Source organism: Callospermophilus lateralis (assembly GCF_048772815.1).
Source record: "Callospermophilus lateralis isolate mCalLat2 chromosome 11 unlocalized genomic scaffold, mCalLat2.hap1 SUPER_11_unloc_2, whole genome shotgun sequence".
Classification (NCBI taxonomy): Eukaryota; Metazoa; Chordata; class Mammalia; order Rodentia; family Sciuridae; genus Callospermophilus; species Callospermophilus lateralis.
The window spans coordinates 3,548,999-3,621,087 of NW_027510154.1; positions in this window are offsets into that span (position 1 = coordinate 3,548,999).

The following is a 72,089-nucleotide window of genomic DNA, read 5'->3' on the forward strand; positions in this document are numbered from 1 at the left end:
CAACAAATATTTACTGAATGCCTACCATGGCAAAGGTCTTTGACAGCAATGTCAGAGAGGTACTGGAGAGGGAGAGAGATGTTCTTTACTGCTTGGATAGAAACAACCTTTAACTATTTAAGTAATCATTAGGAGCAATGTATGAAAACACCTGCAAATTTGCAGAAAACATAAGGTCATAGAAACACACTGCGGCAAAAAGAACAAAATTTAGACTTCAGGAATGCTACAAGTCAAATGATCTTTGTTCTTCAACAGGTAAATTCCCCAAAGAAAAGGAGAATAACTTATAGGCTCAAAGAAACTTAAAAGATACATTCATCTTCTAAAACAAATAGGCAAGTTTAAATCAAAGTATCTGAGGATACATGTATATTATGAATCTACTAAAGAAACAGGGAGGTTATTGTTTTAAAGTTATTCATTGGGTGAATGATAAGATTGGGAAGGCTCACCTGGAGGGATCTTGGGAGGTTGACAGTTTTCTCTCTTGACCTAGTGTTGGTTACAAGGGTATTCACCTAAGAATGATTCATTAAACTAAGCAGTTTTTGAGTAGTTTTGTATATATATGTTTTTTCAAGAAATATCTATTAATGTGCAACAACTAGAGATTTGCTGATGGGAATGCAACATGGCACATATATTTGGGAAGACTATTTGGCAGTTTCTTATAAAGTGAAGCTAATGCTTACTATACAGCTCAATAATTCCATTCTAGCTATTTGCCCAAGAGACAAGGCAACACCCTGTAAGATCCAGGTGTAAATATTTATACCAACTTTAATAATACTCTATCCAAACTGTAGGAAACCCAACTGTTCATCAACCATTGAATGGATAAACAAACAGTATTATCTGTATAAGGAATATATTACTCAGCAATAAGGATGGATGAATCATTGATGTGTAGAACATCATGTAGGCTTCTCAAAAGAATCACATTAAGTGAAAGAACAAGTCTTTCTGGAAAAGACAAATCTTTAGTCAGAGAATTTAGATTAGTCCTTGCCAGGGGATTGAGATATAGGTAGGGAACTTATCAGGAACGTGGAGACAGTCCAGTGTTTTGATTATGGTGGTAGTTACATGAGAGTATATGCTTTTCATAACTTACCAAATTATACACTGTAAAAAACCGATCTTTCTATAAACTTGACCAAGAAAATAAGCTTTTATTATCAAACAGGAATAAATTTAGGTTCCAGTTGTAAAAGAGAAAAATATTCATCTATATCCCAGACTTCCTCTCTTAAAAATGTATTGGGGTGGACATAAAGACACATTAGTCCCTGAAAATGTATGTACTAAAGAGACCACATTATTTTTATGATGTCTTTATTCAAAGAAATTATTTATAAGTGAAAACAATTATGATAATTACTAAGTTCTCTCTGTTGAGGGTTTTTCCCTGAAACCTGTTCAAATAAATCCTAAAAGAGATAACATCAGAGCCAAGAGTGATAACGATCATGTTCACTGTAGAACATCTTAACTTCCTTTGTCAATAAAGTTCCTTAGAATTTAATTTTGGCTGTCCTCAAAAGAAATTTTCATCTGGTCTTGGCAGTTTTCTAATCTTGACTTCTCCACAGTCAAGTAACCAAAACAGACATGGTCCATTAGCCCTACAGAGTGACACTGTGATGACAGCTAGCCTACTCCAACACTCACATGAAAGCCTGTTGTCAGAAACTTCCAAGGCCTGGATATCACTGCATAATTATTATTTCACCCAATAAACAAAAGCATTTCATTTTCTAAGGTGCTGTCTTCAAAAGAGCATTAAAAGCATTATAGAAGTATAATGCAATCCAATTTCTTCATTTTACAAATGAACAAATTGAGACCCAGAAGGGTCAAATTACTTAACCAGAGTTATTAAGCTACATACAAGTGGGACAAAAATGAGGCCCTACACAAGCCACTGAACAGAACACAGCCCCTTGAAATGAAATGGAAACTCCACTATGTATCAATATTGTGTGTCTTATCAGGAATGAATAACAGTTGATACAACTTCTATATTGTGTGCTCAACAACAAGTAGCTATTAACAGGAATTTAAGAAGAAATGTGTGACTATGTCAACACTTTTAAGGCATAAACAGAAACACAAAGGAATAAAGGAATGTTCTATATTCAGTAAGTCAGTAGTTACCCAGGGAGCTGAAAATAGCTTTTCTTTCTAGTTCTGCACATAGTTGGTTTCACCCCTCCCCAGTTTGCTCAAGTGAGAGTTTACATGCTAGATCACTGAGATATACACTGCTGACATCAAAACATGATCTGTATCATGTTAAACAGGCATTTTTAAATATGCATTTAAAATATTTTCTTTCATCTGTTGTAATTTGAAGGAACTCTATCCGTGGACCAACACTGCTTTGCCATTTTAAACCTGGTAGATTTACACAAAGTGGCAGATGAGAGGGCCCCCATTTTAATGAAAAACCTCAGCCAGAAATATTGCTGATGGTGTGGAAATAACAACTCCAAATCAATAGAAAATTGCCCTCTATATTCATCAGGAGGAACAAGGCACTCAGGAGGGCCTGCCACAGAGATGAGTTAAAGTTGATGAACGGTCTGAAATGGGAAAAAATGTAGAAGAGGAACAGAAGAGCTGTTGATTGTCCAAAGGTCAATTGACAGCTTTTTTCATCTTGTTGTATTTCACTCCTTCTAAAGATGCAGAGAAAATGTTCTTTTAATGTACCAGACAGATATAGAGGCAGAATGGAGTACGTGGGTAGCACATTTAAGGGCATATTATCCTCTTTCACACTCACTTCTATGCCAGGTGTCTACAGCTTCAGAATGGGCAGCCGAACATGAACCCTAGGATTTCAAAAAGTCTCTGAGAGCCCATAATGTGAACAGCAACCAGCAAACAAGTCAAGTGGTGAAACCATTCCCGTTTATGGCTCCTTGAAGTTCAGCAGGCAGCAGACTGCACTTAAGCATAGCAATCAACTATGACAGGAGAATCCCTATTACAGTAGGCAAAGAGACAGCTCCAAGGCAGCAGATCACTGCACCAGGGTGAAGGACAGAACAGGGGCAGAGAAATCCTGGGGAAAGCCTGGAATGGACTTGGTTGATTTTTAACTATTCTGGATAATTAAGAATGACAAAACCTAATTGTTCCCATTGCTTAGATGTACAATGCCTGGTGTATAAACGGCTCTAAAGACACCACCACCTGCCTCAGGTACCCTTTATTAAAAGGGCCCTGTAAACAGTGGGGAGGGCTTAATTTGAAAGTATCTATTTTTATTTCCTTCTCTGCATTTACATTTGGGAATATAAAGAGTTCCTGAAACTTCGAATGTAATACAGTTTGCTAACCAAAGAGGGTTTCTCAAGTGTGGCAGCCAGGTGGCGTATCTGCCAGAACAATTCTAATTTAAAGCTTCAAATGTGTCAATCATTAATTTCATCTGATTATTCATGCATCAGCATAATCCATTAACAAGTCTGAAATCTGGCTGTCCTGAGGCTGGACAAAATTTCTCTCATTTACAGTTATGTTATAATATGGTGTTGTACATATGATTGTGTATATTGTTTATATAAAATCAGAACTTGTAGAAATGCTTAGGTCTTCACAAGCCTTTTTTTTAAAATAACTATTATTACAAGTCAACAAATCCCACCCAATTTGGAGGTGATGTTCCTGAACGTGCTCCTCCCAATGAATCAATCTAGCTATTGTGCAAACAGTTCATTAACTCCAATGGAATAAAGAGACTTGGGCTAAACTATTCTTTCTTGATGCAGACCAGAAGGCAGTGACATAGCCTCAGTCTACACCACTAAGCTGGCAGGCGACACAAGCACAATTCCAACAAGCATTCAGGGTGGGAAGAGAATTATGGAATTACAGATGATTACAGATGTATTCCTCCAGAGAGTGATTAAGCAATCACAATCACATCTGGAAAGCATCTTTAATTTATATCACCAAATAACAACAGCGGCAAGAGAAGGCCCTAATGACACCACCACCTGCCTCAGGTACCCCTTATTAAAAGGGTTCTGTCAACAGTGGGGAGGGCTTAATTTGAAAGTATCTATTTTTTTCCTTCTCTGCAATTACATTAAGGAATATAAATGGTCAGAAGAAGTTTGTTAGATTTGTCTGCAACACTCTCCATGCAGGGAATTTCTGATTTATGAGTTTAGAACTGATTATGTGGTTTCTGATTGCATATTCTTTTTCTTTTCATTGTTCAAAGTTTGGACCATTGCTGTTCATCATACCCTAATCAGAGGTCAAGAGGGAGGAAGGCATCATGGATGGAAGTTTGATGGTGATATAAAGGGAACCACTCACTCAAACAGATAATCACAAATGTTCAGGTTTGCTGTGTGTCTTCAAGCCATCAGGCCTAGCACACAGCTGAAATTTCATAAACCAGAACCTAGACTTGCTTTCTTCAATCATTCATCCTGGCATCTGAAGAACACCATCTCCCACATGCCCCTTACTGTTCAGTATCTAACTTTTTATACAGTTCCTTCTCCATTGCCTCATATTATCTCTGAAGCTAAAATTGGAAGCTATTAAGTGCTATATTAAAGGCTCCCCTATTTATTATTCTATCAAATATACCAAGAAACCCTTCGTACAACCAAACTCAGGCATCTGTATCTTACTGTTCTGTGGAAAAAAAAATAGAAAGTACATACCGTGGTTGACTTAAGAGCACTGGGCAATAGAAAAGTTCTTATTTCAAATGATCCTTCAGACATAAACCCAATATTCTTACTTCATGTATTACAAAATTCATAAACTGTTTAACTTTTCAGACTTAAGTGATATAGTGGAAGTAGTAGCATTCTTAAGAATTATCCTAATTTTCATCATCTTGAACCAATGTCTATTGTATCCATCAATGTCTTCTATGAAGAACCCTATCTGATACATTCTATTATGAACTTATTTCCATAGATAGTGTTCCTCTATTTAGGAAACAGTAGCCTTTGACCATGATATAACAATTACATACCTCCTGTGTTTTCCTTTGCAACATGTTAGCCACTCATTCTCAGAAAACCTGTTGGGCTATGTGACTATGCCTACTTGACATTCTCCTTTTGTGACCTTTATTTTCTGTTTTTATTTCTCCAGCCTTCCTGTAAATCTACCTTTTATTGTAAGCCATGCCACATTCTTTGAGATAGGAGATTATGAACAATCTTAAAAGGAAACTTCAGCTCATGAACAAATTATGTCTGCATCCCAAATAATAACCCCATACCAAATGAACTGATCAACCCAGAGTAAAAGTGATAAAATTATAAATATAAAATTTTTAATTCAATGTAATAGTTTGGATTATATAAATTATATGAACATTTAAATGCTAAACATGTCTGAGGGCATATTCTGTAATACTGAAAATTTTATAAACACTTAAATTAACAGGATTATTTAAATAAGCATTAGTAGAAATATCTTAAAAACCAAAATTTAAACTATGAAAGGCTATCAGATGTGGTTCATTAGATCTCCCCAAATTATAGTGCAATTATCTTATCTCTTATTTTTGCTTATCCCCCTCCATCTTTCACTGATCTATATTAGTTGTCTAGCTGTAATTGGACTTGAACTTTTCAGTTTCAATGAAGGTTTACATAAGAAAACTGATTATACTGGGGAAAAAATCCTTACAAAAGCAGTATGTAGAATCAACCACTATTTATCATACATATAATTATCTTTTCTTTCAGCTTAGGATACAATCTTGCTCTTCTATAATTCAAATCTGTATGGGATTGTCATTTGATGTACAGCAGATGACCCGGCATCATATGAAAATAATTCACTGTGCCATGTGTCTCACATCATGGAAATAAATAGCTTGAATATATAGACATCTCAATTAGACACTGAAAAAAAGCAAGCTCTGCCTCCTCCTTTCCTGTATCATTAAAATTGCAAGTATCTAAAAAATGATACTTCTTTTAAAGTTGGTTTGGGGGAAATCTATTATTTCCAGTTGGGACACTGATGAGCATTCCCATCAAATGGAAGAAAAACTGAGGATATAAAGTAGTGTCAGTAACAGCCTGAGAGGGATGGAGTGTAGATTTGTTACAGTATCGATTGGTGCATTTCTACAGCACCTGTGCACTATCATGTTCTTATATAGCTTAACAGGGCGTTCACTTATGATCCTGAACACAAAGAAGTCATCCACTCTTCCTGCTTTGTTCCTTAAGAAGCCCTTAAACCAGAGTCACAGCAATCATCATATTAGACACAGTGAGGTAAATAACCTGAAGGCTGAAATTTGATCTCTCTGCAACATGTGAAAAACTTAAACTACCATTATATAACTTCATAACGAGAAATCTATAGCATTAAACACTGATCTATAATCATACAAATCCCAGTGACAAGTTAAAGGCAAGATCCCTAAAAGTTCACTGGCAAAGCCTTGTAAAGCAACTGCCCAAACATGATACTGTTTGGGATAAGTTCATGTTGGAGAAGTGAAACAAATTATTTCCCTGGTTTTATAAATGGTGAAAAATAGAAATGAAAGTATATATTCCCTCACAGGGGGCCCTGTATCTGGTCTAAGGAATGTAAATATACAAGTTTTATTTTTTTCCCATGTAACTGAATAGATTTTAACATAATGGGTTGAACTGTCACCTGGCCCCATATTAACTATAATTGCAGCTGAAAGATTCTAACTATGCCAGAATCAAATCTAAAAACAGTTCCTTTTTCAGAATCCTCCCTTCAAATTTTAGTTATATCTTTTTTTTTTAAAGTTTTGATTCCAGGAATTTAAACCAGAGGCGTTCAACCACTGAGCCACATTCCTAGCCCTTTTTTATATTTTATTTAGAGACAGGGTCTCATAGAGTTGCTTAGGGCCTCACTATGTGGCTGAGGCTGGATCTGAACTTTCGATCCTTGTGTGCCACCGCTCTCAGCTAGTTACATCTTTTAAAAAGAAAGGAATATATTGTTTTCAAAAAAAGGAATGCATTGTTTTATTTTGCTTTGTTTTTTTTCTTTAGCACACATAAATAAGTTTTCTTTTTCTTTTTTAAAACTTTTTGTTTTAGTTTTAGATGGATATAATATCTTTACTTTCTTTTATTTATTTTTATGTGGTGCTGAGGATCCATCCTAGTACCTCACACATACTAGGAAAGCGCTCCACCACTGAGCTGTCAGCCCTAAATGAGTTTTTTCCTGAATGATTAGATCCACATTCACCTACTAGGACTGGGATGACAAGCACAATCTCATTTCTCTGACTGATCTGACACTGGACATTGTCATAGGTCCCAAAGACAACGCATACTCACAAAAGACCTTTTGAGAAGCCACTGGGGCAAAAAGCAGGCAACCAGTGTCAATATAGCCGAGACTACTTCAAGGGTAAGTGAAAAGTTTCAGAAAATTGGCCCAGATGTCATAGGATGGCTTAGTCAAAATAGAAAATCTAAAGTGTTAAGAAATCAGCTTGAGCAATGAAAACCTAACCCAAGGGTGCATGAAGGGACACCTCTCAGTCAAGAACAGTACCTGGAGAACTGTCGCTGCAGACCACGCATCTGAACTCTGTTGCACTCTGACTCAAGGGTCACCTCCCGCAACCGCTTCTCACTTTGAAGACGCAAGTGTCTCTCCTCTTCCAGTTCATGTATCAGCTTCTCATGCTGTGAAAGACACAGGGAAGAACTTTCAAAAATGAATTTAGGACCAAAAAAATAACTAGTAATAGCTGTAGGTCCCTAAGTGCTAGCGTGAGTGTCATATGTGTTAATTTCACCCCAGTGACAACCCCATTAAATAGATTCTGTTATTTATCTATTGTTATAAAGGAGGGAACCAAGGATCAGTGATATGTAAATGATGTATCCAACTTCACAGAGACCAAAAGGTAACAGATTTTGAGTAGTGGATGATTTGATTCCAAAATTTTATGATTTCCCCTAAACTAAGTTGCTTTCTATGAAAAATGATGACCCCAAAATACTATCAAAAGCAAAGTAATTCAGATAGTAATTAATAGGAGCATTATACCTATTCAAAATTATTTCATGTTCTCAATCATTGCCATATTCTTTATATTATAAAGAATAAAAGGACAAAAGCCTTCAAGTTTACAACATAATGAATGAGTTTTAATTGTGCCATATGAGGTTTTCAGAGATAAAAATAAGCCAAGTCACCCACTGTTTTTATAATTCTAGATAAGTAGATCATTTTACCAATGGAGACTATGGATCAAAAGACCGACTGACTCAGAGTAGTTGGTTCTGCAAGGGCTTAGATCCTCCTTATAAAATTGATTTAGCTATTTTCTTTTTGTTTTGTTTGGATTCTGTTATTCTTGTTGCCATTTTTAAGCGTGCCGTACTTATTGCTGCTACTAAATTGAGCACTTTCTATACAAATATGTAATTCTATGATAAAAACCAAAGATGCATAGTTTTATTATGAGGAACATAAATTACTAACAGGAAAGAAGAGAAGCAGAGACTTCTATGTTGCCATAAATCAAATTCCATTACTCTGTCACATGGATTACTCAGGGTTAAATGTGATCCATCACATGGGGCATACTCATAGAAAGTGACACAAAAGATGAATTTTCTTTAGTTCTAACTTATGAGGGGGAATTTGTCCTGAAGAAAATATCAGAGTCTCATCTAGAAATAAATCATTATCCTCTAAAAATGCCTACACATTCCCCTTCCTCTGCACCTTTGACCATGTCCTTTCTTCTGCTTCAAATACTCTCTAAGGTCTCCATTGGAAGCCAAGGGCCTCTCTAAGGCTCAGCTACAGCCACACCTTCTAGAATTCTTCCTCACCAGACCATCACTCTCTCCCTTCCTTGGATTCCAATAGTGCCTACTATACTTAACACCCTTAAGGTTATTCTGTTGTTATTTTCCATATACATTTGTCATAATTTTCCAGCCGGATAAACATCTGTTGAAGATGATGACTAGGTCGTAAGTGCAAATGCACTTCATACATTTAGCACATGGCCTAATAGTATTATTGGAAACATTCACTCATCAAATGTGAAGCAATCTTTTTTGTTAAGTCCTTAATCAATTTTTAACTCCCAAATCAGTTACTTTTATCAACATCAGAAAAAAAATCAAAATTTTATACTGACACTTTAGAATGTGATATTCTGAAAGCTTTGAAAAGGAAAAAAAATGTTGGTCTTAGAAAAGAACTAGGCTAACTTGGTACAAATGGCTAAAATGGTGAATTTTACATTATATACATTTTTTACCAATAAAAATACTCAGTTACTACACACAATCAACATTCTTTTCTTTGTGGACTCACTTGAGTCAGATCTGCTGTTATACTTCTCTTAAAAGTACAAATTTGTTCCAGTGCAATTGATAAATCAGGGAACAACTTGAGCATGACACAAATCTCACATTTGCTTCTTCCCAACTTCATTCATGAGAAAACTATTGTACCCTGCTGACCCAAGTTGCATAGAAATACACAAAATACACATGTTTCCAACAGACCTCAGTCCACTGTGCACATCATGAGCCACAATCATTCTGTGCTCACTTTATGATAACTTAGCAGCTGCATGGCTTTTGATGCCCACACCCACAAGTCAACTGTAGGTCTTTTACAAGGTGAAATGTCAAATTCATTGCAGTATTTATGCATTTCTTAACCATTTAACACATGGAAAACTCCACTACCATTTTTATTAGGTTCTTTTTTTTTTAAGGTGTCACTGACAAAATTTTTAGTACTGCATTCCTAGTCACATTCTCGGCCTTATGGTTTCTATTGTGTGGTTTTGCAGAGTGCAGTGATTTTTAGAAATATATATGTCATGTTATAGCTGGGCAGACTGTACATCATGATAGAGAAAAAAGAAATCAGAATCAAGAGCAGAATTCCAAAGCACTTTCCCTATCCAAGGACAAGCAAAGAGTTGAATGAAGCACAAAGAATCAAACATAAAAACCAAAGGATATCTTAAGTCCAAGTCTTTGTTCTGCAAATCATACCTTAAGTCCAAGTCTTTGTTTATAAATCATAGCCCTCACACAGCAGCAGAGCTTGCATTAACTCATGCTAATTAAGCTATCCTCTAATTAAACCTCAAAGGGAGGAGATTCTAGCTTCTAACTCATTTTATTTATTTTTTTTATAAAACTCTTCTACTAATGTTTTAACAGTTGCCTAAATCATTCAAGTATCAGAAGTCATTTCTGTATGCACATTCCCAGGAAGGAGAAAATTCTGATAATTCCCTCATTTAATAAAGGGGAAAAGAACTATGTACCACCAAATGGATTCATTCATTCTCTTAGAACTTATGTGTTCCCTGAGCTGCTACTATGTGCCAAACACTTGACCAGCTCTGGAGGGTATCAATGAACCAAAGAGGCATGATTCTGAATCCAACAGACGAACAGAGCAGTGGCAGGTGTCAGAGAAACTACCTATAGAGGATTTGAGACTATCTCCTGAAAAAAAGAAAAATGGTCACTTGGTACCAGGGCTTAATCATGTGAGTGATAGGATCTGATTAAGATTTTTTCAAAGTTCATTCTATTATGTGAAGAAAGAACAGAATTTAGAGGCTAACTACAGAATGAGGAAATATTTAAATAGAAACTGGTGAATTCTACCAGCTTCTAAAACAAAGTGGTTTTAGACAGGCCATGTAACACTTTTCTCTTTTAAGCCAATTCCTTTCTACACATTGAGAAGAGTGAAATGGCCCAAGCTGCATTCATAGTGATACTGTGAGGAAATAGCAAAATATTATGTATTTTAAAAGCTTGAAAGTCCTAAAATAAATTAATATGGTTGTTTCCTATTAATGTAAAATTAGTATTTTGATTTTAATTAATAGAATTAGCTTTCTATATTTCATACTAAATGTATAATTATGATATATTTTAACTCTTATATGAATGCAATAGTTTGGGAATCAATACTTTTAATTATACTTTAAAACGGATAAAGAACATTTGTCTGGCTCACCCTTGGCAGAGAATTCATGACTGTGTTTCAAAACATGATAGGTCAGAAATAAAAATGCATTGCACACTAAGATATTGAAGAAATAAATTTATATTGTCTATAATAAAAAATTTAAAATTAAAAATTGAAAGTTTAGTGCAAAATAAAATTTGCACTGAAAATAAATATAATGATATAGTTTATATTGTCCAATGTAGTTCAGCTAATTTTGATAAATTCTCTAGGAATCTTAGTCTTTAATGATTATTACATGTTAGAGAAGTATTCTAGTGGTACATCTTCTAAAAAATTAAAAATGTATTTCAATTCATATCATACTTTAAAAAGTCTTTCCTACAATATTAATGTAAATTTTAATATGAGAATAAAGAAGCTAATTATTATGGATCCCATCTACAATGTATACAACTCTTTATTTGGCCTTTCTTAAAAGATATTTTTTTACCCCATTATGAAGTATAATTTCAAACAGATGGTCTGATGTATGCTGTGCCAAACCCTCAGAGAGAAATTAAAATATAAACACTTGATTTCAAATATAAAAAGTCAATCTGTACCTCTATCCTAAGTCTAATTATATTTGGTGACTCTCATTATATCAGTGGGTGGTAATACTGGCAAAGTAAAAAAAAAAAATGATTGAAAGGCAGGAATTTCTTTACTTGGTGTGCGAATTCTAGCTCCACCATCCATGGCCACCTTGTTAAGTAAAATTTCCACCATTACTGGACAGGCCCCACCCACATCTCCCCAAGGCACACCTCTGTGACTCCTGCTTAATGAATACAAGGAAGCAGTTTTTTTCTCCATGTGTTCTGCAGTGACCTGATGCTTAAGAGATGTGTGATGACATACAGAATAGTTTTCACAGTTTCTTTTTTTAAAAAAATTCTTGAAATGTGTTCAAGTTGCAAAACTCCTAATCATAATACTTGTGATGAATAATACTGTAGATCAAAGAATCATAGGAGAAACTAATAACCCTGGGTAGGCCGATCCAAGGTGGCGGGCCACAGGGAGGCAGCATTCTGTGTGGCTCCATGACTTGGGACTCAACAAGTGAGAATACTGCTTCTCTGTGAGGGATATTCCTGTTTCTGCACAGGAATCACAGCCACCATAACCTTGAAGGGTTCCAGGACTCAGCATCAGAGTAGGTCTTCCAACTATTTGCCCATGCAGGATACCTGATGCCTGAGAGGGACCACCAGCATCAGCACTCCAACAGAACATTCGGCCACCCATCTGAGCAAAAATCCTGGATGCAGCTCCCACACGGGACACCTGGGGGCTACCCATACACAGGATCCCCAGCCGCCACTCCTGTGTAGACCCCCATCAACCAACCTGGGGCACCCCCATCACCTCCATATTGGGACTCTGCAGCAAAGGAGATAGTCCCCTACGTGCCATAGTCAGCCTACACCTGGGAACTACACACAGGCTCTCTAGAAAGCCACAGCCACATGATGCATGCCAGAGACCCAGTCTCTGAACTCATTCTCCAACACCATCGCCCGGCTCCCCCCACCCAACCCAACAGCTCATTGCTAAAAGCAAACACCTCCATCTTGGATCACCTTCATCACCATCTTTAGTAAGAACAACTCCCAGTTTGGAACTCTGGCTGGACAGGTACCCAGTTTCTAACTCCACCCTCTCTCCAGCAGCTGCTAACTTGGCACAGTGCCCGCCTAACGGAACAAAACAAAACAAAACAAACAAACAAAAAAAAAAACGGCTGTCAGCAGGGCAGGTGCGGAGGGCACCCAAAGTGCCACACATAAGAGCCCCAGAGAGAAAGGTTCCTTATTTGGAAGCAGTAAAGGAGAGGGTGAGAATTATATAGATTAGAGACCAACAGAGACCAGAAACTGGGAGGTCTTCAGGTGAGATAAGGAGATAAGACCAAGCAATCGTATCAGAGGAGCAGGCCCACAAAGAGATCCCTGAGGTACAGTCTCCCTTCAGGGACTTACTGGTGCCAGACCCCATTTCCAGGTGCTCTCTATCCAGGAAAACCCTCCCTCCCTGGTTACCTTCACCATCCTGTGGGCAGAGATACTAGCTAACAACAAAGGACCCCACCAATTAGATAAAAAAAAAATAGAAAGCAGAAAAGATATTGATCTCAAACCAAAACAACCCTTGTTTCTTCCCTTGAGATTTTTTTTTGTTTCTTCTCCCTCTTTATTCTCCAGCCTTCACATCCCCAACATATGTGAAACCAAGTACTTTCCATGAATTAGGATACTGAGGTCTGAGACAACTAGCCATAATCCTAACTGTAACCATAGCCCAAAGCCTAGCTATAACTCTATTCATTATACTAACCATAACCCTAAAGCTAATGCTAACCCTAGCCCTAAACCTAACTCTAACCCTACCCTATCCCTGTCTGTAACCCTAATTCTCACCTTAGCCCAAAACGTAGCTCAATCCCTAACTCTTACACTTAACCTAACCCTAATACTAACCCAAAACCTAAACATAGCCCTAACCCCAGGCCTAATCATAACCTTAACCGAATCCCAAACCATAGCTCAAACCCTACCCATTACTCTAACCCTAAACATAACCCTAAAGATAACACTAGACCTAAAGCTAAAACTAACCTAACCCTAAACATACATCTAACCCTAGAACTAACAGTGAACTTAACCCTAACCCTAAATCTAAGTTAGCTCAAATCCTAACCCTAATTCTAAACCTAAACCTAAGGTTAACCTAAACCTCACACTATCTTTAACCTGACATATAAACCTATTACCTAACCCTAATGATAACGCTCGCCCTAACTGTAACACTAACCATGACCATAAACCTAGACCAAACTCTAAATAAACCTTAGCCATAGAAAAAATCCTAGCTCAAACCCTAAACCGTATCCTAAACCTAATCCTAACTGTAACCCTCACCCTAACCCTGACCCTAATTCTAATTCTAGCCCTAATCTTAACCATAACCTGAGCTTTAACACTAGGTCTAACCCTGTATATTACCCTAATGATAACGATAACCCTAATGCAAACCCCAAGCCTAACCCTAAATCTACCACTCTCTTAAACCTAACCTGATCCCTAAACCTAACACTATCCATTACTGTAACCCTAATTCTAACCTTAATGCTAATTTAAGCCTTAACCCTAAACCTTAACCTAACCCAAACCTGAAGCCTGACTCTGACCGTAATAATACCCCAGCTCTTATTCTGACACTTTCCCTAAGCTTAACAAATTTAACTTGACATAGCCATAAACCTAACCCTAAAAATATCACTTAGTATAAACCTAGTCCTGACTTTAGTCCTAGCCCTAATTCTTGCTCTAAACCTAACAAAAAACCTTGCCCTAATCCTTGAATATAGCCTTAATTCTAAACCTAAACATAACCCTAGCCCTAAACCTAAAGCTAATCATAAACCTAGTCCTAACCCTAATCGTAGCACTAAAACAAAACTGAGCAACAGGCCTAACAATAACCTTAACTTAAATCAAACCTTAGCATTACACCTTGATCTAACCCCAGCCCTAATTCGAGTCCTAATCATAACCTTAAATGTTATGTAATGTTAACCCTAACCCTAACTGGAAAATTAACCAGAGACATAACCCTAAAATTAACATTCAGCATAGCCCTAACTCTAGATCAAACCATAAAGCTAACCATAAACCTAAACATGACCATAGCTCTAATACTAAGCCTATCACTAATTCTAACTCTAAACCAAATCTAAACCTAAACTAAGGTAACTATCCGTTACCTTAACCCTAACCCTACATTCATGATAACCCTAGCCCTAACTCTAACCCTAATCTTACACCTACCGTAATTCTATCCCTAGACCTAACCCTAAACCTAGCCCTAACCCTAGCTCATAACCTAAACTTTATGCTAAACATAACTCTAAACCTAACACTAACTCTAGTTTTAACACTAACTCTAACCCTAAATCAAGGCCTATTCCTAACCATAACTGTAGTTCTAATCTAAGCTCTAACCCTATCAATTACCCTAACTATAACCTTTACCCTAATGCTAACCCTAAGACTGAACTAACCCTATCACTAATGCTAACCATATTAATTACCCTAAACCAAACCTGAACCTTAAAACAAACACTAACTATACCCTAACCCTAACCCTAATGCTAATTTGAGACATAAACCTAAATCCTTACATAAGCCAAATCCTTAACTTAATAACTCCCCGAGCTCTAAACCTGACCCTTACCTTAAACCTAACCCTTACACTAGACATAGCCATAAGCCTAATCCTAAAACTACATTTAACCCTAACCCTAGACCTGATATTAGCCCTAGCACTAATCCTAGCCCTGAATATAAAACAAACACTAGCTGTTATCCTAGCCCTAAATGTGGCCTTAATCATAACCCTAAACCCAGGCAAACCCTAACCCTAAATCTAACCCTCACTCTACGTATAAACCTAACAATAATGTCATTCTTTATACTAAACTTAAACTTAATCCTATCCTTATCACTAGGCCTAAGCTGAACACTAACCCTAGCCCTAATCCTAGTCTTAATTTAACCCTATCCAAAACCCTAACTCTAATTTTAGACCTATCATTAACTATCACTCTCACACTAGCCCTATTCCTAGTTCTAACCATATCCCTTAACATAACTCTAACCCTGGCCCTAACCCTTGCCTCATCATTAATCCTAGCCTAATCCTAGATCTAAACCTAACTATAAATATAACCCTAACCGTAAGTCTAAGCCTAAAACTAACACTAGAAGTAACCCTAATACTAAATGTAAAACAAGCCCTAACACTAATTCTAGGACTAAAACAAAACCAAGCAATACACCTAAGCCCTAAAACTTAATTTAAACCAAACCCGAAACTACTCTAAGAACTAATCCTAGCCCTAATTGAGTTCTAACCATAACCTTAAAGCTAACCCTGACCCTGATTCATATCGTAACAATCACCCTATCTCTAAACATGACGCTAACCTTAAACCAAACCCTAATAGTAAACCTAGCCCTAATTCAAGCCCTAACTCAAACCCTAAAACTAACCCTGACCCTGACTCTTATCCTAAAAATAACTGTAGACCTAAATATTACCCTAATTGTAAATCTGACACTAACACTAGAACTACCCCTAACCCTACTCTAAAGCTAACCCTGATTGTAACCCTGGTTCTTACTTTACCTGTTGCCTTAACCCTAGCCCTAACACTAACACAAAAAATAGCCCTAATTGGAGCCCTAAACCTAGCTTCAACCCTCAACCTAACCCTACCCCTACCCCTAACACTAGGTTTAACCCTATTCCTATACCTAAGAAAAAACCTTACATTAATGGTAACCCTAGACCTATCCCTAATCCTCAGGATAATGAAAACTCTTGCCATATTAATAGTCCTAACACTAGCCCTCATTCTACCTCAAACCTTATCCCAAATCTTAACCCTAACCCTGACCCTTATTCTGACCATAATACTAACCTAAGTCTAAACCTGACTCTAACGCTAGACCAAACCATAACACTAGCCCTACCAGTAAACTTATACCTAAACCAGACCCTATCACTAGATCTAGGCCTAAACCTAATCCTAAATCTAGCCTTAACTGTAGCTCTAGACCTAAACAAAAACCTAGCCTTAGCCCTAAAATAACCCTTTACTAAATGCAATGACTAACTCACCCCCTAGAAATAAACCTACTCCCAATTTTGGATTTAACCTTAACTCTAACTCTAAACTGAACACTGACCCTGCCTTTAACAATTAATATATCTCTAAACCTGCACTAACCCTAACTGTAAACCTAACCATAGACCTAACCATATCCCTAACCCTTGCCGTAGTCCTAATCCTAGCTCAAACCCTCAGAGTTACACTAAACCTAACACTAACCCTAGTCCTAAACCTAAATCTAACCCTATCCATTTAGGGTTAACTCTAAACCTATCACTACTACTTTATTCTTACCTAAACCTAACCTGAACACTAAACCTAACCCTATCAACTACTCTAACCCTAACCCTAAACCCATTGCTAATTCAAGCCTCAAAACTAAACCAAAACTTAACCCAAACTTTGAACAAGACATGACTCTAATAACACACCTAGCTCTAATCCTGACCCTTTCCCTAAACATAACCCTTAAACTAGACCTAGTCATAAAACTAACATTAACAGTATCCCTAACCATATCCCTAGACCTAACATTAGCACTCTATCAAATTCTTGCCTAAACCTAACACAAAGCAGAGCCCTCATCCTAGCCCTAAACCTAGCCTTAATCCTAACTTGAAACCTAACCCTAGCCCACACCCTAATTTCAACACTCGCCCTAGTTTGGAACCTAGGTATAACTACATATTTTCCCCTAACCCTAACCCTAATCCTATCACTAAAATAAAACCTAGCCCTAACCCTAGGCCTAATCCTAACACTAACCATAGCTGAAATGCTAGCCCTAATTTATTGCTAACTGTAACCCTAACTTCAAACTTAGCCCTAAGACTAACCCTAACTCTAGCTCTTGACCTATTTCTAGTACCAACCTTATCTATTGCCTAAACCTAACACTAGCCCTAACCATAGTCCTAAACCTAACCATAGTCCTAAACCTAGAACTAACCCTAAATCTAAATCTAATCCTAAATCTCACCCTACACTAGCCCTAACCTTTATTCTAATTTGAAAAGTAGCCCTAACCCTAGCCATAACACACAAACAAAACTGAGCTATAGCCCTAATCCTAACCCTTAACCTAAACCAAATCCTAATGCTACACTGAGCTCTAACCCTATCCCTACAACTAATACTGACCCTGACTCTGACCCTAAAACTAACCTTTCATTTAAACATAACCCTAAGCCTAAAACTAACCCAAACACTAGACCTAGCCCTAATCCTAACCCTAAAAATATCTCTAATGCTAGTTCTTACATTAGCCAGAACCCTAACACAAAACTTAGTGCTAATCTGAGCCTCAAATCTAGATTTAACCCAAACCTTAAACCTAACCCTAACACTAACTCAAACCCTAGCTCTAAACATATTCCTTACCGTAAATCCAAACTCTCACCCTAATGCTACCCTAGTTCTAACCCTAACCCTAAGCTTACCCCAAACCATAACTCAATTACTAGTCCTAACCCTAGCCCTAATTCTATCTCTAACCCTAACCCGAAGCTTAAGACTAACCCTTCCCTTATTCTGGCCCTAACACTAAGTCTAGGTCAAAACCTGACCTTAACACTAAACTGAACCCTAACACTAGCCCTATAAGTAAACTTACACCTTAACCCATACTCTGATCGTAATAATAACCTAGATCAATACCTGACCCCATGCTAAACCTAACCCTTACACTAGACCTAGCCATAAAACTATCCATAATACTATCCCTAACCATAACCCTATACCTGGCATTAGACTTAGCCCTTATTCTAGCCCTAACCCTAACACAAACCCTAGCCCTCATCCTAGCCCTAAATCTAGACTTAATCCAAATGAAACCCTACCCTAGACCTATCCCTAAATATAACCCTTGCCCTAGCACTGAACCTAGCTATATAACCCCATCCCTTCCCCTAAAACTAACCCTAACCTTAGCCCTAACCATACAACTAACCATAACACTAATCTTAGCGCTAATCCTAGCCCTATTTGAACCCTAACCTTAACCCTACTCCTAACCCTAGCCCTAAGACTAACTCTAACACACACATTAGCCCTATTTCTATTTATAACTCTATTTGTTACCGTAACCCTCACAATAGCCCTAACCTTAGCCCTAACCCTAGCCATAGCACTAACCCTAGATTTAAACATAACTCTAAATGTAACCCTAATCTTAAGCCTAAACCTCATTCTACAACCAGCTCTACCACTATTGCTAATCATAAAACTAGCCCCAATCCAAGCCGTAGCCCTAAAACAAAACCGAGACATTGCTTTACCTAAAACTTAAACTAAACCAAACCCTAACCCATAAATAGCCATAACCTGAGCTATAATTCGAGTCCTAGGCCTATTTTTTAAACTAACTCTACCCTGATTCATATCGAAACACAAACCTTAGCTCTAAATATCACCCAAACCCTAAAACTAATGCTAACAGTAGACCCTGACATAACCCTAATGCTAAAACTAACCCTAATCGTAACCCTAGTATTGCATTGGCCTTTGCCAAAACCTAGCCCTAACTCTAACAAAAAAAATAAATAATAATAGCCTAATGTGAGCCCTAATACTAGATTTAACCCTAAACCTAACCCTAAAAATAGCCCTAAATGTAACCCTAATCCTAGCCCTAACCCTAACTCAAATCCTATCCATTACTCTAAGCCAAACCCTATTCATAGGGTTTCACACTAACCCTAATATTAACCTGAACACTGGCCCTTACACTAACGTTAAACCTAGTTCTAAACCTGACCTTAATCCAACACTTAAACCTAACACTAGACCTAGCCATAACCCTAACCCTAAAACAAGCTCTAATCAGAACCCTAGAATTTACATTACACATAGCACTAACCCTAGGCCTAAATCTAACACAAAACTTAAATAACACTAACCCTAATTGAGGCCTAAACCTACCCTAAGCATAACCCTGACCCTAACCTAACCCCAGTTTTAACCCTAACCCTAACCCTCACCTTAGTCCTTACTGTAGCTCAAAGAATAACCCTTAGCCCAAACATGACCCTAGCACTATTCCTAAACATAACCCTAACCATAGCTCTAATCCTAACCTGAACCCTACACCTATACTAGCTCTAACCCTAGGAATTAGCCTAACTCTAATCCTAACCCTAATGATGACTTTATCCCTAACTGTAACTGAAACAATAACCAAAACCATAAACCTATACCTAGACCTAACCCTAAACCTAAACCTTGCCATAGCCATAACCCTAACTCAAACCCTAACTTTTACCTTAAAACCAACAGTGAACATAGCCCTAAAACTAAATTTAAACCTAAACCTAACCTTAACCATAAAGCTTACCTTACATCTAACCAAATTTATTACCCTAAACCTAATGCTAACCCTAAAGAAAACTCTAGTCCAAACCCTAAACCTAACCCTGACCATGTCACTAAATCTAACCCTCATCCTAGACCTAACCCTAGCACAAAACTTAACCTTTGCCCTAAATTGAACCCTAACCCTACCCTAAGCTAGGGTTACTAGTATTTGGGGTAAAAATGGGAGTTCATAACCCACTTGAATCTAATGTATGAAATATGATATGTCAAGAGCTTTGTAATGTTTTGAACAACCAATAAAAAATAAATAAATAAAATAAAATAAAATAAAAACCTAACCTAACTCTATCCCTAATCCTAACCTAAACCTAGCCCTAACCATAGCTCTAACCCTATATATGATCCTTGTGATAACCCTAATTCTATTGCTAACCCTAGGCATACACCTAAGCCTTTTGCTAACCCTAAAGCTCCCCATTGCCCTAAACGTTCCCTGAAAACCTAAACCTAGCACAATCAATTACCCTAACCCTAACCCTAACTCATTTGATTCCTATTCCTAACGCTCATTTGATTCCTACTCCTAAACCTTAACCTAAAACAAACCCCTAACCCTGATCCTGACCCTAAAAATACACCTAGCTCTGAACCTGACCCTTACCTAAGCCTAAAACTTACACTACAGCTAGACATAAACCTAACCCTAAATCTATCCCAAACTGTAACACTAGACCTGAAAAAAGCCCTAGCCCTAATTCTAGACTTAAACCTACAACTAACCCTAGGCCTCATCCTATCCCTTTACTTAGCCTTAATCATAACCCTAACCCTAACCCTAGCCCTAATCCAAATTCTAACCCTCACCCTAACTCTAAACCTAGCTACCTCAACATACCTTACCTAAAATTAACTACAAATCTAGCCCTAACACTAGGCTTAAGCAGAACCCTAACCCTAGCCCTAATCCTAGCCCTAACTTAGCCCTATTCCTAAAATTAACCAAAACACTAGGCCTAAGACTAACTCTAACTCTAACCCTAGTCCTAGCCCTAGTTCTAACCCTATCTGTTACTGTAATCATAACCCTAGCCCTAAACCTTGCCCTCCTGTTAGACCTAGCCCTAATCATAGATCTATTGCTAAATCCAAATCTAACCCTAAACCAAAACTAAAGCCTAACATAATACTAGCCCTATCCCTAATGATAAACTCATACCTAGTCAAAACCCTAAACCTGGGACAAAAACAAAACAGAGCAACAGCCCTAACCCTAAATCTTAACTTAAACCAAACCCTAACTGTCTACACCTAGACAAAACCCTAGCCCTAATTCGAGTCCTAACCCTAACCTTAAAACTTACCTTGACCCTGACTCATATCCTAACACTGACTGTAGCTCTAAAGACCACCCTAAACTTAAACCAAACCCTAAAAGTAAACCTAACCCTAATTCAAGTCATAACCCTAACCTTAAAGCATACCCTGACCTGACTGATATCCTAACAGTCACCCTAGCTCTAAACACAGCTCTCATCTTAAACTGAACAGTAACCCTAATCCATATTTGAGTGCTAATTCTAATCCTAAAACTAACCTTGATGCTTTCTCATATACTAACAATAACCCTAGCTCTAAATATTACCCTAACATTAAACCTAAACCTAACACTAGATGTACCCCTAACTCTAACCCTAAAACTAATTCTAATTTTAACCCTGGCTCTTACATTAGCCAAGGCCCAAATCTAGCATTAATCCTAACACAAAAACTAGCCCAAAAGCGAGCTCAAAATTTCTATTTAACCCTAACCCTAACCAAAGTTCTAGAATTAACCCTAGCTCTAAGGCTATCCCTTAACCTAAGAAAAACCCTAACCCTAATGGTAACCCTAGACCTATCTCTAATCCTTAGGTTAACTAAAACTTTAACCCTATCAATAGTCTTAACCCTCCCCTTATTCTATATCTAACCCTATCCCAAACCCTAACGCTAACCCTGACCCTTATTCTCTCCCTAACCCAAGGTTTAAAACTGACCTTAATCCTATACCAAACCCTAACACTAGTCCTAGACCTAAACCAAATCCTACATCTAGCCTTAAATCTACCCCTAGACTTAAACATAATCCTAGCCTTAGCCCTAACAATAATCCTTACATAAATCAAAGACCAACCAAACCCTAGACCTAAACATAGTACTAATTCTGGCTGTAACCCTAACACTAACTCTAAATCAAAACCTTACCTCCAGACCTAACCAAATCTAATTCTGGCTCTAGCCCTTACCCTAAGCTTAATTTAAACACAGACCCTTACATTATCACTAAACATAGCTATAAAACTGACCCTAACTGAAACCTAAACTTAACGCTAGACCTAGACATAACTGTAAACATAACACTTACATTACCATAGCACTAAAACTAGCTCTAAACCTAACACAAAACCTAGCCCTAATTCTAGGCCTAAATCTAGCCCAAAGCGTAACCTTAACCCTAACCTAAACTTATCCCTTATCCTAAGCCTAATCCTCACACTAACCCTAACACTCACCTTAGACCAAACCCTAGATAAAACACAAAATCGAACCCTGAACATAACCCTAGCCCTATCCCTACACCTAATGCTAATCCTAATCATAATGTTAACACTAGCCCTAATACTATCTCTAAAATTATCCATTACCCTAAACCGAACCTTAAGCCTAATGATAACCCTAGCTCTATTCCTAATTGTAAACCTAATCCTAGACCTAAACCTAAACCTAACCCTTATCATAGCCTTAACCCTAGATAAAACCCTAACCCTTAATCTAACACAAACCTTATCCCAACTCTAACACTAACCCTAAATCTAAAACTACCCCTTACCCTCACCTGACATCTAACTCTATCCATTACCCTAACTCAAATGATAATCCTAGCCCTAACCATAACACTAACCCTAAACCTAAAGCTACCACTAACCCTAACCCGACATCGAACCCTGTCCATTAAACTAACTCTAAATATAACCTGAGACCTAACCCTAACACTAACCCTAACCTTAACTGTATATCCAACCCTATTCATAAACCTAAACCTAACCCTCACCCTAGCACTAACCCTAACTCAAAAACTAACCTGTACCCTAAACCTAACCCGAAACCTGACCATAGCCCTAGTCCTAACACTAAATCTAGCCCTAATAGTATTCTAAACTCTAGCCCTAACCTAGCTCTAATACTATTCATTACCCTAAAAATATCCTTAACCCAAATGCGAACACTAGTTCTAACCATAACCCTATCAAAACCCTAATCCCACCAATTATCCTAAACTTAACCTGAATCCTAAACCTAAACCTATCCATAATCCTAACATTATTCTAACCCTAAAGCTAATTGGAGCCCTAACCCTAATAGTTAACCTAAACACAAACCAGAAACCTGACCCTGACCCTAAAAATACACCTTACTCTTAACCTGGGCCTTACCCTAAACCTAACAATAGACCTAGCCATGAACCTAACCCGATAACTATCCCTAGCTGTAACCCTAAACTTGACATTATTTCTATCCCTAAAACTTGCCCTAACACTTACACAAACCCTAGCCCTCATCCTAACACCAAATCTAGCCTTAATTCCAGCACAAACCTAAACCTAGACCTAAACCTAATTCTAGTCATTGCCCTTGCCCTAAACATAGCTATAACCCAAACCCTTCTTGTAAACCTAACCCTAAACTTAATGTTAAGCATAGCCCTAACCCTATGCCTAACCCTATGCCTAACCCTAACACCAATCCTAGAAATATTTGTAGCCCAAATTTATCCCTAAACTTAACACTAAACCTAACCTTAAGACTAACTCTAACTGTATCCCTAGCTCTATACCTAGTTCTAACCCTATTCCTTACCATAACCCAAACACTAGACCTAACCTTAGCCCTAACCCTAGCCCTAGCCCTAGCCCTAGAATTAACCATAACTCTAAATGTACCCCTAAGCCTATACTCACCATATCACTAGCAATAGAACTAACATTAATGGTAAAACTACCCTTACATTTAGCCATAGCCCTAAAACATAATGAGTCATAGAACTAACCCTAACCCTTAACCTAAACCAAAATGTAACCCTACATCTAGCACTAAGCCTACCACTAATTTGAGTCCTATCCCCAACCCTAAAACTAACCTTGACTCGGACTCTGAACGTAACACTAACCCTAGCTCAAAACATCACCCTGAATTTAAACCCAACAATAAAACTACACTTAGCCCTAACTGTAACCCTAAAATTAGCCTTAATCATAACCTTAGTTCTTACATTGGCTGTTTCCCTAACACTAGCCCTAATGTAACACAAATTCTAGCCTTAATGCGAGCCCCAACCCTAGCTTTAAACCTAACCCTAAACCTCAACCAAGTTCTAAGCTTTACCCTAAACCTAACCCTAAATTTAATCCTTGAAATAACCCTAAACCTAACACTAACCCTAACAGTAACCATAACCCTAGCCCTAACCCTAGATCTAACCCTATCCATTACCCTAACCCTAATTCTAATTCTAACCATAATGCTAACCCTCAGCCTAACCCTAACATATTCACTAACCCTATCCTATCCATTACCCTAAACATAACTCTAACCCCAAACCTAACTAAACACTAAACCTAGACAAAACATAACCCTAAAATAGTCCTAATTGTAACCCTATTTCTTACATTAGCCTTAGACCTAAAGCTAACACAAAACCTAGCCTAGCCGTAATCCAAGCTCTTACCCTAGCTTTAACCCTAACACTAAACCTAAACCTAGCCCTAACCCTAACCCTAACCCCAACCTTAGCCCTAACACTAGTGTTAACCCTATTCTTTACCCTAAGCCAAACTCTAACCCTAAATCTACCCTAGTCCTAAACTTAATTCTTAGCCTAAGACAAAACCTAACTCTATTACTAGTTCTAACACTAATCCTCAATCTAGCTCTATCTCTATCCCAAATCCTAACCCTAACCCTGACCCATATTCTGACCCTAACACTAACCATAGGTCTAAACCTGACTCTAACCCTAAACCAAACCCTAACATTGGCACTACATGTAACCCTATAAATAAACCATACCCTAATACTAGGCCTTGACCTACACTTAATCATTTATCTAGTGATAACTCGAGGCCTAGCTTTAAAGAAAAACTTAGTCCTAGCCCTAATAATAACCCTTATCCTAACCCAAACACTAACCATACCCCTAGACCAAACCACAGACCTAACGCTGACCCTAACAATAAAATTAACCCTATACCAAACACTGACCCTTACCCTAAAAATAACCCTAGCTCTATACCTTATCCTAACAAAAAAACATAACCCTAACACTAGACCTAGCCATATCACTAACCCTGAAATTAGCCATCACCATAGGCCAAAATCTACCTCTAACTCTATCCATTACACTAACCCTAACCCTAAACCTAATGATAACCCAAGCACTAATCCTCACACTGACTCTAACCCTAATCCTTGTCCTAGTCCAAACACTAGCTCAATCCAAACCTTTAATCTTAACCTAATCCTAACAATAACCCATGGCATAAACCTAAACCTAACCTTAACCCTAGTCCTAATCCTAACCTTATTGCTATCCCTAAACCTAGCTCTAAGCCTACATATTACTCTAACACTAAACCTAACCTTAATAATAACACTAGCCCTAACCCTAGCTCTAACATTACCCATTACCCTAAACCGTACCCTAACCCTGATGATAACCCTAGCCCTTACCCTAAATCTACCCTAACCCTAACCATAGACATAACCATAAACCTAGTGCTTGCCATAAAGCTAACCCCTTCTCAAACCCTTACCATTACCCTAAACCTAAACCTAAGCCTATCCCTAATCCTAAACTTAAGCCAAAACCTAACACAAAATCAAAACCTATCTAATACCTTAAACCTAATGATAACCCTAGCCCTAACCTTAACACTAACTTTGACCTAACTATAACTTAAACCTAACCCTAAACTTAACCCTTGCACTAGAGCTAAACCTAGCTCAAAATCTAAACCATATCCTAAACCTGAACCTAACCCTAACCCTAGGCCTAACACTAACCCTAGCCCTAATAAAAACCATAACCCTAGCCCTAATCCTATCCATTATCCTTAGCACAACCATAACCTTAAGGCTAACCCTAGGCCTAACCCTAACCATTTTGCAAACTCTAACCCTATCAATAACCCTAGACCTAACATGAACCGTAAACCCAATCCTATCATTACCCTAACCAAACCCTAATGCTAATTCAAGCTCTAAACCTACACCCTAACTTAAACCAAATCTGAAACCTAATTCTAACCCTAATAATACCCCTAGTTCTAAAACTGACCTTTACCCCAAACCGAACCCTTAGACTACAGCTATCCATAAACCTAACCCTCAAATTATTTCTAACATAAGCCTATACCTGATACTAGCCCTAGCCCTTATTCTTGCCATAACCCTAAAACAAACCCTAGCCCTCATCCTAGCCCTAAACCTACCCTGATTACTAAACAAAACCATAACACTAGCCCTATCTGAATTCTAACCATTGACCTAGCCCTAAAACTAGCACTATCCCCATGCCTTTCCCTAAATCTAACCTATCCCTAAACCTAAACCTAAGCCTAAAACTAGGCCTAACAATAATACAAATGCTAGACATAATCCTAGCCCGAATTTAGTCCTAAACCTAACCTAACCCTAGCCCTAAGATTAACTCTAACTTTTGCCTTAGTCCTATTTCTAGTTTTAACCCTATCACTTACCATAATCCTATCACTTGCCTTTACATTAGCCCTAACCCTAATCTTGAATATAAAAACCAAACCCAAAGTCTACACCTAGCCCTAAATCTAGCCCTAATTCGAGTCCTATCCCTAACCCTAAAAGAAACTCTGACCCTGACTCTGACCTTAACACTAACCCTACAACTAAATATCACTGAAAACCTAAACCTATGGCTAACCCTAGACCTAGCCTTAACCCTGACCCTAAAACTAGTTGTAATCATAACCCTAGTTCTTACATTGACTGTAGCCCTAAACCTAGCCCTAACCTAACCCAAAACCTATCCCTAATCTAAGCCCTACCACTACCTTTAACTCTAACCATAACTCTAATTCTAGCCCTAACACTTACCCTAAAACTAACCATAACCCTAACCCTTGACATAACCCTAAACCTAACCCTAAACTTAGCCTTTATCCTAACCATAAACCTATCCCTAACCCCAGTTGTAACCCTATCCATTACCCGAATCCTAATTCTAACCCTAATGCTAACCCTAAGATAACCCTAAACCTATTCCTACCCCTAAACCTATACATTACCCTAAACCTAACCTGGAACCTAAAGGTAACAACAATATCCATAAATCTAATCCTAACCCTAAAAATATTAACGCTAAAACTATCTCTGACCATAACCCTAGAAATGACATTAGCCCTAGTCCTAATGAATCCATAAACCTAATACAAACTCCAGCCCTAATCTTAGCCTTAATCCTAAACCTAACCCTAACCATAAACCTAACCCAAATTTTAACCCTCACCCTAAATTTAAACCTATCTATAACATCTTTCCTAACAATAAACATAACCATAACCCTAGCCATAAACCTAGGTTCACCCTTAACACTAACCCTAGCTCTAATCCTAGCCCTAATTAAGCCCTAATTCTAACCCTAAATCTAACCCTAAAACTAACACTAACTCTCGCTCTAGCCCTAGTCCTATATCTAATGCTATCACTTATGATAACTCAAACCCTAGCCATAACCCTAGCCCTAACCTTCTCTGGAGCCCTAAACCTATATCTAAGCCTAAATCTAAATCTAACCCTAACCCTATGTCAAAACCACAACTAAACACTAGCTCTGACCCTAACACTAATTTGAAACCAGCTCTTACCCTAGACCTAGCCCTCAAGACAAACTGAGCCATAGCACTGACTTTAAACCTTAACCTAAACTAAACACTAGCCCTACACCTAGCCCTAACTCTAGCCCTAATTTGAGTCCTAACTCTAACCCTAGAACTAATACTAACCCTGACTCTGACCTTAACACTAACCATAGCTCTACACATCATCCTATCCTTAAACCTAATCCTACCACTAGAACTAAACCTAAACCTAACCCTAAAACTAGCCCTAAAACTAATGCCAGTTCTTAAATTATCCATAGCCCTAAACCTAACACAAAACCTAGCCCTAATCCAAGGCCTAACCCTAGCTTTAACACTAACCCTAACCCTGGCCCTAACCTTAACCCTATCCCTAGTCCTAATCCTAGCTGTAACCCTATTTCTTACACTTAGTCAAACCCTCACCCTATTACTACCCTAGTCCTAACATTAATTCTATGCCTATCTAAAACACTAACTCTATTTCTAGTCCTACACCTAGCCCTCATTCTAGCTCTAAACTAAACTCAAACCCTAAACCTAACGCTGACCCTTATTCTGACCCTAACTGTAAACTTAGGTTTAAAGCTGACTCTAACCCTTATTTGAAACCTAAAACTAGCCCTACCAGTAATCCTACAACTAAACCTAACACTAACACTAGACCTAGACCTAAACCTAATTCTAAATATAGCCATAACCCTTGCCTTAGCCCTAACAAGCCTTATTAGCCTTAGCCCTAATAACTCCTAACCTAAACCAAACACTAACTCTACCCCTTGATCTACCCAGGTCCTGACAAAAACCCTCACTCTAACCATTATCCTAACCAAATAACTAACCCTAACACTAGCTAAACCTACCCTAAATTAAACATAAACCTAACCCTAGAACTAACAGTAAACCTAAACCTCACCCTAAATCAAAGTTAGCTCAAACCCTAACCCTAATCCCAAACCTAAACCTAACGCTAACCTCAACATAAACCTGTATTTAACCTGATATCTAAACCTATTACCCAAACCATAATGATAATGCTAGCCCTAAACGTTACACTAACTATGACCTTAACCCTAGAGAAACCCTAAATTAACCTTAGCCATAGCAAAAATCCTAGCTCAAACCCTAAAACGTCCCCTAAACCTAATCCTAAGTGTAAACCTCGCCCTAACCCTGTCCATAACCCTAACTCTAGCCCTAATCCTAACAATTATCTTAGCTCAAACTCTAGGTCTAACCCTATAAATTTACCTAAAAAATATTCATAACCCTAATTCTAACCCTAGGCCTAACCCAAAACCTATCACAACCCCTAACCATATCCATTACCTTAAACCTAAACTGAATCCTATACTTAACACTATCCATCACCCTAACCCTAATTCTAAATTAATGCTAATTTGAGCCTTAACCCAAAACCTTAAAATATCCCACACCCGAAGCCTGACTCTGACCCTAATAATACCCCAGCTTTTAATCTGAACTTTTCCCTAAACCTAACACTTTAATTTGACCTAGCCATAAACCTAATCCTAAAAATATCACTAACTCTAAAACTAGAACTGACATTAGTCCTAGTCCTAATTCTTGCCCTAAATGTAACAAAAAACCTAGCCCTAATCCTAGCATTAAGTCTAGTCTTAATCCTAAACCTAACCATAACCTTATCCCTAACACTAAAGCTAATCATAAAACTAGACCTAACCCTAACCATAGCACTAAAACAAAACCGACCAACAGGACTAACACTAACGTTAACTTAAACCAAACCCTAGTACTACAGGTAAACTTACCCTAGACCTTAAATCGAGTCCTAATCATAACCTTAAAAATAACCCTGAACCTGACTTTTATCCTAACACTCATCCTTGCTCTAAACACCACTCTAAACTTAAACTGAACCCTAAAGTAAACCTAGCCCTAATTTGAGTCCTAACCCTAACCCTAAAACTAACCCTGACATGACTGATATCCTAACACTAACTCTAGCTATAAATATCACCCTAATCTTAAACCTAAACCTAACACTTGACCTACCCCTACACTTAACCCTAATTGTAACCCTAGTCCTTATTTAAACCGTTGTCCTACCCTAGCCTAAAACCTCACACAAAAACTCGCCCTAATCTGAGCCCTAAACCTAGCTTTAACCTTAACCATAAACCTAACACTAGCCCTAATCCTATGCCTTACCCTGAACAAAACCTTAATCCTAATGGTAACCCAAGACCTATTCCTAATCCTTAGGCTAACTAAATCCTAAACCTATTAATAGTCCTAAACCTAGATCTCATTCTAGCTCTAATGCTATTCCAAACCCTAACCCTAACCCTGATGATAACAAAAACCCTACATATAAACCTGACCCTAGCCCTAAAGGAAACCCTAACACTAGCCCTACTTGTAACCTTATACCTAAACCTAACCCTACCACTAGCACTAGACCTAAACCTAATTCTAAACCTAGCATGAACTCTAGCTCTAGACCTAAACAAAATCCTAGCCCTAGCCCTAAAATAACCTTTACCTAACACAAACACTAACTCTAACCCTATTCCTAAACATAGTCCTAATTCTGGCTTTAACCCTAACCTTAACTCTCACCCAAACACTGACCCTGGATTTAACACTAAACCTACCTCTAAACCTGAAACTAACCAAAACCTAAACCTAATTCTAGACACATCTATGACCCTAAAACTAAAACTAGCCCTAATCATAACCATAGATCTTAAATTACCCATAGCCCTAACCTTAGGCCTAAATCTAACTCTAAACATAGAGCTAATTTTAGGCATAAACCTAGCCCTAAGCATAACCCTAACCCTAACTCTAGCCCTATACATCACCGTAGCCCTCATCTTAGTCCTACGATAGCTAAAAACCTAATCCTAACCCTAAACATTAACCTAGACCTATACCTAACTCTCACACTAACCATATCCCAAATTGTAAACCTAATCTAGGCATAAACCTAGCTCTAAACTTACCCATTACCCTAACCCAAAACCTAAACTTATTGATAAACCTAGCCCGAACCCTAATATTGTCCCTAACCCAAACCAGATAACTAATATCTAACCAGACATAACCCTAATATTAAACTCAGCATAGCCCTAAGTTTAGATTAAACCATAAACCTAACCATAAACCTAAACATGAGCATAGCTCTAATCCTAACCCTATCACTAATTCTAACTCTAAAAAAATCTAAACCTAACCTAACCCTATCCATTACCTCAACCCTAACCCTAATGTTAAAGAGAACCCTAGCCCTAACTCTAATCCTAAACCTAAACCTACCATAATCCTATCCCTAGACCTATCCATAAACCTAGCCCTAACTCTAGCTCAAAACCTAAACTTGATATTAAACCTAATCCTAAACCTAGTTCTAACACGGACTCTAACCCTAACTATAGGAATATTCCTAATTATAACTCTAGTTCTAACCTAAGCTCTAAACCTATCAATTACTCTAACCATAAACCTCTCCCTAATGCTAACCCTAAGCCTAATCCTAGCCCTATGACTAACGCTAACCATATCAATTACCCTAAACCAAATCTGAACCTTAAAATAAACCCTAACTATATCCCTAAACTAAACCTAATGCTAAATCAAAGGTACAAGTGGACAAGCAATTGCTAAGGAAGAGTTGGCAGGAAAAAAGATTATAGATGTAGGTACTCAAAAAATTTCATAACCTGACCATATAAATGTGGGCCTAATATTTCTAGGTATTTTAAAGGTATAAGGAAACATGAACTAAAATTTTTTAAAAAGACAAAAGAGTTTTACTTTAGTAAAATTTGTATAAATAAGTAACATGATAAATTAGCAGATGAGACATGTGAAAGAGACATTTAGTGAAGTGAGAGGCAGATGGAAATAAATTATCTGGGATGCAATGTTCAAAAGAGAAGAGGCACTTGGCATGGTGATGCACACCTATGATCCCAGCAGCTCAGGGGTTTGAGGCAAGAGGATGGCCAGTTCAAAGCCAGCCTCAGCAATGGCGAGGCACTAAGCAACTCAGGGAAAACCTGTCTCTGAATAAAATATAAAATAGGGCTGGGGATGTGGCTCAGTGTTTGAGTGCCCCTGAGTTTTATTTAAATTCCCAGTACCTGCCTCCCCTCCAAAAAAAAGAGAAGGGGCATATGAAAAAGTGATTATGATAAATGTATGCTGAAGTGACAAAGTAGCTTGACTTCAGAATTTGTAGACGGAGAAAAGAAAGAAACTGGAGAGTGTTCATTGAGGCAGTGATGGCTACTTTTACAAATATGTCTCATCTTCTTAATAAATTAACACAAAATTAGTAGAAATATTTTTCATGTGTCATGTTAATTAAATATTCCATATCTACAGATCTTTCACACAATGACCAGAGACTGAGATACCTTCTACCTAACTATGACAGCAAACATGATTGGCATAAAGCCAAAGGGAATACAATGATTAAAGTAGGTAAGGAAATACACAATAAATGTTCTCCCTCAGAGAAGAGAAAAGGAGACATATACCAATTACTTACTCCAAAACAAGATATATAGTACACTATGTGAAAACTGGGGCCAAGTTCATTCATGAATGTAGATGATTAGATCTTTAAAAAAATTAGTAAATCAAATTCAACAATATATAAAAAGGGTAATGCATAATGGCTGTATTAATGTTCCCAGGTATGTAAGGCTGATTTACCATTTGGTAACAATTCATATAATTAAACACCTTGAAATTTAATTATGGGTTTCAAGACAAAATGATAAATAAAATAAGCAAGTTATAGAAGAGCACCAGACTTAAGAATCTTTGATGTATGGTTTGTAATGTACTAAAGTAATAAGTGTACTATTTAAGGATGTTTTAAAACTAGTAATATTAAAGCAATAAGCCAGACACAGTGGCACATACCTGCAATCCCAGAGGCTCAGGAGGCCGAGGAAGGAAGATCGAAAGATTGAAGCCAGCCTCACCAACTTAGTGAGGCCCAAAGCAACTTAGGAAGACTCTGTCTCAAAATAAAAAATAAAAAGGACTGGGGATAGGGCTCAGTGCTTAAGTGCCTCGGGGTTCAATCCATGATAAACAAAATTTAGAAATTTAGAGAAATGGTTATCTCTGAAACAAGGGGCTTTAAAAATATTGTCAGTATCCTTCATTTTTATCAGTGATTAACAGCCAAGCTTATTTTAGTTGTAGTCGGACTTTGTACATATCAACACAAATGACCTTTCATATGTAATTGATATTTAATTAAAAAAAATAATCTATAAGTGCATAACACTGAAATAATCTCAACTAGGGGCAAATTTTCTCAGGGAAAGAACAGTAGAAGAGAAGGCATATAGGGGAAGAGGGGGCAAAGCAGAGTCTTCTTTGCCCAACAAAAAAAAACTAGGCTGTAGCTTCTGGAATCCAAAGATTGATCACCCAAGGGCTAGGGTTACTGTTCACCTTCAGTTTAATGTGAGATCTGTTTTTAGAGTTAGGGTGACTGTTAGGGTATCAGTCAGCATCAGGGTTAGCTTTTAGGTTAGGGTTATTACTTGAATTAGGGCTAGGGTTACTGTTAGGGTTTGGTTTAAGTTTAGGGTTGTCTTTAGATCTAGGGTCAGTGTAAGGGTATGAGTCAGAATCAGGGTAAGTTTTAAAGTTAGGGATAGGACTCGAATTAGGGTTAGGGCTAGGATTAGTTTTAGGCTTAGGCTTTGGTTTACTGTTAGATTTGGATTTACAATTAGATCTAGGTCTAAGTATAGGGAAAGGGTTTGGGCTAGGGTTATGGTTATGGTAACAGAGAGGCTTAGAACTAGGGCTAAGGCTAGGGTGAGAGTTAGAGTTAGTCATAGGCCAAGGGCTTTTGTTAGTTTTAGGGATAGGGCTAAGTTAGGGCTAGGATTAGGGCTAGGGTTAGTGTTCAGCTTAGGCCTAGTGTTAGGGCTAGGGCTATAGTTAGTTTTAGGGTAAAGTATGGTGTTATAGCTTGGTTTAGAGGTAGAATGAGGGTTAGAATTAGGGTTAGGGCTAGGGTTAGGGTTAGGGTTATGATTAAGGTTAGGATAAGTGCTAGAATAAGGGCTAGGGTTAGGTCTAGAATTAGGGCTAGGGATAATGTCAGGTCTTGTGTTAAAGTTTGGGGTATATTTAGGTTTAGGTTTGTTTCTATGCCTAGTGTAAGTGTTAGGTTTCAGGTAAGGGTCAGGATTAGAGCTAGGTGTATTTTTAGGGTCAGGATCAGTGTTAGGGTTTGTTTTAGTTTAAGATCTAGGGATAGGGCTCAAAGGAATATTAGGATTAGAGTTAGTATTATGGTAATTAATTGGGTTAGGTTTAGGTTTCAGGGTAGGTTTAGAACTTGGAGAGCTTGAGGGTTAGCAAAAGGGTTAGAGTTATGCCTAGAGTTAGCATTAGGATTAGAATTATCATAAGGATAATATATAGGGTTAGATCAATGGTTAGGGGTAGGGTTAGGTTAAGATTAGTGGCAGAATTAGATTCGGTTTGGGGTTAGGGCTATTAAACCTAGCTTAGGGTTAGGGTTAGGGTTATATTTAGGGTAAAGTTTAGGTTTTGGGCTAGGGTTGGTTCTAGGACAAGGGTTAGGTTTAGTGTTATGGTCAGAGTTAGGTTTAGGGTTAGGGCTAGGGTTTTTTAGGGTTAGGATTAGGTTTAGGGTAATAGATTTGGTTATATGTAAGGTTAGCTTTATGGTTAAGGTTAGGTTTAGTTTTAAGTTTAGTTTTAGGGCTAGGTTTACTGTTGGTTTTAGGGTAAGAATTATGTTTTCAGTTAGGGTTAAGGCTTTTGCAAGGTGTAGGTTTAGGGTTAGGCCTAGGGTTGGGTTTAAGGTTAGGGTTAGGTTTTCTGTTAGGGTTATGGATAGGGTTATCTTTATGGTAAAAATCCAGAATAGAACTAAGGTTAGGTCTAGTGGTAGGGTTAGTGTTTCGTTTATTTTAAGGGTTAATTTTAGGGCTAGCACTGTTTTGTTTAGATCAAGGGCTAGAGTAATAGATTTAGGATTAGGTTTAGGTATGGGGCTAGTGTTAGGTTTAGGTTTAGGTATAAGTTCACTGGTTGAGCTAGTTTCAGGTTTTGCTTTCTGTTAAAGCCACAATTGGGACTAGGATTATGTCTAGGCATAGGGTTCGATTTTTTGTTAAGTGTTATTGTTCGGGCTATGGCTAGGTTTTCATTTAGGTCTAGATCTAGAGGTAAGTCTAGATTTAGGATTAGGTTTAGGTCTACTGCTAATGATAGGGTCTGGTTTAGGTATAAGTTTACTGGTTGGGCAAGTGTTATGGTTTGGTCCACCATTAGGGTCAGGTTTAGACCGAGGTTAGTGTTATGGTCAGAATAAGGGTCAGGGTTCGGGTTAAGGTTTGGGATAGTGTTAGAGCTATAATAAGGGTTAGGGTTAGGACTATTAATATGGTGAGAAGTTTGATTATGCTGAGGATTAGGGATAGATCTAGGGTTACAATTAGGGTTAGGGTTTTGCTTAGGGTTAGGGATAGCGTGAGAGCAAGTGTTGGGGTAGGATTAGGGTTAGGGTTAGGGTTAGGGTTGAAGCTAGGTGTAGGGCTCAGATTAGGGCTAGTTTTTGTGTTTGTGTTGGGGTTAGGGTTAGCGCAACAGGTAATGTAAGAACCAGGGTTACAATTAGGGTTAGATTTGGGGTTAGGGTTAGGGACAGTTCTAGTGTTAGTGTCAGATTTAAGATTAGGGTGATGTTTAGAGCTAGAGTTATTTTTTGGATAGGAGTCAGGGTCAGGGTTAGTTTTAGTGTTTGTGTTAGGACTCGAATTAGGGCTAGGTTTACTGTTAGGGTTCGGTTTAAAGTTAGCATCATATTTAGAGCTAGGGTGAGAGTTGGATATGAGTCAGGGTCAGGGTAAATTTTAAGGTTAGGGTTAATACTCAATTAGGGCTATGATTAGTTTTTGTAGTAGTTTAGGGTTTGGTTTAAGTTAAGGTTTAGTGTTAGGTCTTTTTCTCAGTTTAGTTTTAGCCTAGGGTTAGAGTCAGGGCTAGTTTTACAATTAGTATTAGGGTTAGGGCTAGTGTTAGTGTTAGGCTTAGACTTAGGGTTACATTTATAATTATGTTAGATCTAAGATAAAGCTAGGATTAAGGATAGGGCAAGGGTTGGCGCCAGGTTAGAGGTATGGTAAGAAATAGGTTTAGAACTAGGCATAGAGCCAGTGTGATATTTAGAGTTAGTGATAGGGTTAAAATTAGAGTTATGGTTTGAAATAGGGTTAAATTACGGCTAGGATTAGGACTAGGGTTAGTGTACAGTTTAGGCCTAGCAATAGGGATAGGGTTAGGTTTAAGTTTAGGATAAAGAATGGCGTTATAGCTAGGTTTAGACGTAGGGTGAGGGATAGAGTTAGCGTTAGGTCTAGGACTGGGGTTAGGGTTATGATTAAGTCTAGGTTTAGGGCTAGGATGAGGTCTAGTGGTTGTATTACATTCAGGGATAGGATTAGTGCTAGGGCTAATATCAGGTTTAGAGTTATGGTTAAAGTTAGTTTTAGGGTTAGGCTTATGGCTACATCTAGTGTAAGGGTTAGGTTTAGGGTAAGGGTCAGATTTAGAGCTTGGGGGATTATTAGGATTAGGATTTAGCTTAGCTGCTTGAATTATTTTTAATAAGAGATTTTGGGAGACACTAAAAATAAGCTAAACACACTGCTCAGGGCCTCTGTGACAACATATGACAAAGAAGTAGAGGACTGAGGACTGAGAGAAGTGAGAACACTGGTTGAGACATTGACCTTTCCTAATGGACACTGTCAATGTCCCAATCAATGTGGAACTCCTTCTGGGTTCCTCACATACAGCAAAGAAAAATATGTGACCATCAGAACCCGAGAGGCCAACCATAGTGAGTGTCACATGGTGGCTGAGGCTGACACGAGGACTTGGGAACCAGGGAAGTAATTATTTGGGAGTGCCAAAATTAACATCATAAATCACTTAGAAGAAGGTGAGATCCTGCCCTGAAATATCCTAATGAGTCTATTTTTATCCATAGTCATTTAACACAGTTGATATTGTGTATATGCATATAAAAGTGTGTTTCATACATGACCAAAAATACAGACAATAATCATCTAAAAAATGTGTGCTGTGTGTATATGTGGGGTGTGTGTGTGTGTGTGTGTGTGTGTGTGTGTATACTCTGTAAGATGTTTTGTGGCATTTTGATTTTGAAAGACAGAATCAATTCTATTGAGTTCTCTGAAGATATGTATTCATTAAAAAGAAATTGAAAAAGAATAAAAACTGTTGCAGAAATTATTCCATGCCCCTGCCTGGATTCCGTTCTTCCGTGACAATGGTGGCTTGCTCAAAGGTCCCTACATGCAGTGCATGCTTACCATGGTCCTTGCCTAGGGGTTTCTATCTAGCACCTAAGGACAAGGTAGAGACTTGTCCAGGAGCCACTTGGATTTCCTTAAATTTTAACACATTAGATTGTTTATTAGTTGACTCAGTTGTTTTGCCAATTCCTCAGAACTCCTGTGACTGAGATATTGCAGTCAGATTTAATTGCAGGAAATAGTTGCAACTAGAAATTCACTTACTAGAACACGCGAACACACAAAGACTGATGGGGGGAAAATGTTTCTACAGTGATGATTTCAACAAAAATGCTCTGGTGTTTGTTGATGTCCTTACTATTAAGCCAGTCTAAGTCAGTTCCCTGTTTTAGCTTGCCTAAAAATGAAGCATACAGTTAAACCTGCTTACCAAGCATATTCCACAGACTTATTATTATATTTTAAAATTAGCTTTTCCTCTTTTACTTTCAAATGGATCGAAAAGCAAAAAGCAACATCGATCAGATGAGGTCATCTCAGCAGGAAGCCCAATTAACTCAAAATAAAGTCTCAAATGGTAGATGAACTAGAACTCAGACTAAGCCTCCCCCAGGGTACTATGACCAAGCTGTGCATTAAAAGGTTTTAATATGATCATTTCCCATCCTCTTAAGTTCTGTCACCTTTTTTTAAACAATATGTTATTGCCCTTAATGTATAAACTATTAGATAATGTATCCAATAGCTTATACTGAGTTATCTAATAGCTTGTTTTACACATATATATGCATGTGTGGGTGTCTATATAAATGGATGACCTGTAAACTTTTCAGTGTTTATAATTGGTTTGTTCACAGTTATCTAGACAGCAACATCTGCTTTTGCCTCCTTTGCAGGTAACAAAGACTACTAGGCGTTATCTTTTTTAATTTGACATTTCACAGCTATTTGCCAGAATGTTTTTGAAAGAGTGGGTCAGGGAGGACAAAAGAGGGGAGTGAAAAAGAAAGGAGTGGGAGAGAAACAGACACAAAGAAAGATGGATAGAGGGAGGGAGAGGAAAAGACAGACACACGGAGAGAAACAGAAAGAGAGAGAACCTAAATATACAGCAGATGCCAGGAGTGGTATTTATTCACCAAAACTGCACGGGTCATTCATTAAAATCTCAGTTTTAATTAGCAAACACCTGTTTTCTGTTTGATTTTACACTGATACTACTGTCTGCAATTTGCTTTCTTCAGTGCAGGCAATTAGATAGCCCTGATAGTAACAGTTAATCTAATTAGTCCAGAGGTGCCCTGGGAGGTAACTATCGACTTGTAGAAATTACAAATATCAGTGATCACAGCTTCATTCACCTGACTGAATATTTGTACACAATTATTACTGGGTATCACCCTTTCTCCTGGCCTTTCCTTTGTGACTTGGGTTCAAAAGGAAGAGTGAACTAATGTGATTTTTTTTTGAGCATCTACTATGCACCAGTTACCATGGAAGGTCCACAAAATTGACAAATGAAAACATTATAGCCCCAAGCCTAGAAGAGTTTACAGACTGAATCAAGAGACAGATACATAAGGAGATTATTGTATATGTAAGGAGCTCAAATGCTCAGAGGAGCCAGGATGAATCCAAACCCTTTCACAAGCCAGAATTCAAATGTTTTTCTAATAAACTTTGGCAGCTACTGAAGAAACAGGATAATGACACTGACTTTTTTAAATTGAGAAAGTTGTGTTTGTTTTCAATTGGCACAAGTTTGTTTGCAAACATGTAATCTGGTGACTCTCCTGGCATATTATCATGAAATTTAATGAATCTCTCTGATGTCTCTCTTTAGATAGATGATGACATATAAGATGTTCTCTTTCCTAATTCAGAGCTTCAGCTAAAGCAAGTTGCCACTGAATCCTAGGGTCTAGAAAATATGCATCAAAGAGGATGCATATTTTCATCAGACCTTATTTCATTTGCACATTTAAAAAAATGGTGCAGTTAGATGATTTAGAGTGAATATTTCCATAAGTAAAGCAAAGGCCAAAAATGGTACTGATAGATATGTCTTTTCCTGTGCTTCAGATTTTAGTCTAGTATGCTTGCTTGAAAAGTAGACAGCCCTAAGCTTACATAGCTCCATCCACAGGTTAGATGCAGAAAAGAAAAATGGGGAAAGCAGACTACCTGTCAAACACATGCAGATTGACACACTGGTTTAAGGAGGTATCTTCTATGAAGTACAAAAATTTAAAGGCTGCTGCCTCTGACTTCACGAGCACCATATTATGTTGTTGTAAAAGAGGATGGCAGAGGGACTTTGAATAACAGTACTACAAAAATTAAGTTATGTTCTGCCTAAAACTTTCCAAAGGCTTTTGCTAGAAGACATTTGTCTGTTGGTGTTGAACATGGTAAATAATTGAATTGGAATTTTGTTTATCCTTTATGGAATTGAAATGCATTTAAAGTAGGCTGGGTTTGTACCTTCTCTAAATTATTACCTATTGATAGGTTGATAATCAATACATTGGAAATCTTCTTGACCACAGATATCGTAGTGGTGATGACAAAATAATCAGTATCATTGATATAACTGGGATGAACTTCTTTACATTATTTTGCAAACAATGTATGAATGTTCAATCATGTGGGGGAAAAGTGAATGAACAGTTATCCAGAATGTGCTATATGTCCGCAGTCCTTTTTTTTTTTTTTGAACACAAAGTAGAGTCACATCATTCGTGTTTTTTTTTTTTAACTTAAACATATTTATTAACACAGAGAACACTCAGGATTGCACTCACAGACTACATTTCCTTTGTAGTTGGGTGATGGGATTGTTGGGGTAGTTTTTTCCAGTTGTTTCAAAAATTGCTTATTGTTTTTATAATAAATAAAAGAGGTAAGAATAATGCACAGAAGCAGGCAGGCTCAAACTTTCAGTCACTGAAAAGTGCTGAGCAAGAGAAGTCTGAAAAAACTGGGGATAAGTACCACCCCCATTGCCTGCAAGGGCAAATGCTTGGCTCTCCCTGAGGCAACTAAGGACAAGTTTGGGTTGAGTACATAAGGTCACTGCACAAATAGCTTTAAAAGATCATGCTGTGTTGTTAACTATCAGGGACTACAGGAAAGGTAAACATTTACTTTTTCCAGGAAAGAAAACACATTATTCTGGAATCCTATGGATAAAATCTTCATGACTGTTGCAAAATTGACATTTTTGTTTTTGTTTCTTTGCAGTACCAGGAGTTGAACCGAGGGGTGCTATATAACTGATCTACATCCCCAGCCCTTTAAAACAGTTGTTCTTTTTTTTTTTTTAATTTTAGACAGATCCTTGCTACGTTACCTGGGTTGGCCTCAAAGTTTGGGATCCTCCTTCCTCAGTCTCCATAGTATCTGGGATTACAGGTGTGTAACCACTGTATCTGGCTGAAGGGTTCCTTTTAAATTGTCATTCATGTTTTCATATAAGTCCCTATGTACTTAGGGTAATGATGCCCATCTCACTCCACTGTCTTTCCTAATCCATCTTCCTCTTCCCCTAGAAGTTCCCTCTATCTAAAGTTCATCTATTTCTCCCACCGGTCTCTGCTCCATCCCCATTATGAATCAGCATCCTTATATTAGAAAAGACATTCTCCATTTGTTTTTTTTGGCATTGGATTACTTCACTTAGCAACTCCATATATTGACCTGAAAATGCCATGATTTTATTCTCTTTTAATGCTCGCTGAGTAACATTCCATTGTGTATATATACCATATTTTCTTTATCCATTCATCTACTGAAGGGTATCTCAGTTGGATGTACAAATTAGCTATTGTGGATCGTACTGTTATGAACATTGATGTGGTTGTGTCCTGTAGTATGCTGTTGTTAAGTCCCTTGGGTATAGATTGAGGAGTGGGATAGGTGGTTCAAATGGTGGTTCCATTCCCACTTTTCCAAGAAATCTCCATACTGCTTTCCTTATTGTAGGCCCCTATTTGCAGTCCCACCAGCAATGTAAGAGTGTGCCCTTTTCCCCAAATCCTTGCCAACACTTACTGTTGTTTTTATTCTTAATATCTGCCATTCTGACTGGAGTGAGATGAAATTTTAGAGCAGTTTTGATTTGCATTTCTCTAATTGCTAGAGATGTTAAACATTTTTTCATATATTTGTTGATCATTGTTTGTATATCATTATTGTGTTATTGAGTTCTATAGTTTCTTTGTTCAGCTTCTGTTTAGAAGACCTATCCAGTGGTGAAAGAGGTATGTTAAAGTCACCCAGAATTATTGTGCTGTGGTCTATTACCTCTTGAACTTGAGGAGAGTTTTTTTTGATGAACATAGATGCTCCTTTGTTTGAGGTGTATATATTTATAATTGTTATTATTTGTTGGTGTTTGATTACCTTGAGAAGTATGAAATGTTCTTCTTTGTTCCTTTTGATTAACTTTGGCTTGAAGTCTACTTTATTTGGTATGAGGATGAAAACCCCTGCCTATTTCCATAGTGAGTGACCCATATGGGTCTTTTTAAAAATCCAATCTACACCTATGTCTTTTGATTGGTGAGTTTAAGCCATTAACATTTAGGGTTATAATTTTTCTAAAGACAATGTATTTAGGAAGCAGCAAATCATTATTTTGACCAAAGTTTTTTTTTCTTACAATATCTGTCTCTAAAGAGCAACTAATAATACTGATATTCATATCAAGCTGTTCATCTTATAGCACATTTTAAAAAATTATGTGAGGTTTCTTCTTAGGACAGTGGCTGAATCCATTCTCTTGTTTGATTCTCATGATAATGTTGACATTGTTGGGACAGGTGATATATTCATTGTGTTAGAAGTAAAGAGATAAGCAAGCAGCAAGTCAAGAAAACGTGAGAAGTCTGCTACATACAACTAGACACTACATAGATGAAGACAAAATAGTTCCACCAGTAAAGAACTCACAATGTCATGGACAACCAGATGTATCTAAATAGATTATAATATATAATAGAGGATTCGATAGGGACAAGATTGAGAATTTTTTAAAAATATGAAACAGAAATCTATTCTTTAAAACAATTGCACAGCTGGGCACAGTGGCTCATGCCTATAATACCAGCAGCTCAGGAGCCTGAGGAAGGAGGATTTCGAGTTCAAAGCCAGCCTCAGCAATCACAAGGCACTAAGCAACTCAGTGAGACCCTGTCTTTAAATAAAATACAAACTAGGGCTAGAAATGTGGCTCAGTACTTGATTGCCCCTGAGTTCAATCCCAGGTACCCCCCCCCAAAAAAAAAAGAATTCACACATATTGTCATTTCTAAATAAACTTCCACCAATTCAACATATACCTGTCCTGTGTTTTATTTCTTCAAAATAAACTAACAGGTGAGGGTGTTAGTGGTAGCTTATAGGCATATTAGGCATATTATTTAATTAGTCAAAATAAGTTTTGCATAAGTAAGTATTATAAAACTGATGCTCTTAAGGGAAAAACAAAAAAGACCCAATTTGAAGCATTGTCACTATAGTGTAAATTACATGGCAATGAGAAAATATGATTACAATTGGTTCCCAAGAGCAAGTGTGTAGGGATTCTGACTGTGGATATGTACAAGAAAGTGTTCCCCTGGTAAGCAAACTCCCAGGTTGTAATAGGAGCTCTTTTTCCCATCCTTAGAATGCCCTGCAAACTCTCCTAGGATCTAGTAAAATAAATACATATATATGCAATGTCTAAGTGGTATGGCAATGCCCTGCTTGAGAAGCCTCTGTGCTAGAGCCCCATCATCCTCCAACCTTAATTGCAGGCAAATAGTTCCTGGGAGTAAAGGAACTTGCTTGCTAGATAACTACAATGTTTCCTCAAGCTCAGGTGCTCCTGGATCTGCCCACCTAACAGTAACTTCAGACAATCGACTTTCTTGAGAGCTGCACAAAGCTCCTAACATTGCATATTGTAACTGTAGTATGCAACTGAGGAATAAGCTGCAAAATATTGCTAAGTCTTTAACTTGCCTAGTAATACAGTGAACTATATATATTAATGATGCCAATGACTTAAAGTAACCTATAGACATAAATAAAGCTGGCAGCTTGGCTATTCTGCCATTTTGCCATTTCTTTTCCTGCCTCTCCATCTTGTCTCTGTGTCTCCCTTCTTATTTTCCTCACTCAAGTGGGAACTGGTTTCATCACACCAATGGCAGAGTCAATAGGGGAGTGAAGAATATTTTTCTTCAACAGCCTGACTCCTCCCTTCATGACAGCTCATCTTTATTCCCACACTCACTAATACTGGTCTCCTTACATCTGCTTGTTCCCTGGAACACCATTTCCATTAGGAAAGAAATATATCAATCAGTCACCTGTCCTAGATTTATGCTTAACTAATAAGTGAAAAAAAATAATGGTGAAAATAACCAGGTAGGGAATGTATTTTAAAGACAGAGCCCCATGTCAAGGTTCATGTAATCATAAAAATCAAGTTATTTTCAACATTAGCTAGACATCTATGGGAACCTAGCATCACTGGCTCCTATAGGAAAAATACATTCTTTAAATAATATTTGAGCAGAACAAAGGCACTACACAAAGGAACAATTGCAATGCAGAAAATAAGGTGGATGAAATAATACAAATAAATAAATCCTTGTATTTATCAAAGGCTGTGATGCTACCATGACACTTGCAGGACTCTTAGTTGTTTTTGCAATGATGCCCCTTTGTTATTAATGGTTTAGTCTTACCTAAGTTAAGATTTCTGCTGCAATCTTTCTCTTCAGCCCAGATCGTTTTTTTTTTTCTTTTTTAGACTTTGGCAGGATATAGAATGTAAATACTCCAAGTGTTGTTATTCTGTTGAGAGATGCTGAGGAGGGGCATATAATGAGCTACTTCTCAATACAAAGATCTATGAAAGGTTTAGCTTTCTATTTTACCCCTAGTCTTGTTTATTTGTCAAACAGGAAAAAAAAAAAAACAGCGCTGGCTACTTTCTCATTCAAGTTCAATGACTTGATTTGAATATTGTTTTAAAACTTCATCAGAAAATTATCATTCACTTTTTCCGTTAAGCATATATTTTTAAAAGTTTGCTGAATTTTAAAATATATTTTTGTTGTATCTCTAGGCTTATTTTTTTCATGAAAATATACACCTTTAATTTTATAGGAGAGACCACTGAGGGATTTATGTTTTGAAATGAGCTCTTCAGCAGGTTATTTATTTAATAATCATAACAGCAAACACATAGATAGCATTTTCTGTGTGGAAGATATTGTACAAAACACTTTCCATGTGTGAGTTAGCTCACTGATTCCTCATAATTTAATCTGCAGGTAAGTACTACAGTTTCTCCAATGTTACAAATAAGGAAGTTGAGCCACAGAAAATCATAAAGTAGCAAATGGTACAATGATCACTATTTGAATTCAGCACATCTGGCTGTAGAATATATGATTTCAATTCTATCCTATGGCTTTTGACAAAAAACAAAAATTATGATGTATTATTTGATCTATCATACTGGCAACACCAAAGACAAAGTTGGTTTGAGATTTAGAGTAAGCCACTATAGTTCTAATGAAGAAAGCACAAGATAGATCACCAGTATATAGAACTCAGGAAAAGAGAAAAATCTAAGGAAGAGAATATCCAAAATCACAGTAATATTTGTGGAGGATAAGTCATTCCATTTACAATCTCTGTGTAATATTGGTATTACTTCCTGGCTTCTTTGACAAGAGCTTCCATACCTCCCTGACACCAGAAGGAGGGTGTCTCATTCTAACAGGCACATCAAGGTACAGAACATATGATCAATTATTTAAATTCTTCAGTATGATTAATACATAAGAATGAATACATATGTTGATAGCAGTTGGATAGATATGTATGTGTATATATATCCACACATACAGAGAGAGAGAGAGAGAGAGAGAGAGAGAGAGAGAGAGAGAGATGTGTGTATTTCCCATGGCTCTCTCCCTGAGGTGATACTAGGCAGTTCAAACAGACAATCAAGGGATTAAACTGAAAATATGACTAACATGAAAATCAAAGGTAGATCTTACAGAAATCAATTCAGAGAATAGATTTTGCATTGGAAAGCCCTGAACAAAATCATGTTTGGAAAAAATGAATGAAGCAATTACTAAGGTAAAAGTTTGACACTGAGAAGTGAATGCAAAAGACTAGGCAATGATGTCAAGAATTCAACCCTTGGAAGAGTTGATAGTTAAAAGATGAAGAAAAATAGTGTGTGGGAGAGAGCAATTTCTGGAAATGAATGGATACAGGAGAATTGGTAACAGTGGAAACACTGCCAGTCAGTGAGGTCACAGTTGCTTCCCCAGCTCAGACAGTGTTCCATCTGACAAATAGTTGCATGGGACAGGAGCTCATTTGCATTGTCTCATTTTAAAGAAAACATTTGTTGAAATACTGAAATAACTCTATGGATGAGGATGAACTTTGCCTTTTAGAATTTTACTGGTTTAGCTAAAAATATATTTTCTTAACCGTCATTCTACTCTGAAAAGTGTGATGGAAAATGTAACTAGTGAAAGTTCCAATTAAAAAGCCAAAAGTCCAACACTAAAATGTTGGTATCGAGAGTTACGACAAGGAGAGTTTTGTGTGTGTGCACACATACACGTGCACATGCTGGTGACTCAGTGAATGAATATATCAAACTTAAGAAGTTTTTTAATCTTTTCCTATTGGGTATAAAATTTTATGTGTCACAATAAAATTATTTAGGTTCATTCATAACCTCTAAGAACTCTTCAGAAAGAAATACGAAGAAGCATGTCTGACATCCAAGTTCACATCCTTAAGTCACTACAGTACTTAGGTACTTGAAATAATTGGTTTTCAAGGACCTCAGTCTGGCTAGTTAGTTTCCTTCTCTCATTTTCTCTCCTATGCTCACACTTGAGCAGAATCCCTCTCTCCCTGCATTGGAGGAAGGCCTGGGACTTTGTTTTTGTCATTTGTCTAGGGTATCTTCTTTGTGTGTCTGCCCTCTTTGCTTTCAACTTTGCTTCTCTGTTCCTGGTTCTATTCTGTTTCTCTATCATAATCTCTTCCTAACCCTTTGTTGAAATATTAGAATGGTTTCAGGAATAGTAATTGTTAAAAATGGGTTTCTGTATTCATTCACAGATGAGTGACACAGAAGATAGACAAGCTTCCTTTCATTACCTGACAAATAATCCTCTTGCTGGGCCATGTTGTGATGTGACATGTTCTAGTGAAAGCAAACATGGGTTTTTGAGTCAGACAGGACTGTGTTTTTTCCTGTTTCTTTCACAATTACACAACTAGCTAGAGGCCAAGTGCATATCATTTATCAAATTATTTATGAGGGTAGGGAGACTGTAGATTGAACCTAGGGTTACTTTGCCACTGAGCTACATCTTCAGACCTTTTTCATTTTTTTTTTAAATTTTGAGACAGAGTCTTTGTAAGTTGCCAAGGCTAGGATGGAACTTCCAATCATTCCGCCAAAGCCTCACAAGTCTCTAGGATTACAGGTGTGCAGCATTATTTCTGGCTTTAAAAAACATTAAAATCTATAATCCATAGAATAAGAATAGTATTATTTAGTTCACATAGTTGATGTAAATGCTTTACATCAATTTACATAAAGGTGCTGTAAAGTATATAAAAGTTCCATGGGTGTTAGCATGTGTTATTGTTTGTATATATTTAACTTTTCTTCATGTCAACTTCTTTCTGGGCTCATTAAACTGCTATAGCTTGCCTAATAGTTCAGAAATGGCAGCATGTAAAAATGGAACACCAGTCCTGAATCTTATGCTTTTGGGTCAGTTTAGCATTATATCCCTTCTTAAACATCTCCCCATACATTGGCCTCTGAACATGTCTGTAATTTTCCATGTTGAGTTCATATTTGATGCTTGGATTCATTTTATAACTATAAGGTCAAGTAGTGGGCAAACAGCAGAGCTGTGATTTTGACACACACAATCTGAACCAAGCCTGCTTTGTTGACCATTACCTGGACTACTGTGATTTTGACTCATATTGATTTGGTACTTAAATGCTTTGTGTATTATCCCGTGGGCTCCATGAACTCAGGTCACCTTGAATGAGCATTTCCCTCTCTTTGTTGGATTCTGGATGTCATTTTTGACAGATCCAAAGTGCTTTGAATGTTGAATCCACCTGACTAGTCAAGAATGAGCTAAAGCACTGGAACAACTTACACTTGACTATCCAAGTACTAGCAATGATGCTTTTTGGCACACTGAAAGCATGTGTCACACTATTGTTAGGCTTAGGGTGAAAATCTATTCTTGTACTTCCAGTCACTTCCAAAGATGCCATTAATGTCTCTGGTGTTCCTTGGGTTTCTTGTGCAAAATAATTTGGTCCATTATGTTTCCCAATTTTTAGGAGGCAGAGCTGAGGGATCTTTTGTTAACCTGCTTGTTGGAGAAAACATTCTTGTCTTTCCTCATATGACTAAACAGACTCCTCCAAAAGGTTTTCTAATGTTATTGCACTGAGTTTATGCTGTTTGTAGCCATTGGAGGTCAACCTCTGTGCTACCAGGTTCCTGTTGTTTGTTTGGTAAGGGTCTTTAAGGAAGAGTGGCATCGTCCCACCTCATCACAGAAAAGGTCTGCTGATCTCCCTGGCATTACCATAAGGTGAATAATCCACCCTAATGTTACTCTATGTGAAAGCAGTTCCTGAGTACGCACTGGCCATTTATCTTTTCAATTATGAACCAATTCCCTGTGTTTTCTTTGCACTATTACCCATTTGGCCCCTCCTTGTGCTTCCATGTATGTGTTTGCCCCCAACATTTGATACATAACACTATTACTTGTTTTGACTAAAGTTGTTCTCTGTGATCACAATTCAGTAAATACCTGGGTCTGTAATTCCAGGTAAACCTGAATAAGCATTCAGTGTAACATGACTCAGTTCCTGAATTTCTTAGTTAAACACAATTTCCTTCCCCTTTCAAGCTGAGCCCATCCACCAGGTTTACCGAGGCTTCACAAAGTTGGACCTCTCCATAGCATCCATGCTCCCTTCCTCTCCCTTCTTCCTATTTTTGCTAACATTTAGATTCCCTTTTCATGTTCTCCATTCATTCACAAACACAGGGAGCTCTTTACAGCTGGAGCTCACTTGCATGATTATAGCTGTGTGTTATACTTGCAGTAGTTGAGGGAGATGAGGTACCAGGTGGAGACTTTAGATACATCAGCTAGTTTCAAAACCCAAAGGTGCGATTTCTACCCAGAAGAAGAAAAAGAACATTTGGAGTAAAGGCATCTGCTAATGAAGTTAAGTTGTGTAGTCTGAGAAAATTGAGCACTATAATTAATCTTAGCCTTCTTATAGCGCCAAAGGGGCCTCCTTTCTGATGCTCCAAAATGGAATTTAGTGAAAGAGACTGTGATGACTCCAGTTTCTCTGGGTCAAATAGGTGAAACAGAACCTGATTAAGCAAGGTAGTAAGACTCAGAAAGGAGTCAGAACCCAATATGATCAAAATACAGTAGTCATTTTGCCTCAAAAAATTTCCTAAATTAATGCACACTCAAAGTCCCCCTACAGAGCACTGAAACAGATAAGGCAGATCAAAGATTATAAGATTGTTTAAAAAATTGTCTCCAAATGCTATATTCTCCTGTGTTAGATAAACTGGGCAATCTTTGAAATCAGGGCTAATAAAAGAAAACCTAGGAAATGTATTCATTTACTTAACAACTATTTGGAGTGTGTCTATTATATGTCATGCCCAGTTCTGTATGATGGAAATACAATAGTGAATGAAATAGACAAAATCCTCTTTCATACTAGTATTAGGAAACTGGATGAAACAAGATATATATATATGTAAAATGTACACCCGTTAAAAGAGATAAAAGTCAGAAAAGAAAAAGGGTATATAATTCTATGAGTTGCTTGGTGCTGGGGTGGTGGTGACAGTCAGGAAGGTGACTTTTGAATAAAAATCATGGAGGAAGAAGGGACCTGTCAGGAAGGTATCTAAGGACAGATTATTCCAGGAAGCCGAATCAGCAAATGCAAAATTCTGAAGGTAGATCCCTCCTTGAAAAGTTTGAGAAACAGCAAGGAGAATGCTGTAACTGGAGAACAGTGAGCCAAGGGTGGAGCATTAGAAATGGGGTAGGAGCTCATGTGGGGAGCAGGTTAAATGCATAGTAAAAACTTTCACATTTTACTCTCAGATGATAGCCATATGTTTTGACCTGTGGAGAAACAGATTTTAGAAAGCAGATGTAGAAAGAAGACCAGACCAGAAACTAATACGACAACCCAAATGGCTTGGACCCAAGAGTGAAAGTGGGGTGTTAACAAGTGGTAATTCAGTATATATTTTGAAAACAAAAGCTATCAACTTTATGATATAAACTAATTTAGAATATGGAAGAAAAGTTGAGATTAAAAGACTGGGATTTGGGCCCAATCAACTAGAAGAAAAGAATTGCCATTAACAGCTACGTAGAAGATGAAGAAAGATTACATAGGAAACAGACTTTATGAAATTCAGTTTTGAGTATGTTTATTTATAAACAACAAAATAATCATGCCAAGAAGACAAGCGGACATTAGAGTCCCCTTATTTTTATATTTTCATTCAAAGACCCTTTCAAAGTGAGAAGAAAACATAAAGTAAAATCAGAATAACTGAACCTTCCAAAATTTTTGTCATTCTGAATGAAACTTGGATCAAGGTAATACAATAATATATAATGCAACCGAAGGGAAGAAATTCACAGAGCATAGCAATGCCCCTATTTTCTTGCAATGGTAGTTTATTACAGTGAAATTTTAATGCTATGTTTTGTTCTATTTTATAGTAACTTCTAGGATCTTAGTTTTATATCACAGTCCACACATTAGAGGATTGATTTTACATTTTCTAATTTTATCTTTAATTCTGATCATCATTTCATCTGCAAACATTAAAACACACCAAGACCCATATTTTGACTTTGGGACCAGAAAACTGTAGCCAAAGAGATTTCTAGATTTGTTATTGGCAGTCTAGCCCAGGAACCCTTCCTGGATTCTGGATGGCTGGATTCATCCACCCAGCTGACGAAAATAGAAAAAAATGGCCTTTTGATCAAACTTAGAAAGAGCTAGATTACTTTTCCCCACTGATCCCACGGAAGTATTTACAATTTAGAGAAACAAATGCAGGTGCTACACATATGCAGGTTTATTTAGCCTGAAGAGGGAGCAAAATGGAACCAAAGGCAGGAAATTTTCACATACAGATTTAGTTAACCTGTGCTCTACAGGCCTGAGGACAGGGCAATCTCCCCTCCTGGCTTCTTGTTGCCTGACAGGGTTGGGTGTGGGGGGTGGGAAATGCAGGCCTTCAGTCAGCTGAAGGAAGTTGTTCTTAATGAGGGGGGAGGGTGGCGGCGGTGAAAATACGATCTGTTTCAAATTTATCTTTTCATTCAATGGCTATAAGTTCATGACAAGCTGAAATGAAACCACAGGACATTCTTGTTGGAATGCCATGACTTTTCCTCTCTCTGAGGCATTAAGTAAACTGAGAATTTGTGACTGAGAGCAGGTGTCTGCCTTTTGCACACGTGTCTGCCTGCCCCTGACAATACTGACTGGCAAACATCTATGGTTCTGGTTTCTTCTCTCCTAGCTTATCTTTTAAGATAGTCAAATACCACATTCTTCACTGACCACACTGTACACAAGAGTTCTGCCATCAGGAGCCCCCTGGACAGGGATTCCATAGTCCTTTGCCTTCTACACCCCTGAGTGCACCCCATTTTAGCAATTTGTTAGCTCTGATGAATAGTCAGTTTTTCATAAATTTTAACAAATGACAATTATTTCCCCTCCAACACATAATTTTTCCCCACTTATTGCCTACCTAAGTGACCTTCAGACTGCATTAGCCATTTACATTTTAAAATTGCATTTTATTTAATTTTGAAGCTGGAACAAGATGAATAAATGTTTGGTCATATTTTTCTCTCTATTGTGCCAAAGCAGTGTTTCTCAACCTTTTATTCATTATTTAGAGGGGAAAAAAGGAGTCTTTAGACATTTTTCCCTCTTATAATCCTGCTTTCATAAAATTTTAATAGCACAGACGTACTACAAATTTGTTTGTGTATGGGGGATCCTTGGAGTAATACTTAAGATGCTTGCCCACCAAAAAAGCGATTTTTACCAGCTTTGGGTGTGATGTTCTTCTCCTTGAGAATAAGAGTGCATTTCTGGAGTGTTTCAACTTAGAACAAGAGATACAGTTACAGGGTGGGAAGGGAACAAGTGGTTTTTACTGTAGACATGGTTACTGCAACCCCACTTTTTTGAGGAATGAGATGAAACACTCTCTTAAAAGTTCACATGGATGAGGGGAATGTATTTTTGTGTGCCAACTGATTTATTCACATCAGGTGGTCTAATGTCACCTGAGACATGTACATCCAAACACTGAATGAAATGGTCAAAGTGTGTGTTTTCCAAATTCATAGATAATTTTCTAGTTTCTCTATCTACTTAAACTTCCTTAAAGAAATAATTCTCCTTACAGGATGAAAAAAAAATATCTGGGAATGTTGTAGAAGTAGTATTACTTTAGATGTTGCCTTATTGTTCTTTCTAGTAATATATTATAACCCAGGTCAGAATAGGTGAAAGGCCAGTAATTAGGGTATTAAGGAACAGAGTTAGGACCAACTACTTGCTTTTGCTTTATAAATAAAATGTGACATTTGTAAAGATTTCCTACTTAAAATCTACCTGAATAAAGCTGTATTTAAAGGATAAATGGGTTGATGTCATGCTTTGTCACTTGCCAATTTATTAGCTTTCATGTATTCCATTGCATTCTTAAAGTTTCAAAAGCTTGATGTTTAATATATGAATGAATATTTCTAGATCAAAAGTGTAAGATTATCATGATCACAAAAACATTTATATAACTAATGTGAACAATTTAGCCTAAAAGTAAACTTTGCATAACTTTTTGAGTTTTAGCTAAAGTAGCTTCATATTAAAGGAAAAAGTTAAAATCTTATTTATTAGTGGTTAACATTTAGGCGATTTTATGTGTGGCAAAAGAGTCAATATCTGAACTAAAAACATCTCCATATAACCCATTCCTTCCTCACCAGTCTCCAATTTTCAACATTGCTTGTTATTTTATAAGATAAAATGAATTAATTTTTACTTTTTTACTTTAAAAAGACTTATCTCTACTTTGGGTTTTAGAGTTGCCTGGTAGAAAAAACTATTAGTGATTAATATATATAACCTCAAAATTGAAAAAAAAAGGTAAAGAATTTTTGACTACCTAATTAGGCTCCCTTATCATATTGATCTCTAACTGTTACTCTTAGTGTCAGAGAAAAGAACTCTATTGATTCTAAGGCAAAAGAAGCATTGTATTATTTTCCATATGGGTTTGCATGCATGGGTCCAATAATTCCTTAGTGTTGATATTCCATATTACTAGAGTCATTTACATGCTCCCCCTTCTATTATGTAACTAACTCATTACTAATTGCATTACTTGATATTTACTTTTTACCTTTCTTGGATACTAATAAATAGTCTTGCTACTGAATGAACAAACTTCAATTAATTTGACTATTTGGAGCATATGTTTGAGGTTACTTCTGATCAGACCATAAAAGTATGCATTCAAAAACTGAAATATAGATATTCAGATAAGTATCATAACATGATCATTTTTAGAGGAATTGTACACCCACCTCTTTTTTTAAGTACAATAATAATCCTACAAAGGATGAGGGCATTCTTCCTACTTAACAGATTAAAAAAGTTCAGAGTTTTTGTTATTTGCATAAGGTCAACTGATTCTATCTCAGAGGTGAAAATAAAACCCTGACTATTAGTACCTTCCATAAGAATATATGTTCTTTGGGAAATAATCAAAGGTAATAAAGAATTCCTCTATGCAAAAAAAAAAAATGTGATGTCTGTGGCTTTCAAATCACCTCAGTCAGTATTTATGGATTTCTCCTCCCTATTTCTCAAACAGTGAACAAGGAATCACCCGTGGCTCCCAGGAGTCCACTGGGACTCTTTAAATAAGATTTTAAAGTGATGCTTAACGCCTAAAACAGCAGAAAATGGTTGTTTTTCGTGTCTAGACTTCTCCATGTCAAAATTAATCCTTGTCTCTATCCCTTTATTTCCCTATCTAATGCAACTATCTATACAAATAAAAACAGCAATTTTTAAGGTAGCATTTTACATTCACATCATTTATTAGCCTAACGGGCAACTAAAGGACACTATTTCATGCTTGGTTGATTTTTCTTTTCAGTCTCTGCCCAGGGTATCATGAATTTTCTAGGTTTTGAACCAGAACTGATTTAAAAGACATGAGAACTCCTAAGCTCATGTCTTTATACCTTTTATTGATAGATTTATCCTTACTAAAGTAGAAAATATTTTAAGATTAAAAACTTTGAAAGGTTTCTCAAAAATTTAAATACATTTTAAGCCATTACTCTATAACCATATTTTAAAAATAATACCATAATGTAATATAAACAGGATGCATACTTTTAAAATCTCAGAATGAAACTAGCTAGATGAAAAACTAGGATTTTCCAGTGCTCATTCCTTCACAGAAACACCAATTTGAAAAACTACGTACACTAAGAATCCAGGTGTGAGATTTCATCACCAAATGGAGCACAAATAAGAAAATATGCACTAAGAAGGACAATCTCATATTTCCTGCATTATCCTTCTATCGAACACAGGCAACAGAACATAGAAAAGGATACCACATCGTGGGAGAAGTAAATAAATAAGATATCTGATTGGAAAATGAACCCCAGCATCTGGTCTTTTTTAGGGAACTCTGCCACCTGACTGGACTTTAACAGATCTTGGCTGTAAGACCACCAAAGGGCAGGGTTGCTCCCATGGACGCTAGAAATAGGTCCACTCAGGAATCCTTAATGCCAAGCTCTTTCCCACATGCCTAGTACCTGAAAAGGCTCTGTAGCTTAGGTACCTAGCTAGCACCCATATTCATATGCTTGAGGTCAGACCTGCATCCCTAGGCTCAAAACCCTACTCAATACTAGCTGTTCCCCAAAGACCCAGACTCAAGGTCAGCCTCAAAGTCTCTGGCCCCTAGTGGGGTCCAGGTCCAATTGAGTGGACCCAAGGTCCAGGTGTGCCCTGGCTCACTCACCTGATGACCCAGGCACCAGACTGACCTGCCCATGTCCAGCAAACCCTTGTGAATCTTGCCAAATTGCACACCGAGAACCTATGGACAAGCTAAGTGGTGAAGGGCTTTTCCTCCCAAAATCAGCCTATAAAGGAAAAAGAGATGTCTACTTCTTTAAATATGCAGAAACAAATGCAAGGCCAAAGGGTCACAAATAATCAAGGACTTATGACATCACAAAAGGAAAAAAATAAAATAAAGCACCAGTAACTGACCATAAAAGATGGAGACCTGTGGATAGCATGGCAATGCTTTCAAAATTACCTTTTTTTCAAACTGTGAGCTGTAAGAGAAGTCAGATAACTCCATGATATCAGGAAAATAATATGAGATCAAAATGAAAAGCTTAACAATTACACAGAAACAAAAAGAAGCAAATGGGTATTCTGGAAGAGAAGAATGCAATGGCTAACAACAACAAAAATTCACAGAGTGTTGACAACTGACTTATTAATAACAAAGAGAATCACCAAGCTCATTGGAAAAGTCATTTGACATTACCCAGTAAAATTAACAAAATGGAAAAAATATATATTTAGTGAAGAAAGCCTAGAGGATTAATGGGACAATAATATGTGAACCAGGATATGCATTCGGAGAGTCCCTAAAGAAGCAGAAAAGAGAAAAAGATAAAGATATTCTGTAAAGAAATAATGAAACACAGCTCCAGATCAATGAATACACACAAATACCAAATATGTAAATTATAAAGTGATTTTTTACTAAGATATATTATAATCAAATTGTCCAAAGTCAAGGATAAAGTAAGAATTTTGGAAGCACCAAGACAAAATCAGCTCATCACATTTAAAGTACCTCTCATGAAGCTATGAGCTGACATTTCAGCAAAAACCTTGCAGGCTAGAAGAGCAGGGGATACTATGTTCAAAGTGCTGAAAGAAGAAATTGGGAAGGAAGAATACTATATATACAAGTGTGTCATCTAGAAAAACAGTATAGATTTTTCTCCAGGACAAACAAAAACTGTGAGAGTCCATCAGTATTAGAACTGCTTAACAAGTAATGTCAAAAGGAGCTATTCTACTTGAAATTTAAAGACACTAACATTAAAATACATGAAAGTATAAAACTCTCTGCAAAGATATAAATATAATAAAATTCAGATACTCAGGTAATGTAATGTGATGCATAAATCACTTTTAACTCTATTATAAATGTTAAAAGACAAAACTGTTAATGTAACTACAGCTACAATAATTTGTTAATGGATAGACAATATGAAAATATATGACATCAATAACATAAAATATGGGGGAGGAAAGAAGTTAACATACAGTTTTTTCTCATGCAGTTGAAGTAAAATTCTTTTCATCTTAAAGTATATATTATACCACCAATTTCACTCTTCCTGCTTAGAATTACTTTTGCTATTCTGGGTCTCTTGTTTTTCCAGATGAATTTCATGATTGCCTTTTCTGTTTCTGCAAGGAATGCCATTGGGATTTTGATGGGAATTGCATTGAATCTGTAAAGCACTTTTGGTAGTATGGCCATCTTAATAATATTAATTCTACCAATCCATGAGCAAGGTAAATCCTTCCATCTTCTAAGGTCTTCTTCTATTTCTTTCTTCAGGGTTCTGTAGTTTTCATTGTATAGATCTTTCACCTCTTTTGTTGAGTTGATTACCAGGTATTTTGGATATTGTGAATGGAGTAGTTTTCCTCATTTCCATTTCAGAGAATTTGTCACTGATATACAGGAATGCCTTTGATTTATTAGTATTGATTTTATATCCTGCCATTTTGCTGAATTCATTTACTAGTTCTAGAAGTTTCTTGGTTGAATTTTTTGGGTCTGCTAGGTATAGGATCATGTTATGGACAAATAGTACTAATTTAAGTTCTTCTTTTTATATATTTATGCCTTTAATTTCTTTTGTCTGTCTAATTGCTCTGGCTAGTGTTTCAAGAACTATGTTGAATAGAAGTGGTGAGAGAGGGCATCCCTGTCTTGTTCCTGATTTTAAAAGGAATGCCTTCAATTTTTCTCCATTTAGAATGATGCTGGCCTGAGGCTTAGCGTATATAGCTTTTACCATTTTGAGGTAATTTCCTGTTATCCCTAATTTTTCTAGAGTTTTGAACATAAAGGGATGCTGTACTTTGTCGAATGCTTTTTCTGCATCTATAGAGATGATCATATGGTTCTTATCTTTAAGTCTATTGATGTGGTGAATTACATTTATTGATTTCTTATATTGAACCATACTTGCATCCCAGGGATGAATCCCACTTAGTCATGGTGCACGATCTTTTTGATATGTTTTTGTATCCAATTTGCCAGAATTTTATTGAGGATTTTTGCATCTAAATTCAATAAGGATATTGGTCTGAAGTTTTCTTTCTTTGAAGTGTCTTTATCTGGTTTTGGAATCAGGCTGATGTTGGCCACATAGAATGAATTTGGAAGTACTCCCTCTTTTTCTATCTCCTGAAATAGATTGTAGACAATTGGTATTAGTTCTTCTTTAAAGTTCTTGTAAAACTCTGCTGTATATCCATCCGGTCCTGGGCTTTTCTTGGTTGGTAGTCTTTTTGATGGCTTCTTCAATTTCCTCACTTGATATTGGTCTGTTTAGGTTGTTTATATCATCCTGACTCAATCTGGGTAGCTCATATGCCTAAAGGAATTTATTGATGCCTTCACTATCCTCTATTTTATTAGAGTATAGGGTTTCAAAATAATTTTTAATTATCTTCTGTATTTCTGAAGTGTCTGTTGTGATGTTGCCTTTTTCATCCCGTAAGCTAGTAATTTGGGTTCTCTCTCTTCTTCTCTTTGTTAGCGTGGCTAGTTGTCTATCAATCTTATTTATTTTTTCAAAGAACCAACTTTTAGTTTTTTCAATTTTTTCGATTATTTCTTTTGTTTCGATTTCATTGATTTCAGATCTGATTTTAATTATTTCTTGCCTTCTATTGTATTTGCTGCTGATTTGTTCTTCTTTTTCTAAGGCTTTGAGGTGTAGTGTGAGATCCTTTATTTGTTGGCTTTTCCTTCTTTTAAGGAATGAACTCCATGAAATAAATTTTCCTCTTATTACTGCTTTCATAGTGTCCCAGAGATTTTGATATGTTGTGTCTGAGTTTTCATTTACTTCTAAGAGTAGAATTAACATTGTCAAAATGGCCATACTACCAAAAGCATTACACAGATTGAATGCAAACCCTATTAAAATCCCAATGACATTCTTCATAGAAATAGAAAAGGAAATCTTGAAATTCATTTGGAAAAAAAAGAGACCCATAATAGCTAAAGCAATCCTTAGCAAAATAAGTGAAGTAGAAGGCATCACAATACCAGACCATAAATCATCCTACAGAGGCACAGTATCAAAACCAGCATGATATTGGCACCAAAATAGATATATAGACCAATGTTAGAGATTAGAAGGCACAGAGACTAACCCACATAAATACTACAAGAAGGTGACAGAAACATACATTGTAGAAATGATAGCCTCTTAAACAAATGGTACTGGGAAGACTGTAAATCCATATGTAGTAAAATAAAATTAAATCCCTATCTCTTACCCTGCGTGAAACTCAACTCATAGTGCATCAAGGACTTAGACACTAAACAGAGATCCTGTTCCTAGTAGAAGAAAAAGTAGGCCCAAATATTCACTATGTTCACTTAGGAAATGACTGACTTATCAAGACTCCTAAAGTACAAGAAGTAAAATCAAGAATCAATAAATGGGTTGGAATCAAACTAAAAAGATTCTTCTCAGCAATCTATAATGTGAAGTGACAGTCTACAGAACAGGAGAAAAGTTTTACCATATGCACCTTAGATAGAGCATTAATCCCCAGGAAATATAAAAACTCAAAAAAACCTGACACCAAAAAAAAACAAATAACCCAATCAATAAATGGGCTAAGAATCTGAACAGACACTTTACAGAAGAAATACAATACGTCAACAAATATATGAAAAAATGTTCAACATCTCAACAATTAAAGAAATGCAAATCAAAACTACACTGAGACTTCATCTCACTCCAGTCAGAATGGCAATTATCAAGAATACAAGCAACAATAAATGTTAGCGAGGATGTGGTGGGAAAGGTACACTCATACATTGCTGGTGGGACTGCAAATGGGTACAACCATTATGGAAAGCAGTATGGAGATTCCTCAGAAAACTTGGAATGGAACCACTATTTAACCCAGCTATCCCACTCCTAGATTTATACCCAAAGGACTTAAAGTCAGCATACTACAGTGAAGCAGCCACATCAATGTTTATAGCAGCTCAATTCATAAGAGTTAACTATGGAACCAAACTAGGTGCCCTTCAACAGATGAATAGATAAAGAAAATGTGATATATATATATATATATATATATATATATATATATATATATATATATATATATATATACACACACAATGGAATATCAATCAGCCTTAAAGAAGAATGAGATGATGGCATCTGCCAGTAAATGGATGGAGCTGGAATATTTATGCTAAGTGAAATAAACCAATTCCAATAAAACAAAGGCTGAATATTTTCTCTGATATGCAGATGCTAATTCACAATAAATGAATGGGGCCATGGCTAGAGAAGAATAGAGGTACTTTAGATTGGACAGAGGTGTGTGAAAAGAGGGAACGAGGTAAGGGCTACAAAGAATAGGAGAATAAATCTGGTATTATTACCCTATGTACATATGTGATTAGACAACCAGTGTAACTCTACATCATGTAAATCAGAAGAATGAGAAATCATGTTCCATTTATGTATGTGTTAAAATGTATTCTGCTTTTATGTATAACTAATTAAAACAAATTTTAAAAAAAGAAAATACACTTAATATGCCTAGCTTACCAAACATTATTGATTAGCAACTATAAATGACAGAGTATTCATTATTTACCTTTCTGATTGTGTGGTTCTCCATGAGCCATAACTAGCTGCCATTGTTCAGCATTGCAAATTGGTGCCAATCCACATATCGCTTGTCCAGGGAAGTTCATAAATTTAGATTTAAAGTGTAGTTTTTATTGAATATATATCAGTTTTGCACCATTGTAAATTGAAAATTGTTAATAGATTTGTCATAAATCTGGGACTTTCTGTATGTGTTTGGTTCCATATATATACACACAGTAGACTATTATTTAGTCTTGAAAAAGGAACACTTTTCATTCATGGCAAGAAGGATGAACTGTGAAAATATTATGCAAAACACAGAAAAGTTAATACTTCATGGTATCACCAGTATGTGGGATCAAAAGGAGTCAAACTCAAAGAAGCAAAAAATAGAATCATGGTCACCATGGCCTAAGGTATTGGGGAAATGCAGAGATATTGGTCAGAGGGTTCAAAATTTCAGTTGAGCAGGATAAATAGATTTTGGATATCTAATGTAGTGTATGGCAACTATAGTTAACAATACTGTATTGTAAACTTGAAATTTGCTAAGAAAATAATCTTAAATGTTCCTACCACACACATACACACAAAGATAACTATGTGTGTTGATTAGCCTGATTGTGGTAATCCTTTTACAATGTATACATGTATCAAAGAACTATCTAGCTCATCATAATTATATACAATTTGTCAGTTATATTTTAATATAGCTAGAAAGATTTATTTTTGTGATATGGGATATTGAAGCCTAGGGCACTTTACTACTGAGCTACACCAATCTTTTTTTTTTTTTCTTTTTATTTGGGGAGAACATCTCATTACTTTACTTAGGGTCTCACTAAATTGCTGAGTCTAACCTTGAACTTATGCTCTTCCTGCCTTGGCCTCCTAAGATGCTGATATTATAAGTGTTGGCCACCGCACCTGGCTAGTCAGAAATTTTTTTATTAAGAAATTAAAAATCAACTATGGTTGTAGCTTTCCATTTTCTTTCATTAATACAATATCTGGAAGTACTTTGTTGCAGTTGTATCATTACAATGCTCTGCAACATAATGAGAAAAGCAAAAAAAAGGTAGAATTTTGAATTAAGAGCCCACTTAATTTATCTGATATTAAACCTTCAAATGTTTCATGAAAATAATACTCAAGAATACATACAAAAAGAAATTATGCATACTAATCAGTTAACAATGGGAAGAACTCACATAGTAAAGTGTATTTCTACTAACTATGAAGCACTTGCAGCTTACACTACGCTTGATCCTACTTCTGAAGAACAGTATAAAGCACCTTGAAAATAGAAAAGGCTTAATTAAACTCTCCTTACCATTTGTCCTGTAATCTCAGATACAGGTGGTGAGCTGAGGGGGGGAAAAGGTAATTGACCTCCCAGATATATAGGAGCAATTTCTGAACAAGGTAAACCTATTGCTTCTGTTTTCTCACATCCCCCATAATCACTACCACCACATGCTACTTCTGCTGAGTCACATGAGATTCAACAAGACAATAGAGTTGGATTGGTAGAAACTTATTTACTCAACTGAATCCTGACATGCCTGTGAAAGAAAATCTTTATGAATAGGAAAATTGTTATAAAAATCACAGGGACTATAACTTGCATATGGAGTTGCCAACTAACATCACAAAAAGTATAAGTATCATAAGATAAAATGTAAACAATCATGGAATAGCTTTACCTGCCACAAGTTGGACTAAACTGAAAAATGGTTATGACTGAAGTAATTTAGAATTTGGAGAATTATTTCTAATAAATTGTGAGAGGAATTATCAATTAACATGGCTTTTAAAAGACATTTTGACAATATCCATAAAAATTAGTGATATATTGATATTTACTCCTAGCAATTACATCCTGGGTATCTGTCCTAGGGGAAAATATTTTCATGTCAATTAGGAGAAAGAAGTTAAATTAACAGTTAGAAAACTATAATAAAAAACGAATAAATCAGTGATCTAAAGACAAGCTTGGGAAATACCATCAGAGTTCAGAGGAGACATAGAAACAAGCCAAAGTAATAAAGGAAATATATGAAAATTCAGATAAGTGATTGGAGATTCAATCATGAATTAAATTTTGCTTTGAAGGAAGATTTATCATTAATAATATAGTAATAATTATATAAGTAATAATAATATAAATATTTGCAAAGATGATAATAGAATTCAAGCTTTTTGTTTCATTTTGCCTTTTTTTTTACTTTTACATTTTCTAGTGTTTTCTTCCTTTGTTGCTTTTTCATTCTTTAATCAAAAGAATTTAAAACATTTCATAATCCTATCATACCTATCATTGAGGATAGACTAGCTACACTGGACTAAAAACATATTCCCAGATTTCAGTGGGTCATTTCTTGCTCATGTTATATGTATGTGGCGCTCTGTTGTCCTTGTTCATGGACCCAGGTACTGGCCATCTCTTGAAAAGAGAGAAAATAAAAAGCAGTGAATCATCAGCAATTCTTATATCTTCTTCCAAAAATGGCATGCATTGGTCAAGGCAAATCACTTGGCTACCCTGATCTTGGGGAGATGAGGCAAGACCTATCAAACAATGTAAGAGAAGATGAATGTTTGATAAATAGCACTGAAAACTACACATGGGAATAATTTTTAAATAGGAAGGTATTTCTCAGAGAAATTTAAAAATTTTATCATGAAAAAATATTTTCTAAGCAACTAAGAAGGAAATAATGGATTACTCAGAAAGAAACAAATACCCAACTGGCCATTAAACTTCCCTTTCACATCAGCAAGAAAGGACAGAAAGGAAGTTGTGATGAAAGGAAGAGATTTTTATTTTTTAAAACCTTGCTATGTGAAAGGAAATAGATGGAGAAAGAAGAGAGCATGGTGATGTCGGTGACAGAGAATTTGGAGAGAAATATCAGTGAGATGAAACCACTGCTTAAGAAAGACAAGCAGAATGACAGAGAAAAGGATGACAAAATGCAGAAAAAATTTACTTTTTGAATCTCCATTTTATTTTTAAACTATTGTATTGATCACGTGAATATTTATTATTATCATTTTAAATTTCTGAGGCATATATACAATATTGAACAGGCTGACTTAAGGAAAACCAGTCATATGTAGACATGTTCAGTTAAGAGAAATTGAGCCTATCTCAATGAGGTCAAATATGTGTTCTCTTTCTTCTTTGAGATTTTTTTTTTTTTAGCAAGAAGTGACATTTATGTCCCTATTAGATTATCAGATCTGAAAGAGGAAATAAATGAAATTGTTCCCATAAATCTGCTGATTTGGAATCTGCAAGCCAAGATGGTTTTTCCTTTTCTTTGACTGAGACCTGGAAAGTAAGAGAGAAACATTTGTTTATATCTTTAAGAAGTCTGGTGGCTCACAAAAAAACAATCACTAACTTCAATGTGGTTTTCTAAAATATCAGACTTGTGATACTAAGTCTAAACTCACTACTCCATCCTGGAAATCATTCCTTCATTTCTCAATGAATTATCTTTTATTTTTTATGGTCAATTATAAGAATTATCACAATTTTTGCAATTTCATTGAGATTTGGTTTAAGTACTTGAACATAAAATTTATAGTTTCATATGATTGGTCATATAACAGGAACAGGAAATCACAACCACAATAGAGAGTAATATTGCCAACATATCTGAAAGTTTTCTTATGGCCGTTTTGTAAGTTATCCCTCTAATTATTCTTAACCTATAACAACCAAAAATAGACTTTCTTCCATTGTATGCAGTATTTTTAATTTTTGCTTTTCCACTCAACATCTATACTTTGTGTTTGGTTAAGATGAAAATTAATTTTTAATTTTAATATTTAATATAATATTCCATTGCATAGATATTCCAAAATTTGTTCAACCATTTTCTGTTAATGAACATTGGGATTATTTCCATTTTGAGTCTACTACAAATAAAGCTACTAAAAGCATAAATCTTTGTGTGGATATGTTTTCATTTCTCTTGAGCAGATATTTAGAAATAGAATGACTCAATTTATTAATAAGTATTTTTAAATTTTAAACATTTTCAAATCATTTTCCAAAGTGGTTATTGTAATTTTATTTTTTCCACCAGGATTGTATGAATTCTGGTTGCTCCAAATTCTCACCAACATTTGGTGTGATCTCTCATTTTCATTTTAGTCATTTTAATACATGTTTTTGGTCTTGTTTTTTTTTTTTTTAGTGGGGGTGGGTACCAGAGATTGAATCCAGTGGTTAATTACTGAGCCACAACCCCAGCCCTTTTAAAAAATATTTTATCTACAGACAGAGTCTCCATGAGTTGCTCAGTACTTCGCTAAGTTGCTGAGGCTGGTTTGGAACTCACAATCTTCCTGTGTCAACCTGCAGAGCCCCTGGATTACAGGTAGGTATCACCTTTTCCAGCTTCCTATTCATTCTTACATTACCATATGCTTTTCTTTCTTTTCCTACCAAATCAAGAACTTTCACCTTTTCACTTTGTGTTAGCCAGCTATTTATTTATGTATTTATTGTTTATTTATTTATCTATTTATTGCCACTATGACCAAAAGAAATATTAAAGGAAGAAAAGTTTATTTGAGGGGCTCATGGTTTCAGAGGTCTCAATTCATAGCTGGCTGACTCCATTCCTCAGGGCATGAGATGACCCAGAACCTTCTGGAAGAAATATGTGATGGAGGGAAGCAGCTCAGGATATCATGATCAGAAAGCAGAGAAAGAGAGAAAGAACTCTGCTCAACAGAACAAAATATATACCCCAATGTCACACCACCAATGACTCTCCTCTTCCAGCCACAGCCTACTTGACTTCAGTTATCACCCAGTTAGTCTCTATATGGGGACTAATTCACTGATTGAGTGAAGCCTCTCATAACCCAATTATTTCACCTCTAAACCTTCATGCAATTTCTCACACATGAGCTTTTGGGGCATACCTCATATCTAACCCATAACACACTTAAAAGGAAGAATTTTATGGCTTGCTTTTGACATATCTGAATTGCCAGCACCATTACTCTTCCACTTTGGGATCATTATCAAGTAAAATTAGGGTTACTTGAGCACATGAATAGCAATACAACTCACTACCATCAACATAAATAAGAGGGCTGATAATCGACTAAACGCAGGATAGTGTCAATATGCTGTATGAAAAGATGACTCATATCCTGGGTAGGGCAAGGCAAGAGGTCATCATGGTATTTAAAATGCCATGCAATGCAAAACACTTAGGAATTATTTATATTTGGGATTTTAAATTTTTATTTGAAACAAGGTTGACTTCAGATAATTGAAAATATGAAAGCAAAATGACAGGTAAGCTGGGTGAGTCCTGTTTCATTGTCTAATTTTGTTTTTTATATACATTTATCAGATAACAAATTATATTGAATTTGATAATTCAAATGTCATTTGATAACAAATGACACTTCAATTAAATGATTATTTCTTTTGTGAGTATCTGATCAACTTTTTTTACTCATTTTCTTATTAAATTTTCTTAAGTTCTAAAGATTGGAAGTCCTTTGCTGTGTAGTATTAAATATTACTTTTTTTTCCAAAACTGTGTGTGGTTTCCCCCCCCACCTCTCTCTCTCTCTCTCTCTCTCTCTCTCTCTCTCTCTCTTTCTCATTTTATTAATGTTGTATATCAAAGAGTGAAGTTCTTTTAAGTTGAAAGGAGTCCAAATTATCTTTTTCTTATTTTTTATGGTTCATGATTTTTTTTTTGAGTTGTAAGAAATCACTACCTTGCCCAAGATTATAAAATTGCTTCCTGTTTTCTTTCAGAAATGGCATGATTTTAGGCTTTATATTTGGGTCTATGATATATTTTTAGTTTTTACCTGGACAATTAGATAAACAACAGTATAAACTTTTCCTCAAATGGTATGCCAGTTGATCCAGGAAATATTGTTAAAAGAGGCATTATATGTCCATTGAATTCCTTGATATCTACATTAAAAATCAATGGTCCATACATGCCTGAATGTGATTCCAGAATGATTATTTAGCCTATTGATCTACAAGCTTAACTTTTTGCCAATATCGAACCCTTTTGATTACAGTCTTGAAATCATGTGGGGTAACTTCTCTAAATTAAAACCTCCACTGGTTATTCTAAGACCTTTGCATTTACACATCAAAAATATTATCAATTTTTTAAAAAGAAATCTTGTTGAAGTATTCTTTTTTTTCCCCAGTACTAGAGGTCAAACCCAGTGGTGCTTTACCACTAAGCTACAAACCAAGCATGCTGGCCTCAAACTTTTGATCCTCCTGCCAGCCTCCTGAGGATCTTGGATTATAGGTGTGTGCCATCATGCCCAGCCTGCTGGAACTTTTAATGGACAATGTTGGGTCTATTAACAAACTTGGAGAGGATTATTATCTTAACAGTTTCAGCCTTCCAATATATATGCATTATATATTTCATCATGTTAAAATGTTTTTCTCATTTTTCTGTATAGAATCTCAGACACATTTTATTACACTGATTTCTAAATAGTTTATATCTTTTGGAACTAATACTAATGCAATTATTTTAAAATTTTACTTACAATTGTTTTTGTTTATTGCTTATCTCTAAGAATGCTTCTGGTATTTCAAAAAATTATTGTTATATTCATGCAATAGTTCTAGTAGTTGTTTTGCAGATCCCCTGGTATTGTCTACAAAAGATATAAAAACAATGAGAATTTAGCTTTCTCATTTTTTTAACTTCATTTCTTTTATTTCATCTTATTGCCTTATTGCAATGGCTATCACCTAAGTATAATGCTAAATAGAAATGCTAAAATTTGTCATTTATTCCTTATTTTTAATGTTTGGGGAAACAAATTCTATCTTTTATTGTTAACTATGATATGAGCTAAAGATTTATGAGGGTGAATTTCATTAGTTTGAAGAATCTTCCTAATACTTCCTGCATGTTGAATGCTTTCTTTATGATTGTGTTTTGAATTGTGCTCAATACTTTTTTCCAAATCTGTTGAAATAAATGTGTTTTTTCCTGCTTTATTCTATTAATGGGGTGATTTAGATTGATTGTTTTCCTTTACAAATGTAAAGTACAATATGTATGGCTATGATGTATTATCCTTTTTACATACTGTTGAATTTGGTTCATGTTTTTAAAAGAATATCTTCATGTATATTCAGGAAGAATATTAGTGTGTTGTTATCTTTTTGCATTGTTATCTCAGATTTTGAAATTAGAGTTATGTTATGTCTTCACTATCCATAAAATATGGCCTCTGTTTGCATGAATCCAGATGGCTCAATAACACACCAATCTTCTTGAGGGAAGAAATAGAGAGGTGATGAGAGGGCCATGCTCCTTGCTTTCTGGGATGCATATGCAAACTTGCTCACATTGTTCATTTTCACCTTCTGTTTTCCAGAGAAATACACAATAGTTGCAAGTGAGAGTGCAGCTTTTTGAATAACCATGTGATCCACTAAATATTGGATCTCTATTATTTTGAAAGCCAGGAAGAATATTTTTAAAGGATAATTGGCTCCCTTCTTTAGAAAAGGTAATTGATGTGTTGGAGATTTAGGAAAGACCATTTTAACTCAACACATAAACCACTTATGCAAAACTTTCAGGAGGACTTTGGTGTCAATCCAATCAGACTTTGATGAATGCCCCTTTTACATTATCTTCAACATTAATATTCTCCAAAATAGACAATTTTAGGATCCTGGAATGCATACTATTCAAATCATCAAGTCAGTGCATAATACCTTTAATGAGGTCACCTGGATTTTTTTAGATGACCACAAAATAACACAATACATGGCCACAACTCTATAAATTGAGTTTTCTTTGGAAAAAAAAAAAAAAAAAGTTTTGTGGAAGAAAGAGAATCCTTGTACGCTGTTGGTAGGGATGTGAATCATAAAACAAATATGGGACTTCATACAGGCTTCTCAAAACATTGAAACTAAAATTATAATGGATCCAAAAATCCCACTTATATGTATTTATTGTCCAAAAGATTTGAAAGAGGTATGTTGAAGAGAAGTCTGCAATCTCATGTTCCATTGCAACATTCATAGTAATCTAGATTTATAATCAACTTGAGTGTCCATCATGAGAGGAATGAATAAAGAAAATGTAATATATAACACAGTGGGATACTATGATACTGTTCTGTCTTAAAAGATAAAAAATGTTATCATTTTTAAATAACATGAATGGTATTGGAGCACATTATGCTAAGTGAAATAAGCCAGGCCATAAAGATAAACAAAACATGTTTTTACTTATATGTAGAATCCAAAAACAATCTAACTCAAAGAAGTAGAGATTAGAATGGTGGATTCCAGAGGCTGGGGATTGGGGAAAAGGAGAGAAGGTAGTCAAAGGCTATCAAGCTTCAATTAGCCAGGAGGGATAAATTTTCTTTTTCATTGAGCTATATTGCACAATGTGAAGAAAATGGTGAATAATAATATTCACTTCAAAAATCTCTAAACATAAATTTAAAATGTTCTTACCACAAAAGATGGTCAGCATTCAAGGTAATAGAAATGTTCCTTAATTTTATTTCATTATTCCACATTGAATACATGAATAACAACATCACTTTGTACCCCAAGAATTTATGCAACTAATAGTTTGTAAATTTGCAATAAAAAAGACCTCTAAACTCCAACTAACCTGAGAAACACTGTCATAGAATTTATTGATTCTTTTTCTCATCTGAGAGGCATGATAACATCCTGAACCTCATGAGTTTTCTCATTCAAAATGAGGCATTTTATTACGAGTACATTCAAGATGTGAGATAGTCATCATCTTTCTATAAAACTCAGGCTGCACATGAAATGGGATTCAGCTGTTGAGTCTCCAATGTTCTCTGGCTTATTGACCCTTTCTGAAGTTCTCTAAACCAGAAAGTGCATACACATGGTTAATTATCTGAACTCCAGCAGCAAAAGAATGTAAGATCTTTCCCCCAATGCCGTGCACCTCAATAGAAAGATATAAATCATGTGACATCCCCTGTAGCATTCTGCTACTATAACCCAGTTCACACTATGATACAACCTCAAAGTTCTTTTAATTTTCCAATAAGCATAGCTTCCGTCCCTAGAATTTTCCACCCACTTGTAGTTGTCCACTGAGTATTTAAGTTAAAAATGGGTATGGTAAGATGACCTCCTGATGCCTTTGCTGGCAGAGTAAGGCCGCTGATAGAAATAGATGTATTTCTTTGACTTAGTACAGTCTGCCAAATATCAGGCCCTGAGGCAAAGTTTTATATCCTACTAAGTTATTAGAGAGTGGAATTTTTAGAAAGCAAATGAAAAGAAAGAGACAAGGAAAACAAAGACTGGTGAAGGGTCAGCACAAGACTAAGCTATCTACAGGCACCACTTGTTGTCAAGTGATACTTACTGCAGATATCTTGGAACTATCTTTTGTAATGTTATAGTGGTAAGTGTTTCTAAAATCTAAAATAACAAAAGCAAAAATATCTAAAATCCCTGACATGCTTTACTTTGTAATAGGAAGACACAAATCATCTTGCAATTTCCTACAGGCTACCATCTCAAATTTCATTGCTATTTCAGTAAATCCAGCTTTTGTCTTTTGTACTTCCTACCACCCATAGCTGTCCTCCAAGTACTTAAAACACCAAATAGTCAACTAAAGGAGAATGGGAAACATTTATAATTTGGATCCTGTTTCCATTAGTCAAGGGTTTGCTTCATGGGATAATAATTCCCCTATAATTTCTGAATTGACCTACGTGGGTACCCAGAAGCCTTGTGACATCTCATGCTTCAGCACCAATAGGGAGGCCTTTGGAATGGAGGTGAGTGCACATTATAGTCATGTAGCTTTAGGTATGTACCCACATGATATTGTTTAGAGTCCACATTAAGTTGCTTTATTTCAACATTTCTGATTCTGCAAAAACATGGCAAAATCTGCACAAGTGAATGAGGCCAAGAAGATTTAAAGAGAAGTATAAGATGTGTCTGATACAACAGGTGAATTTCACATGTGAGATGCCCAAACCCACTCTAGTTCACTCGCTATTGATTTTGGAGAGTGAGACCAAGCCAGACACTTGCAAATCATATCAGAGCTTCCATTGTTTGGGCCATTCAGCACCCATGTAACTGTCCCCTTCGTGGCTATGGATCTGGTACTACACTACCTCAGGAAGGATGGGCAAACCTATGCAGGGATTGAGTGTGTCATAGAGGAACTCATCTAATTAAAGCACTCCCAGGTAAGGTGGGAGCCTAACATAAGCTATGGATCACATAAAAACGTAACCATAATACCACCATGGATACTTAGCAGAGTTTAGTTTGGATAAAAATTATGGCAAATCACTTGCAATTTCTAGCATTCCTCCACTGTTCTCAATGCCCCTTGCTTTTGTCTTCAGCTTATGCTGCTTACTTGCTAACACTATTACCCACCCATTCTACCAAGGTCTTAGAAGGTTTTTTTTTTCTATTTTCACTTAATACTCTCATGCCTACTGTTCTAATGTTCCTTCCCCGCCCTCTTCTTCTCAGTTGCACCTTATTGTCTATATTAACTGAATGAAAGTGGAGTAAAAAAAAATGAACCTCAGTATTATTTTCATGACTGGACGCATTTGTTGTTTCATCTACCACTACAAATAAGATACAAATGCCAGAGAGTCATATGTGGCTATTTGTGATCCAGTCAGAGTGTTATAACAGCTCATGTGTGTGTTGTGGTGTCTTTCCAAGATCTCTCTCTGAGGACTCTGGGCAGTTAGCATCATTTCAGCATATTTTCTTTGGATGGAATATTTAAATAGACTAAATATGGCCATGTATACTTACACTACTACTTAGTGCTGGCAGAACAAATAAGCCCCTCCAAATTTATATGCCCAATTACTTTTAGGTTAACAAGCTCTGAAGTGCTGTGGAAATGCTCCCCTAGAGTTTCATTGTGGGTTAATGGGGAATCATCCAGACTTTCTTCAGGACTATTAGAATAATAAACACCAGGCAGTTGGATCAATTAGACATTTTTGCCAGGACCATCCGTCAAGTGCACAAGTAATTCTGACCACTCCCAAAGGAAAGCTGGCCTCAGTGATCTCTGCTCTGGGCTAAAACCCAGGTGGGAGATAGTTAGGAAATTATTCTTCAAAGGATACAAGACATAACTCTTGGGAGAGGCTCTTGCAGTAACTGTTGTTAGAGAGGTCTCAAAGAAGGACAAGGAGCAGGTCCCTGAAGGAGGCATGAGGAGTCTTGCTTTTATTCTTATAGAAAGAAATCAATAAACCTGTAGTCCTCTTCTCTGAATGGCAAAGGAATATAGTAAAACCTCAGTTTCTAGAGTGAAAGTGAGAATGTGTGTGTATATATTTATAGTTGTGGGTATGTGTAGGCGTGTGTGTGGGGAGAATAGGATTTGTATATGTTTTTGCATATTTTAATTTAGATATGCAAAAAATAATCTTCCCTAAATTTAGAATAGTTTTAAGACAATTTTGTGTCTTTTAAATTCACACATACACACACACACACACACACACACAAACACACGGAAACAGAGCAGCAAATTGTTTTCTAATAATGGTCTTCAGGCACCTGTTTTTTCACAAACACATACGGATGATTTATAAGTACTACGTCAATTAGTTGTTTTTAAATGTACTTCTCAAGTGCTAGAGGGCCCTTGAAAACAATCGTTTTGTTTAAGTGTTTTAAATATTCTTCCAGAACACTTATTTACACCATGAACTCTTTAGAAAATCATTTCTCTATTGCTATCTTAAAGGTAAAATTCTATATAGTTCTAACCAGAATTATCAAAAACTTTATGTGATGCTATCTGAGGGTGTTGTTGCTAGATGAACAAAACTATAAACTTAATTGTCATTATAATAAAAAAGAAGTTCCTTTGATAGCAGTAAATTTTTATTTCTGAGAGACACTAAGAAATGGGAAAAATATCCAAAATATGATGGAGTGGTTTGATCTTTCCGATACTAAAACATACTTTTTTTCTTCTAATCGTTATTGTAAGGTCACATTTTAAAACAAAGACCAGAACTGGGGAGATGAGTGTGTGTGTGTGTGTGTGTGTGTGTGTGTGTGTGTACAGTCCAGCTGTTTTCCCAGTTCCTTTTACAAATTACAAGGCCATGGTCAATTATGCATTTTCCAAATGAGCTAAACTTCACAAACAGAGTAATATTGGTACACCATATACCAAAACAGGATTGTTTTTAAATTTTCTATTAAACTACTGACTTGTTGTGTATATAAAGACAAATATTTTTGAAAAATATAATTATTGAAAGAGATTAAACACGAAAATTAATTTCCTCTCTTAGGATTAGGAAGTCAGATAATATTTATGTTGTATTGGGGGGAATAAAGAGGTTTAGAATGGTATTGCTGGCTTAGACATGGTGCTTTTAGACAAGGATTATAAATATAAATGAAGAATATTTATAGGCCTTTCAGAAAGAAATGAAACCATCATTTTTGTTCACCTAACAGTTATTTATTGAGTGCCTACCACATGTGCCTGAGTTCTAGGTTATGAGAATATATCAGTGCATAAAGTGAAGTTTATATTCAACTATCTTCTTGTTCTTC